This window comes from Anolis carolinensis, chromosome 1 (assembly GCF_035594765.1).
Source record: "Anolis carolinensis isolate JA03-04 chromosome 1, rAnoCar3.1.pri, whole genome shotgun sequence".
Classification (NCBI taxonomy): domain Eukaryota; kingdom Metazoa; phylum Chordata; class Lepidosauria; order Squamata; family Dactyloidae; genus Anolis; species Anolis carolinensis.
In genome coordinates, this window is record NC_085841.1 from 50,048,666 (window position 1) to 50,107,923 (window position 59,258).

Below are 59,258 nucleotides of genomic sequence, written 5' to 3' on the forward strand. Positions count from 1 at the left end.
TGCTGAGGCGCCATTGGGATCTCTGTGTTTCCATGAAGACTGGACTTGGGCTATGATTTGAATCTGCTGTTATCACCTAGCTTGGCTCTCGCTGTGTTTTATTGTGGACCTGTTTTGGATGACTGCACCCTCTTCAGACCTTGGATCGGAATTTGACCTTGCTACTGCCTTCGCCCTGTGATTGATGACTACTATTGGCTTTTGACTCCTGGCTTGCTCTTTGGACACCGCTGTTATCTCCTGACCTGACCTTGGAATCCCGGACGACGTCTTTTCACCATCCTTTTGGAGCCTTCGGCTTTATCCACATTGTGGAAGCAGTCTACTGCATTCTTAGTGTGTTTGTTTGTTTCCTGACCAATTTGGTGTTTTCTTTTGGGAACTGTTCCTTTGAAAACTACAGAGCCGGCTGGCAGGGCTTGGACTCAGAAAGTGCAGTTTGCACTAAGTTTATTTAGCTTTGTTTTTACCTGCTTGTGTTGCTGAATTATATTTTTGTTTGAACTGCTCTTGAAGCACTGATAGTGAAGTGTTTCAAGGTTTTTTCTGTGTTAACATTACTTTTTGGCTTATCTGCTGAATAAACTCTATTTTTGTTCGCTAATTGGCGTCTGACTCTCGACACTTTCGTTGGGAGGTGTTAGCTAGCTAGCCCTGATTGATTCATGTCTGGAATTCCTCTGTTTTCGGAGTGTTGTTCTTTATTTATTATCCTGATTGTAGTTTTTTTAATACTTGTAGTGAGAGTTTTTTCATTTACATGGTTTCCTCCTTTTTGTTGAAAGTGTCCACATGCCTGTGAATTTCGGTAGCTTCTCTGTGTAGTTTTAGGCAATCCCTCATTATCCAAGTATGATGGTCCGCCAAGTGTAGTGTCTTGGCGGTGGGTGCGTAGGTGACTGTGGAGTCCTATTCTTGACCAGCATGTTCTTCCACAGTGAGGGCATTGGATTATAGATGGAAGGTGGTCCCAGTCAGGGTTGGCTTGATGCGCCTTCTTCTTAGCATATTTCTCTCTTTCGCTCTCCATTCATGCCTCTTTGAATTCCACTGCACTGCTGGTCACAGCTGACCTCCAGTTAGAGTGCTCAAGGGCCAGGGCTTCCCAGTTTATTTATTTATTTATTAGTGACATTTATATCCCACCCTTCTCACCCCGAAGGGGACTCAGGTTATATGTATATATACAAGTTATATGTTGCTGCTGCTCAGTCGCATAGTTGTTTCTGACTCTTCGTGACCTCATGGACCAGTCCACACCAGAGCTCCCTGTCAGCCGTCGTCGCCCCCAGTTCCTTCAAGGTCAAGCCAGTTATATGTACATACAATATATTATATTATTAGCATAGCTGTGCTCAATGTCTATGCCACAGTTTTAAGGTTAGCTCTAAGCCCATCTTTAAATCTCTTTTCCTGTCCACCAACATTCCGTTTTTGACTTGGGAGTAGAGTAACTGCTTTGGGAGACGGTGATTGGGGATTAAGACACCGTGGCCAGTCCAGCGGAGTTGACACGGTATTTGTTAAAGTGGTCCAGTATTTCTGTGTTTTCAAATAATATGCTGTGTCCAGGTTGGTTCATCAAGTGCTATGGATGCCTGGCATAGATGCAGGTGAAACTTCAGGAAAGAATGCTTCTGGAACATACAGCCCAGAAAACTCACAGCAACCTAGCGATTCCGGCCATGAAAGCCTTCAACAACACATTGAACTGTGATTACATCATGCTGGTTTATTTTCTGATGCAAATATTCTTTGCCAAACTGTCCAGAGCATAAAGGTAGGAGAGAGTGGGGGAGACAAGTGATTCTTGCTGATTATACAAGGAAGAAATAACGCAGTCTGGCACAACTTTAACTTCTGGGGCTCAATGCTTTCGAATTGTGGGAGCTATAGTTTTCCAAGGTCTTTAGCCTTCTCTGCCAAAGCATGCTGGTGCCTCACCAAACAGATCTCAGGATTCCATAGCATTGAGCCATGAGAGGGCTCTTCCACACAGCCATATAATCAAGAATATCAAGGCAAATAATCCATAATATCTGCTTTGAACTGGATTATCTGAGTCCACACTGCCATATAATCCAGTTCAATGTGGATTTTATACAGCTGTGTGGAAGGGGCTGGAGTTCAAGTGGTATCAAGCTACTGTATTAATTCCACAGTGATGTAGTTTAATAATAATAATAATAATAATAATAATAATAATAATTTATTTTTGTATCCTGTCACCATCTCTCCGAAGTTACTCGGGGCGGCTAACATGGGGCCAAGCCCAAAAGAAAACAAGGTATAAACAAGTTAAAAAATATATAGCAAAAACAATAACAATAACAGTATAACAATCAAATCAGAACAGATTCAAGCATGAATTATATAGGTAAAACCATGACAGCAAGATAAAAGAAAAAGTCATAAAAACAGCTTCACCACTAATGATAGGATAGGGGGTTCTGTTGTCGACCGCGTTTCTAGGGGATCGGGCCCCTTAAGGAGAGAGCCGATCCGGTCCTGAGAGAACGGACCTTGGTGGAGCCAATAGGAGAATATGAGCCGCAATACAACCTGGAGCCGAAATGAAGAAGGTCCGCCAAAGTTGAAGGAAAATCCGCCAAGGAGTCTTTATTGAGCGATTCAGCTGAAAAGGACACTAGTAGCGATCATTCAGTCTACTAGCGTACCATATAACCAAAATAAAGCCATATTTATACAATGTTTCAGTCTGACAGCCCCTTGAATTTCCCGCCCCGCTCCCCCGCCCATCTGATCGCGGATAGGCTAGAGTGTTGAACGAGGCGGGCTTTCGTTTCCCACCTTGCTCTGCTGGCCCAATAGGGAGCTGCTTTTTGTCCCCATTCGGGCCAATCAGAGAGGAGAAGGCGGGAGTTATTGAAACAATGAAGTGACTGAGCAGGAAGGATCAGATTAATTCCTGCCCGGCCGGATTCTAAAGGGATTAATGACAGCAATCAGGGGTCCCTGTCATGTACACTGATTTCAGATATGCCTTGGGGTGTCAGAGGTGGAAGTAAGGATGGGTGGAAATGGGCCCAGCAGGGCGCCTTCCTGAGATGTCCTGGGTTTCCTTTTGGAGGAGATATGACAATGTTTGCCTTGAGGGCGAATCACCTTTAGGTCAAAATACTCCGAATTCGGCGATTCAAGCCCTATATTGTCCATGCAATCTGAATCTGATTAGGTTAAGCGGCAGCGGATTAACCTTTTGTTTTTTTCTGGGAAGGTAAACCTGGGTCATAGGAAATGGGGCAGGTCCTGGGGTTCAAGTGGAGTTTCGAAATATTCCCTATCTGATTTCATGACTTGGCAATTATATGAAATAAAATGAAAAAATAAAATAAAGTTGGAATATGAACCCAGCTGGGAAAAATACATATTTTCCGGGGATCCCAAAGAGTACAAATACATATAGGCAGATAGATAGATTTCAAGGAAGTAAGGGAGAATCCATAGAGGTGGGTTACATTGCATAAAGGGGAATCATGAATGATATAAACAATTTGAAAACATTTGATAAGAACGAAGTTCACAACATCTGGGGAACCCAATATGGAAATTCATAAAAGTGGAGTTTTAGCAACATGATTTCATAATTCATGAAGGTAGCCCAACGATTAGAAATTCATACAACAGTGATTCATGAAGATGTCCAGGTACATAGAATATGAAAATTCACGGATACATGAGGAAAGGAGTTCATCTGTGGTGGAAGGAATTCATAGAGATGGCATGGGGAAGAGGCACATGTGGGTTGCAGTCTTTGGAAGTATAAGATTTCATAAGTTCAGGGATAGGTCTGGGGAAGAGTGTTCTTCTCCTTCATAAAATTATGAAGGTATGAATGAAACGTGGAGGGCACCCGTCCGGGCACCCTCCTGGCAGCTGTAGAGAGGGTGAGGGTCCTTGGAGAACTATGTCTCCCAGCGGGGGAGCGATCCCCCCATCCCCAGTTCACAGAAAGGGGCCAGGGATCTCCTAAAACCATCCCGCGGGTCGCGGGGAGAGGAAAGTCCGGGCTAAGGCTGGAAGAGAGCAGTCCGGCTTGAAAAGAGCAGTCGGTTCCGTTTGACAGTCAGCTGATGAGGCGCCGAGAACTGGACCGATTTCGGTTCCGTTGGTGGTCTTCGAGTCAGGAGCCTTAGAAAGGGTTAGGACTAAAAGAGGAGCGTTCTAGGGGTAATTTTGATAAAGATATGAGCCAATTTGTATCGTCCTCCGTATTAATCTATGGCGGAGAAGCCTCAGCCAGAGTCAAAAGGACGGACGGGTTAGAGAGAGAGAGAGAGAGAGGATTTCATGCCAAAGAAGGAGTCAGGGAAAGACACAAAATAACCAGGTAGAGAGTGTTACTGTTAAAAGTGAATGCTACTTTTATTGGGGATTTGTTACATAGTTCAGGGAAGGGGAAAGTGAAGAAAAAAAGATCTTTTAATAATAGTCTGCTGCGGTCCCGCTCCGTTCCTTTTGGTGATGGATCTGCGGAACTCTCCGCTGCGGGTTCAAATTAATTTAAAAGCCGGGGTCTCGGTCATCAGTTCTATAGTGGAATAGTCTCATCCACACTTTGAATTTGGCACTGAAACTCCGTGGAGCTATTGCCAGAAAAAAAATTCGGGGGGGGGGGGGTGGAACTTTTTTTTAGCGAATCATGAAGAGTAGTTCCGTAAGGCAAAATACTTTAGAAATCAGGCTCCATCGATAAACTTCAGTGGACACTCATGGGAATTTGGTTAATCAGTTACAATTCATGAGTAAACTAGGTTTTTTTTAAATCTTAAAAAATTTGGGTGGGGTTTGAACCCCTAAACACCCCCCCCCCCCACACACACACACTTTGGCTACAGCCCTAGCCACAACCTCTCTCTGACGTCGCAGCCTGTAACTATAGCTCTTTGCTCCAAATTTTTGACCGTATTCCAAAGGCAGCCCAAAACTTCCTTGAGAGGACCCAGAAGCTACGTCTCAAACAACGGTGTGAGGCACTCTAACTTGTACTCTCTCTACCCTAACATAGAGCCATACACGTTGTGAAGAGTACCTTGCGCAGGCGCACTGGAGACCGTTTGACTGCTGGCGCCTGCGCAGTGCTCCCCTTGGGCTGCTGTCTCCGGCGCGGTGTGATTCTCGGGTTCTCTCCCCTGTGCGTGGTTGCCCGGGGCAACGGGGCCCAGTTTCCCCTCTTCCTCCTCGCCTCCCCCGAGTAGAGTCCCGCTCCCCGGCGCCATGTCTTGGGACCCCGTGAACACGCTCTGCGAGCAGCTGGTGAAGGCCGTGACGGTGATGATGGACCCGGCCTCCACGCAGCGGTACCGCCTGGAGGCCCTCAAGGTAGGGAAGGCGATATAGATGCAGCAGCCCTCAAAGTCAGATCTTTCCCGTATCTCCGGCGCGAGTTCGAGCCCGCGCTGCAGCCCTACACGTGCCTGGTCGCCCCGTCCCCACGCCACCTTCACGTGTCCGACTGGTTTGTGCTTCGTCTTGGGATGCAAGCTTGTTTGAGGGCTCCTGCAAGGGAGAAGGCGCCCCTTTTGCTCTGGAGGGACCCAGGGCCCGTCTGCCCCGTGCGATGAATGCGGGTTGGCACTGAAATTCGTCAACTGTTTCTTTTACCAGCTTCTACTTTTATTATGGTTTATATTTAGTTTCCAAACCTCTTATTATTAAAAGTAATGCTTTGAAGTAGCATACTTATTTATTTATCGTGTCAGAAATGAATTGAGGATAAAGTTATACTGTATAAGAGACCACAAACAACGTTAAACACTTGACATTATACTAAATTTCCTTTGACCAGAAGCTGGCCACGTGTAGTGCCTTAGGTGTCTCTGTAAAAAGCCCCTCCATTGTGCATATGGCAGGGCTCAGATTGCATTGTAGTAAGTGGCCTATGGTTTGCTCTTCTCCACACTCACGTGTCTGGACTCCACTTTGTAGCCCCATTTTTTTCAAATTGGCTCTGCATCTTGTGGTGCCAGAGCACAGTCTCTTCAGCACCTTCCAAGTCGCCCAGTCTTCTGGGTGCCCGAGGGGAGTTTCTCATCTGATATCAGCCACTGATTGAGGTTCCGGGTTTTTACCTGCCACTTTTGGACTCTCATTTGCTGATGTGTTCCTACAAGTGTCTGTTGATCAGTGGTTCCCAACCTGTGGTCCATGACTAAAATATGGTAAACGTCCTCACAGTTACTACACCGCTGCAACGAAAAAACAACTAGTCTCTGGAAACCCTCATATAGTGCCTAGGCAACACAGATGTTGGGAAGGGAGAGGCTGACTACTCACAAAAGGTGTAGCAACAAGCCTCCTGACTGCTGGTTCTCCTTCCTCCTCCTGAACTGATCAGTTCCATGTGGCACCTGGAAGTGGGAGTGCCTTGGTGTCTTTGTTTTTAGGCCTGTTCCTGGGGTTATTTGGGGTGCTGATTCAGACATTTGCATTCAATTGACCACATCAGTTCTAGATGATTAAATATGGCTTTCTGTGGGCAAGCAGATGGTGACTACTGGATGGCATATGTTCTTTATCAGAAACCAGAGCTGTTGTGGTCTATCCATTGCAATTTTCTGAATCAGCACCCCAAATAACCAAGCCGAATCTAAAGTTGACCAAAAACTGATTCGTAAACCTTTTGGTACTAACGTTGGAAAGTGGTCCCTGGTCAAAGTGACCCTGGTCAAAAAAAGGTTGGGAACCACTGCTGTAAATTTTAGAGAGCTGTTTCTTGATTTAAATCATTGGCATGCTGGCTGATTCCAAACAGATGATGCGCTGGAGATGTCAATGCCTTGGTCTTTTCATTGTGGACTGCTACTTCCCGATGGATGTCAGGTAGTGCGATACCAGCTAAACAGTATAATTTTTCCAGCGGTGTGGGCATAGACATCCTGTGATAATCTGGCATGTCTCATTTAGAGCCACATCCACTGTTTAAGGTAATGGGATATATTCCACACTGGACATGTGTTTTAGCAGCAGAGTAGCAAAGCACAAGGGCAGATGTCTCTACTGTATCTGGTTGTGATCCCCAAGTTGTGCCAGTCAGCTTTCGTATGATATTATTTCTAGCATCCGCTTTTTGCTTGGTAGTCAGAAGTAGCATATGAGGAAGGCCTATCTGCTTTCCCTTTTTTGCTGTGGGTACATCTACAGTCATGGGCAAACTTCGACCTTCCCTCCAGGTGTTTTGGACTTCAACTCCCACAATTCTTATGAATTGTGGGAGTTGAAGTCCAAAACACCTGGAGGGAGGGCCAAAGTTTGCTTGTGCTTGATCTACACTGTAGGATGAATGCAGTTTGAAACCAAAATTGTCGACTCTTTTATCATCTTTCAAGTTTCTTTGGACTTATATTTTGTATCCAAACTAAAGGATTGTGATTTGGCAGAAGGGGAAGGAAATAGGTAAAGAAAAATCCAGAAATGGGAAAGATGCACAGGAACCTACATAATTAACATATACAGATAGCTTGGGTCTTATCAGCCAAACGTTTACCCCAAAAGAAGGTCTGGGGAGAGATGGCAGTCTATTGGGATTCATAATTTCCCCCAAAAAATTTACAGCACAGAGTAGAAAAGAAATAATGAATACAAGTATGATGTAATGTTACCAATTATTAAACCTAAAGACCACATTCAGAGCCAGATGTGCATGGCAGTTTGAACTCAGATAGCATGAACTGCAGAATCATAGGCTATTTCTTTCTCCACATTCTTCCAGGGGCAGAGTTTAATAATTGTCATCTTAAGATTTTAATATTATAGTCTAGTATTGCTCTTCATTTATACCTATTCATCATATTGTAGGAAGGATATACTTGCTTTCTTAAAAATATTTATTTTATGTTTTAGTTCTGTGAAGAGTTTAAAGAAAAAAGCCCAGTGTGTGTTCCATGTGGATTAAAGCTGGCAGAGAAAACCCAGACTGCTATTGTCAGGCATTTTGGTCTTCAGATCTTGGAGCATGTAGTAAAGTAAGTAAAATAAGATAAACATGGAGGACTGTGGCGCAATAATTTTAAAATTATTTACTTATTTATTTATAAATTTTCCAGGACAAACTTGTCGAAATTACTATCTTTGGTTCAAGTGTTGCTTATTTTTTATAGCAGAGGAAATGTAGTGGCATCTTACAGAAGGATGTATACTCTGTAATTTTGTATTAATGAATCAATAACTTTAATAAACAATCTGGAGATTTATCATAATTTGTGTATTTTGTAAATCTGGCATCTTCTTATTAGTTATGAGTAGCATTGATTCCTGCCTATTTTCTTAGCTATGATACTACATCATGCTAGTTATTTGATCAAATTCTTCATGGAATTTCTCAAACTACTTCCAGAAGGGGTTTGATTTTCCATGTGCACAGACACCCTTGCCAAAAATAAAAAGAGTTTTTTTTGGATCAGATCAAGGCCCCATCTACTCTGACCATTTAATGGAATTCAAAGCTAGCTTCAAACCTCTGTGACCAGACAACAAACTCCCATAAAAGTTTGCAAAAGAAAGCCCTTAATGCGTATCAGCACTCTGTGCTTTGTGTAATCATCATTTGGGCCTCAAGTTGGTTCCAGGGTTTCCTATGTAATCATCTGCACAGCAAAACCAGTTTCTTCAATACTGCAAGTTTGAAACTGCATTAGACACTGTAGAAGGGGCCCATCTAATCCATTTCACAAATGTCTAGCCATTTGTCTGCTTGAAATCCACAGGCAGATCTTGTAGCCCTTTTCTTTCTATAATAGGCTCTGAACTTGGAGTTTTTTTTCCAATTATTTAGCTGCTAATGTTGTTTCTTATATATATTCACTATATTGTGTGGAGGAGTACTTTTATTTTTGCTTAGTTTGAATCTATCGATCAGTTTTAACTGTTGGCCTCATATTCTATCCTAAAGAAACGTTTATGCATTGTGAATAATTTTTAGACATATTCCTCCTTTGTGCTGCAAGTTTATATTCACTTAATATAAAGTGAATAAATAGGAGTGACAGAGTCACTTCTTTCTGCGTGAATCAATATATGTTTGTATTTCTAGTCACTGTTTTCCAATTTTAAAGATGCAAACATTCTACTTTCTATATTTTGTAGGACAGCTTCCAATAGAGCAATAGGAGCCAGTCTTCAGTTTTTTACATCGACATTAGACATGATATCATTTTTTTAAAATGTAGAATTGACAGATTTGTATTTTGTTGGACAGGTTCCGCTGGAACACCATGGCTCGGCTTGAGAAAGTGTATCTGAAGAACAACGTGATGGGGCTCATATTTAATGTAAGTTTGGCTATTTGTGATAATAAACAGCTAGTTTATCTAGTATGTTTTTGAGGGAAGTAGAGGTGTCACCAGCCTAAGCAACACCTCACTTTATTTCTAGATTGCAGTTTGTTTACCCTTTAAAAGAAAGTCTTATATTGATTGCAATTTTCTTTACTCCATAATAAAGAGAGAATGTATAAGAATGCAAAAAGTTGACTTATACTGAGTTATGCCCACTGTTGCCAACTTTAGTTCACAGTAGTGCTACAGGGTTTTAGGCTGGTTTCTTTCCTGGATCTTCCTGGAGATTTCTAGTATTCCATGGTGGTCTTCATCCAGCTATTAACTAGGCTTGACCCTGCTTAGTTTCTTTAATTTGACAGATTGATATTGTGGTATCACTTAAAGAAGGACAAAAGACAAGCAAGGAATGTAGCTAGAGTCTTACTTCTGGATTCTAACCAAAATGACAAGTTATAGTGACGTGTTTGTATAAATTCATTATTCTGTCTTTTTTCTCAACAGTGGATTATCTGTCTCTTTTTTTCCATCTTGTAACTCTTCATTTTTTGTTCACAGGGTACACAGAATATTTTAGAAGAAGAAAGTCACATTAAGGATGTTCTTTCTCGCATTGTGGTGGAAATGATCAAGCGTGAATGGCCCCAACATTGGCCTGACATGTTAAAGGAGCTAGACACACTTTCTAAACAAGGGGTATGTAATGCATCTTACATTCAGATTGCAGCATCTTTTCAGAATTCGTTTCTGTAGCAGTTAATTTCATCAGACTTGCATACATGTATTCCTTTTTCATTACTCTCCAAATGTTACCTTTGTTATTTGTAACTTCAGAGTTTTTTGTTTGCTTGTCTTGGACTCTAGGAGACCCAGACAGAATTGGTGATGTTCATACTTCTACGCTTGGCAGAAGATGTAGTAACATTCCAGACTCTGCCAGCTCAGCGACGGCGGGATATCCAGCAAACTCTCACCCAGAACATGGACAAGATCTTTAGTTTCCTGCTCAACACCCTTCAGCAGAATGTTAACAAATACAGGCGTTTGGTAAGAGTTTCCTTTCTGTTGTCTTGGTTATGAATGAATATCATGATTTCCATATTTATTCTATAACTACCCCTTGATAGTTACTTTCATCGCAATGCAGATGCTTTTATAAAATCTTCCAATTTTTCCATAAATCTTTGAAGATTTGTGAACTAGTTGATGTAGACAAGCTGACAGTGCTGATTAAGGAGAAATCCCTGACTAACTTTAAGAAACACTGGGATTTATTGATCATTTTCTTATAGCAAAGATGATGGCAAACTTCAACTATTGGATTTATAAATTAAAGGAGTGTTATTAAAAGTAGAAGTGTGGACATACAGTGTTATTTTAAAGGAGAAGGAAATGAATGCTTTGCTTCATGGATCTTGGGAGGGTAAACATTTAAGTTACCGAAGAAAGATTGATCTGATTATATGATTGAGTCTTTGATTTTGACGTATTGCTCATTCTCCTTAAGTTCACTTTGAACACACAATTCACCTTTTGAAAGAAAAGGTGATTTGGACCAATTCATCTTCTTTTTACTAAAGAAGAATCTATTGGAATAGTCTTTGGCTGTGCCCTGCATAATAAGAAGGGGACTGTGAAGGGGTAATGCGAAGTCCATATGCATTTCAGAAACTTTATTTTCCTTTATTTTTTCTTCCAGAAAATGGAAGCATCTCAAGAATTGAAAGTAAGTGAAGCCAGAATGAAAAGCACAAAATACTTTCCTGTTGACTGTCCCTAAACCCTTGTGTGATGTCTGTGGCATTCACTCATCCATTCAGTTTATTAACCCTCTGTAAAAAAAACTGGTCTGATCTATGACCTAGATAAATACAGATAAAGTACAGTAAAATTCATGGGTGGCAGTCAATTCGTTTTTCCCATTGATGAAATCATTTCTGGCACTAGAGAAGGTAAAGGATGTTCCCCTTCCAGCCCCCTATGATTTCTCAAGATATGCCCCAAATGTTTGGGCTCCGCTATGTAGCAGTTTAGATTATGTGAATTCAAAATGGAGGAAGAGAGGACCCATGTCATGTCAGCAAATATTTGCTTATGCAACATTGAACTTCACCCATGTATACATAACAAACATCCGAAGCAGCAGTCAATTAGCATTTCACTTCAGTGAGGTAATAATGAAGAAAATGCAAAATAAAACCCTGTTTATTTTCATGATAATAAAGTTGAAAATGAAACAACAGCAATCTAAAAAGTATGCAGAGAAGCAAACATTCTGTTGCATTTTCTGAATTCATATCTAGTATAGAAAACAAAACAGAAAAATTGAGAACCTTTTTCCCCCAAGGATACATTTTCAATTTTTCCAGAAGAAAAAAATGTGAAGTTTGAGGAACATAGAAAAAAAATGAATGACATATTTTCTGCTTTGCAGTTAGCAAAATGCTTTCTAAGACAAAGTTCTTTTCACTCAAAATGCTAGGGAGTTTCATAGTATGAAGATGTACAGTATGACCCCTACATCCATGGGACAGTTATCTAAGCTTCATTTGTCCACATCAAACATAATATTGTCCATTTTGTCATTTTCTAAGTCCTTCTGTGCAAATCTATGGAATTGCTAGGCCCTTCATGAGAGAAACATACCCAGGGAGCCTTTCATTCCTTTTGATAAAACGTTGTTGAAGAGTTCCATAGAGTTCAACTGCACTATAGAATAAATGCAGTTTAGCTCCACTTTAACTGCTTTGACTCAATGCTGTGGGATCCTAGGATTTGTAGTTGAGTGAGCCACTAGCCTTCCTTGGCAGACTTGGAAAATTACAAGTCCCACGATCCCATAGCATTGAGCCATGGTAGTTAAAGTAGTGTCAAACTGCATTATTCCTACAGTGCACCCATAGTTTCAATGTGTTACACTTCAGCCAAACATGCTTCTAGCCTAATAAGATAGTGAATATTTGTGTTCAAAATTGTTTGTTTTAGTGCGTCCCGTCCCCCCCAATTTTGATGACAAAAACTAAGATACATGTTTAGCATATTCATAGTTTTGCTCATACAAAATTAGGGTATTTACATATTTAAATTACACAAATGTCAAATAGTATAACTTTCTATGCTAAGTTGTAAAAAAGAAGCACTTTAAATTCCCCCAAGCAGTAAAGTAATTGTGGATTTGATATAAACATAAGCATAGCATTTAATTCGGTTTTCTCTCATTCTGTATTATTTTGTGAAAAACTAGGAAAACAAATTTTTGTAGCTTTAAAATTACCTAATATTTTCCATCTCTAATCTGTCTTAGTGATTTTTTATATCAGCATTCACATATTTGTCTTGGAATGTTAGGAAATCTACTCAGGCTGTACAACTCTGATCAAATTCAAGGGAGAACGTTTTTCATGGTGTTGAGTTGCTTGCACCAGTGCTAAATCCTAGTAAATTTAGAAATTTATTTTAACCATTCAATATGCTTGCACTATGATCTGCTATCAGCAGCACCAAATTTTTTATCTTTTACTTTGTGAACTAGATGACTGAGTCAGTTGTTATCTGACTTTTCAATCACTTGGTCCACAGGCACAAGCAAATTGTCGAGTGGGGATAGCAGCACTCAACACTCTGGCTGGCTACATTGATTGGGTGGCCATGAGCCACATCACAGCAGATAACTGCAAGCTCCTAGAGATGCTGTGTCTGCTTTTGAACGAGCCAGAACTCCAGATTGGAGCAGCCGAATGTCTCTTGATCGTAGTCAGCAGGAAAGTGAGTATCTCTCCTCTTTGTCTCTTTTATGAAAGGCTTTTAGGCATAAACTGGAATATGTGGATATATAAAACTTTGAAGACATTTTTTCCTACTGAGGGATTCTTCTCATGTCCATGGCTCTGGACACTCCCTGTTCCTCTAATCTTATCTAAAGTGAAACTGTTCAGAAAGAAAGATTCTTCCAAAGCTGTTGCTTTCCATTTTGAGTACTTTTATTGTGACATGGTCTGCTATCATATGTTGCCTGTGGCAGCACTATGAATGGAGAAAATGTGTACAGCCATCTCTCTACATTTGTAGTTTTGGCTTTTTGTGGATTTTATGGTTCACACATTTGATTTAAATGTTAAATCAAAATGTCGATTTAAAATGTTATTTTCAACTTTCTCCAGTATTGGTGGAGGATCTAGAGGATGCATCTAACTGTTGAATTACTGCAGTTTGACACCACTTTAACTGCCATGGCTCAATGCTATGGAATCATGGATCTTGTAGTTTAATGAGGAACAAGCACTATTGGGCAGCGAAGGCTAACGATCCGGTAAGATTACAACTCTATAGCATCAAGCCTTGGTAGTTAAATTGGTGTCAGACTACACTAATTGTATAGCATAGATGTACCCAGAGATTTCTAGAGACGGTGCCTCCAATTTTAGGACCTCCAATGTAACTCCAGCTGTCAGCAGATGTTGACCATGAAGTCATGCTGGAAGACCCAGAAATTCTTAGAGAAATGTTCACCCAAGGAAAAAAGAGGAATTCCTTTATTAGTGCTTTTTCATTTTCACAGGAGTCATGTGTCCTTTGTGACCGGATCTCTTTTTATGAAACAGCACGGGCTCTGAGGTCCACCGGGGAGGCCCTCCTCTCAGTCCCACCACCGTCACAAGTATGGTTAGTGGGGACGAGGGAGAGGGCCTTCTCAGTGGTGGCCCTCCAGCTCTAGAATGCCACGCTAGGGAAATTAAGCTAGCCCTCACCCGCCAATGTTTTCGGTCTAACCTAAAAACTTGATTCTTTAATCAGACTTTTCGACAGGTATAGAGCCCAAAAGGTTTAAAATTTGTAGACCCAGTGATTTTTCCACTGAAGGTATTTTATATGACTGGTTGGTTGCTATTCATTGTATGTCCATAATTATCGTGGCATTTTATCGATGTTTATTTTAGGATGGATTGATGTTATTGTTTTATTGTTTTATATATTGATGATGTAAATTATGTTTTTATCTTTGGTATTGATGTACAGTAGAGTCTCACTTATCCAACATAAACGGGCCGGCAGAATGTTGGATAAGTGAATATGTTGGATAATAAGGAGGGATTAAGGAAAAGCCTATTAAACATCAAATTAGGTTATGATTTTACAAATTAAGCACCAAAACATCATGTTATACAACAAATTTGACAGAAAAAGTAGTTCAATACGCAGTAATGCTATGTAGTAATTACTGTATTTATGAATTTAGCACCAAAATATCACAACATTGACTACAGAAACATTGACTACTAAAAAGCCGACTGCGTTGGATAATCCAGAATATTGGATAAGCGGATGTTGGATAAATGAGAGACTACTGTATTTGTATTTTATAGCACTGTGTGTATTGTTACATTATGTGTGCTCTGTAAGCCGCCCAAGTCCCTTTTGGGGGATGGTGGCGGGGTAAAAATTAAGTTTATTTATTTATTATTTTATTATTATTACAGTAGAGTCTCACTTATCCAAGACTCGCTTATCCAAGGTTCTGGATTATCCAAGGCATTTTTGTAGTCAGTGTTTTCAATATATCATGATATTTTGGTGCCAAATTCGTAAATACTGTAATTACAACGTAACATTACTGCGTATTGAACTACTTTTTCTGTCAAATTTGTTGTATAACATGATGTTTTGGTGCTTAATTTGTAAAATCATAACCTAATTTGATGTTTAATAGGCTTTTCCTTAATTCCTCCTTATTATCCAAGCTATTCGCTTATCCAAGGTTCTGCCGGCCTGTTTAGCTTGGATAAGTGAGACTCTACTTTATTATTATTTAAGCCCATCAAATGTAGAAGGCTGGCAGTAGTCAAGAATTAACTCTTACCATGTTGTTTGGTTTCCATTTGATAGTAACTGCTGTAGTTCCAACTTCTGCTTGTTGAAAAGGTCACTTCATGTCATAATAAAGCTCTCCTTTGTTTTTTTTATAGGGGAAATTGGAGGATCGCAAGCCTTTGATGGTGTTATTTGGGGATGTTGCAATGCACTACGTTCTCTCTAGTGCCCAGTGAGTACTATTGTTAGCTGATCTGAGCATATCATGACTCAATAATAATAATAATAATAATAATAATAATCTTTTTAATGCCCCGCCCTCTTTCCCCAGAGGGACTCAGGGTGGTTAATGAAAATGAGCTGTCCTTAAGTTTTCTCACAAATGGCATAATGGCCATATATGTTGTGACCTACATTTAAATGACCATCACTATATGCTATCAGTTCAAATGTAGACAAAACTGCCAAACCTGTATGGCAGAATACAATATACAGGCCAGTTGGCTGTGGAGTTCCCCAGCCTTCCTTCACTTTTCTAATATGGCTAATACTGCTTAAAAAGTCCAAACAGAAGACAAAAAGGGAAAAGAGACTGGACAGGCATAAAAAGAATCTTCCTTGTTAAAGACTTTATTAAACTCAGACATATACCTGCCTATGTAATTCTTTTCACACCTTTTCTTTCAGGTCAGCTGATGGGGGAGGTCTAGTAGAAAAGCACTATGTTTTCTTGAAGAGACTCTGCCAGGTCTTGTGTTCTTTAGGTAGCCAGCTATGTGCACTGGTGGTGAGTGTTCTATTTTTCAGATTATCTTCAGAGGATGTTGTATGATATTCATGCCAAGATTGAAATATCATATACAATTTTCATCACTTTCTATAGAACCTGAAAAAAGAAATATTTTGCTAGCCAAGAATAGAAAAATATTTCTATGCAAGTTAAAATTGTTTCTGTGAATAATAAAATAGCCTGAAAATGGTACTTATAACTCTAATTTTTAAATCACAATGTTTTCCTTTCAACAGGGCTCTGATTCAGAAGTGAAAACACCTGTCAACTTAGAAAAATACCTTGAGTCATTTCTAGCATTCACAACCCATCCTAGTCAGGCAAGTAGGATAATGGTTCTCTAGGACTATGAGTGTAGGATTGCTAGTTTGTGCTGTTTATCTGTAATGAATTGAAGCGTTGCCAGTATTTTAAGATTTTATTTGTGTTTCCTTGAGTTAAAAAATTACCTTGTGCAGTCATGTAGACAAGCTTCCACACATTCAGTATTCCAGAAGGAATTGAAAACTTGGTTTTACAAACAGGCCTTTGATAACAGTTAAACATAACAACGCCAACAGCTGGATAACCTAATTGGATTACACTTTCTAACTGAACCTTGGCCTCACTAACCTGACCAGTGGTAGAGATGTTGTAATTGTTTTATACCATATAATTCTGGTTTTAAAGGATGATGTCTGTTTTTTTAAAACAATTGATATGTTTTGTTTTACTTTTTCACTTTTATGGATTGTTTAGTTACTTGTGTTGATTCTATTTAAATTAGTTATTGGTTTATTGTTTTATTATCATTGTTTTATTTTGATTATTTTTGTATTATTTACACTATTGTAAGCCGTTCTGAGTTCCCTCGGGGAGATGGGGCGGGGCACCAGTAAAGTTATTGCTATTATTATTATTTATATGGGAGAAAATTGTTTAAAAACTGGGTCCCCACAGGTCAATGCTGAAAATGCTCTGTGCTCCCCACCATTTTGGCATGGAATTATCATATAAGCCTTCTGAGGCTTGGCAGTCTCTTTGCCAGCCTCAGAAGACTTGTAGAGAATACTGTAATCTCCAATTAAAATGGCTGTTGCCACTCCACCTCATGTTCAAAGTGGCAACCGTGCTACATTATTTGGGTTTCCTCAGTGTAAAGGAGGATAGAGAGGGTTGCCCTCAACCCATGGTTACAGCTTTGCACTTATCCCACTCCCTGTCCTATCATTTACAGCCTGGCCATGTTTACAGGTAGTTTACCACAACCGGTTGATGAGCGTTGTTTTAATTGAATTTTTAAGTTGTCGTTTAATATGTCTATATGTTTTACCCAACTGTATTTTTAAATTGTGTTTTGTTTTATTTTTATTTCTATGTGTAAGCCACCCCAAGTCCCTTTTGGGAGGTGATGACAGGATACAAGAATAAAGTTATATTATTATTATTTTATTGTATGACACAGCAAACAAGATAGATGTGCTGGATTTCGTATCACAAAATCACAAGTCGAACACTTCCCAAGTGTCTAGGACTGTGTGATGTGTTTTCGGATGATGCGTGCAGATCCCAGTAGGGTGGCCTTTTGCAGTTGGCAGATCGTAATTTTGTCAATGTCTATTGTATTATTATTATTATTATTATTATTATTATTATTATTATTATTATTATTATTATTATTATTATTCTGGCTTGACCAAGGAAGGGTCATGGGGTGGGAACACTGCTTTTTTCCACTTACTTTGCCCTGGGCCTGTTGTAGAAGCAGGTCGCTTTCCTTGCTCTTCTACCCATTCTTTTTTTTTTCAAGTAGTTTTCTCATACTTTTTCTTCCTTTATATTGCTTTCTGTATTTATATAGATATAGGCAGTTTGCACATCACCATCGCAGCGTAACCCCTTAAAATCTTTCTTTTCTCTTTAGTTCTTCCTAAATATGTTTTCTTTGTGCGTTTTAAAAAGAAGATGAAAAGATTTGTCAGTTATATACCCCTTAGTTTTACTTATTTTGGCTCAAAGGCTTCCATTGACTAACACATGAGTTTGATTTATGCACAAATATATATGGTAGTTGGTGGCAGAATGTCCCTGACTTGAAATCCTTCATATAGATATTCTTTTATAGTTTGGGCTATTTGTGCAACTCATAGTAGTGACTGATACCTATCTGGATTTTCTTTCTTTCTCTGTAATGGAATGTGGTACTCCTTTCTCTGTTGTTCAGGATTCATTGTAGACCAGCTAGACATGCATGTCAACAGAGGTTTCTTCATCTATTATTTTGTCATGTGGTCACTGCAATTTTTCTTTGATTTCAGTTGAGCTTGGAGTGTTTAGAGTTGCTCAAGCACGGTAATCACTACCCACTCCTTGCCAGCTGAGCATTAGATCTCATACTTTACTGATAGAGCTTTCTAGCATAATAGATTGATTCCTTTTCCCCCCTCTAGTTCTTACGCTCTTCTACCCAAATTACGTGGGGAGCACTTTTTCGACATGAAATCCTGTCACGTGATCCTCGGCTGTTGGCTATTATCCCAAATTATCTGCGGGCATCTATGACGAATTTAGTGAAGGTATGATGTTATAAGTGTCTTTTCTTCCACAATTATGTGATAAGACATCAGCAAGAAAGTTTTAAAGAGCGGTTGTCTTTCAGAGTTTAGGACAGACATTTTCTGGAATATGTTGAATGTTGCTAAGAAGCATAATTTCCAGGCATGTCACTTCATTAGATTGAAGGCAAAATTCAGAGTCTGAATTCCATCGAGATTGGAAGCATTAGAGCATAGCTTAATTTGTGCCCCTTTTTTCCAGGTGGGGTTTCCTTCCAAGACAGACAGCCCTAGTTGCGAATATTCTCGGTTTGATTTTGACAGTGATGAAGACTTCAATTGCTTCTTCAACTGTAAGTATATTCTTTTCCCATGGAAATCTATTATTTTTGAGAAAAGCTTGATGTTTTCTCCATACACTCTGAACTGAAGGTACTCTTGGAAAAGGTCCGTTCAGAGCAGAGATGTGCTGCACACTAAACCCCACATGTCTCCTATCTCCTAGATCCATACTGTGGCTCCTGGGTTCGGTGACATTGCCTTGCTAGTTACACAGGTTTCTGAAGCTCTGTTTCTCTGTCTTCAGGCCACTACTTCCACCCCCTTGTTAAGGAGTTAGATTAGTGAAAATACTTTAGTCAGATAGAAACTCTTGCTTGTCACAGAACTTTCAAAGAAAAGGAGATAAGGGCCAGACTCGCAAAAATCCTCATAAGGATTTGTGATTATCTTCAGAAAAGAGGAAAGCAGGGAAAATCCAAAATCACTTATTTTGACTCCCATCTGCCATGTTTTTGAGCACATCTTGGAGAAAGAAAATACAGCCATTCATTTGGCTTTTATATATTATTTTTCTTCCAGGTGCCCTCATGTCCCTTAGATGGCATGAGAAGACTTTTTAAAAAATGCAGATACAGTGTGTCCATACAACTCTCCAAGGAGTCCTGGGGGCTGGCCACTGTTGTAAATTCAGCTTCCACACTTAGTACTTTGTATTCTAAGTTCAGTCAAATCACTCACTTTAAACTTTTTGCCCTAATCCATCACATCTTTTGAATATAAGATGGCGTTCTTTGGATCTCAGAACGGTATAAAGGTTTATATGAGGGGAACAAGAGTAGTAAAATATATAGAAGTGTTATTCATTTCATTCCACCTCAGGTCATTGCAGAAAAGAACAACAATATTGATGATACAGACAGATGCAGGCATGTATTTGTTTAAGATAGTAATTCTAGTCCTCTGGGTGATCAACTTCAGCTCCCAGAATCCTCAGCTGCATTGGCCAAGTATCAAGGACTCTGGGAATCCAAAACATCTGGAAAGCCAGAGTTTAGGAAACCTTGATTTAAGCTATAATTTAACCCATATGTCAATATCTCCATACATGTGAAAACAAAAGCTTCCATTACTGAAACTGTCTTAGGTCAGACCTATAAGCTCTTTATCTTTGCTGGAGATCAGCCCTTTAATGCAGTTTGCCTGATAGCTTCAATTTAAATGCTTTAGATTTTAGGGAGAATCGTCTTTATTGACATTATCCATCATTGAAATACATTATTATTTTTAACCTGTATTTTATCAATTTGATCTCTGATCTGTAGTTGCTGTTGCTCAGTTGTTGTGGTTCCTTACATATCTAAATATTTTAGATACAAATATCTATTTTAAATTAAGGATATTCTTCTTGAAATCTTTCTTTAGAAGCACATCTAAATTTTAAAGGATAGATTACCTAGGCTTCATCCAAATCTTATTATATCTCTGTCCTTGGAACTTTGTTGTCATGATATAAGAATCACTTCATTAGGCAGAACTCAAGCAACAAGCAAAACATTTGAAGAAATACTAGGACACGTGGCAACTGCCCTGATCCTCCTCCCCCGATCCTTGGGCTGTCCTCTTGGCATTATGCCAGGAAGAGGGTGATACAGGCGGTGGCTGAGAGTGCTCTGGAGGGCTCTCAGCCACAACGTGCCTTCCTTGAGCTGTCTTCCTGACATAAGAATGGGGCCGCTTGTACTGTCCTTATGCCGGGAGAAGGGCGAGACACGAGGTGGCTAAGAGGGCTCCAGGGGGTTCTCAGCTGTTGCATGCCTTCCTCCCCCATCTTTTTGGCATAAGGACACAGCAGGCCACTGTGTCCTTATGCCAAGAAGACAGGGAAAATGAGAAGGGCCTGAGGTAAGCACACAGAGGGCCGCATCCGGCCCCCGAGCCTTAGTTTGCCCATGCCTGGTGTATACTATATTTCTTAAACATTATGATGTACGATTGAAGTGCTGAACTGAGAACACAAACATTTGCCTCCTGAATAATCCTAGGTCTTCCTTTATTTGAACTGAGCAGCAGCAGTAGAAATACTACCTGTTTTAGAACAAGATGGCTTTTCTATCAAGAGAACCTTTATCTGTTTCCAAGCGACTCCCTTTTTGTCCCATTTGTCTTACAGCTTTCCGTGCGCAACAGGGAGAGGTAATCAGAATGGCATGTCGACTGGACCCTAAGACTGGTTTCCAAATGGCCGCGGAGTGGTTGAAATATCAGTTCTCAATTCCGATTGAGACTGGACCTATGAACTGTAAGTTTCCCTCAGTTCTTAGAAGTGCTTCAGAAGCTTCCTTTCTTTATCTTATTTTTTCCTAGCAAGGTATTCCATTTAGATAGAAGGTCTTTCAAAATCTCATGCTGATCATCCAGAGTATTGTGTGAAATCTCTGCCATTCTTGTATTTTGTGGTACCTTTTAGTAGTGAAAACAGTATATGTCTTAAAAACAGCACTTTATAGGAAAAACTAGTGACAAATTTAAATAGATTTTCCTGTAAAATAAAACAAGCTGTTCTTTAAATACATTTATTTCTTGGAAACATTATTCACAAAATGACAATTTGTAAAGAATTTATTGCACTGATAATTATCTAACTAATTTTACATTGCTACTAATCCAAAGATGTCCTAATGTTTTTCTTCCTCCTATAGCTAAAACCAATGAAAGCCACTGCTCCATCTTTTCTCCTTCCTTCGTTCAGTGGGATGCTATGACCTTTTTCTTGGAGAGCATTATTAGCCCAATGTTCCGGACCCTGGAAAAGGAAGTATGTAGACCAAATATTCTATTTATTTTTGCTATTTTAATGAAGAAGAAGAGATAGGAGAACATAGCAACATCTTGTTTGTTCCAGTTCAGTTCAAGTATGAATCTCAGGTATCATTATATAGCTGCTCCCCCATATTTGTGCCTAAACTTATATAATATAGGACACAAACTGACCCTGGGGTTGATTAGTTGTGCAACAATAATTGCATAATAAGGGTAATATAATGGATTTTATTTTCATCCAGTCCAAATCTCTTGTCAGGTTGCGTTTTCTTGATCAGAAAGCAAAGTTAGTGTGCTGCAAGAATTAAGGCAGATGTTTAATTAATCTGGTAAATAAAACAATCTTGAGAAAGAAGAACAAAATGTGCAAACAGAAGCCTCTATTTGGCATTTTAAAATTCAGGTGTTGTCCTGTGGTTTCTCTACAGTATACCTGGATGAGTAACTCTTTCTAAATGTTTCCCACTCCCCATTTTTAAATATCACACTTTATTAGAATTAGAATATATAGTGAAAGCTAAACAGTAAATGAAATGGTTCAGCAGTGCTTCTACTGTTAAATGCTTATAGCTGTACAGAAGCATGTCTTCAAATGCTCTTCAGAGAAGAAGTGACACATGTCCTGTTACAGTGAATCTCCACATCCAGTGGTTCACACTTTTCCTGTGGAGTTGCTTTAAGTTGTTTTAATTCATATTAAAATCTTGAAATGCCTTGTATTACTCTGTTTGTGGTACTGTCTGCAAGGGAATGCTTCTCATATACATTTGATAACCAAAATTGGCATTTCTGAATGTGTTGGGAGGTTTCTGCTAAGGATACAGACAACCTGAGTGGAATTCTGCAACACTGATATGCATTAATATTGTTTTATTTTATTTTTCTTGCAGGAGATCCCAGTGGCAGATGGCATAGAACTGCTGCAGCTTGTCCTTCACTATGAAACAAAGGATCCTCTCATTCTGTCCTGTGTTCTTTCTAACGTCTCGGCACTTTTTCAGTTTGTCACATACAGACCCGAATTCCTTCCAGAAGTGCTTTCCAAAGTAAGCAGTTCTGTGGTATCCACTTTGAAGGCTACACCCTCAAAAGTTATATAACCTAAATCATTTTCTGTAGGTTTTCCATGTTTTGAAAGATGCATGTGAAAAAGAGGTTCGAAATACTATTGTAGAGATCAGTTACTCTGGAAAGAATAATGTCCTCTATGATCAACAGATGTTGCTCTTGGTCTCGCTCTTAGGGCACTTCTGAACACTTTGCTATGCTTGAAAATACAAGTGACCTTTTTGGTTAGGAGCACATGTGCCTCTTTTGTGTAGATTACAACTCTTTTTAAGATAGAAAGGTAATTTATCTCATCTGTACTTTGTAATCTCCAAATACAAATGGGATTAGTTACCTTTTTGTCCTAAAAAGTGTTGTAATTACACAAAGAAATTAGGATTACAAAAAATCTTAGAACTGGCAGAAATTGACACATTATCTTGCTTGATTAAAGAGAAGTCAATTGCTATCTTTTTAAAAGAATGGGAACCATTTATATTATTAATAAAGAAAAAGGGAAATGTGAAAACTCTGGCGGGTTTTGAAGATTGAAGAACAAATAAGAATTGGATAGAATGAAAGAAACTGTCTAAAATTATAGATTGATGAGATTATAACATTTTCTGTCTTTGAGGTAGGAGGTGGGATATCCATTTTAATCTTTTATTATTATTATTTTGATGATTGTTTTGCCATGGGGAGGGTAGGAAAAATAGTTTAAATTTGTTCATATAGTAATATGTCAGAGAGGGGGAAATTATTGTCTTTATAAATTGTGTGATAATACATACTTACATAGCTGAATTTTTTAAAAAAAACTTTGTAAGCTCCCAAATTCACTATTGCAGCGTGCTTATACTGAACTGAAGACCACTCAGAAACTTGAATTGTCCTAAAATGCTCCTAAGCTTTTACATCCAAAAGGGAGGGAAAGGTGTTGCTGTGCTACATTGACTATTTTTCCAGATGCCAGAATTCAATTTTAAAGGTCATCCTGTCCTGGGACCTTGCCTTTTAAAGTGTCTACCTCAAGCTCATCTCCAGGAGCTGAGTTGAATTCAGGACAACTTAAGGAAGGGGTGGGGATTTTAAGCGAAAACCTTAGTTATGCAATAGTTTGAGAGGAGACACCCCATATTGGATGTCAACCTTTGCAGAAACAAACTTGAAAATTTATAGTCGGTTTCTGTTAAGAACTTGGAAGATAGAAGAGATCCAAATGAGCGCTTTAGCAATTGGTGACTTGTAGTGTTAGTTCTTAATTCTGTACTATGTTCATTCAGTTCTAATGCTGAAATAATGGAATAATTCTGCTAAATTTATTTTTGCAGGGAATGTGAGCTCTACATTGTGTCTATGTTGTAACTGTTAAGAGATAATGCCAACTTAAGAATATACTTCTTTTCTACTGAAGTATTTCGCTGAAATAGATGCAGGAGCAACTACCCTGATGTTAAAAAATGTTCTTGGATTACCTGCAATGATTTAAGAGAGAGAAAGCTATCAAATAGTAACTTTTATTCTTTTCCCCATAGCTTTTTGCCTCTGTTACTTTTGAAGTTGTAGAAGAAAGTAAGGTAAGCCTATTTCAGCTATGTTGCACTAAGATATTTGGCTGGAGCTTCCTAATCACATAGCAAAACATAACAGACTTCTCAGACACTGTAAGCTTGAAATGGAGCCATGTTCGTTGGTAAGTGGCCCTTTCCTACACACACCTCTTAGGAGATAAACTTCAGTATTAGCCCTACGTGTTTGCCACTACATCTCTGTCAATTTGTTTGGCATAACGTTTCCTTTTTGTTGTAGAGTTCATACTGAATTGTGTAAACGCTATTGGAGAAACTGTTACAAAAGATGAATGAGTCTAAGTAATTAATTTGTTATGAGGCACTGAGTTCACAACCAAACGTTTCTGTTGAGTTTCAGTAATTTATTTTTTAAAGGTAAGGTCTGTCATTCCCCATTCCAAATACAAATAAACACACTCACAAAATAAGTCGCTCAGTGTTTCTATCCTGCATACTAAAAGAAGCAGTTAAATATAGTTACCAATATTCAGAACATGGACTTAAGCTGAGCCTGTGGTTGTCTGTCCTTCCCTGTTATTGGCAGAAATTGAACATATGTACCATATGTGTTGTCGAAGGCTTTCATGGCCAGGATCACAGGGTTGTTTTATGTTTTCCAGGCTGTATGGCCATGTTCTAGAAGAATTCTCTCCTAATGTTTCGCCCACATCTATGGCAGGCATCCTCAGAGGTTGTGAGATATGGAGAAACTCAGCAAGGAAGGTTTATATATATCTGTGGAAAGTCCATGGTGAGAGAAGAACTCTTGTCAGTTGGAGGCCAGTGTGAATGTTGTAGTTAATCACCTTAATTAGCATTGAATAGCTTCAATTCCTGGCTTCTTCCTGCCTGGGGGCATCTTTTGTTCAGAATCGTTAGCTGCCCCTGGTTCCCATGTCTGGAACTCCTCTGTTTTCAGAGTATTGCTTCTTATTTACTGTTCTGATTTTTGAGTTTTTTTAATACTGGTAGCCAGATTTTGTTCATTTTCATGGTTTCTTTCTTTCTGTTGAACAAAGGGGGGCCCCAGGCAGGAAGAAGCCAGGAGATGAAGCTATTCAATGCCAATTAAGGTGATTAATTACAACATTCACACTGGCCTCCAACTGACAAGAGTTCTCTCACCCTGGACTTTCCACATATATATATATAAACCTTCCTTGCTGAGTTTCTCCATACCTCACAACCTCTGAGGATGCCTGCCATAGATGTGGGCGAAACATCAGGAGAGAATTCTTCTAGAACATGGCCATACAGCCCGGAAAACATTAAAAAACCCATATGTACCATATTTACTCATGTATAAAACAATCTCATGTATAAATCAAGAATAAGTTTTGGGGCCAAAATTATGGATTTTGATAAGACCTGTGGATTTTATTATTATTATTATTAGTATTAACTTTATTTATACCCTGCCTTTCTCCTCTTGGCGACTCAAGGCGGCTAACAATCCCACACTAGACGAGTTTAAAAAATGCAATACAATAGATAAAAAACAAATAGTAACAGTGTGGTAAAAACAGAAGTAAAATACAATAAATGTACTTAAAACGTCCTTATCCATTCCATAGAAGGGTGAACACGACAACAGGGCCTTGGGGGCAGCCAGCTCAGGCCATTTGCTCTTGTCTCTTGCTGCATCCTATTAGGGGAAGCACCAAAAAGCTGGCACTGCCATTTTCCTTCCTAGACATCCAAAAAAGGCCAGAACTGAGTAGATTCAGATTCTTCCTGGACAGACTTAACTTCTTGCCTTTTGCCACTCTATTTAGAGAACGGGATGGCTCTTTTTTGATAAGAGTTATTTCTGTACCTTTTACTTATATTGACCCATGGGTAAATCAATCCAATCAATTATTTTACTAATATTTTTAGTTGTATACATTAGTATATAGAGTATATAGATTTGGTGTTGTGTCACACCATTCACTATAAGTTAATAGAACCAGAGTGCACTATATTAAGTCCCACCCTGGTCAAAGTTTTGAATAGTATCCAAAGAATCTTAGTAGATTGTCTGCACTGTTCCTGCTTCCTGCCCAGACTCTTAAAATGTCAATGCTGTTCCATTTTTAGAAGCCTTTTGGATTTTCTTGGTTGCTGAAATCACAGCTTTTGTGTACAATAGCATTTAATTTTAGAAGCTTTAACAGAACTGGAAATTGGAGCCTCTTCAATCATTTGACAAGTCTTATCTATCAGTAGTTTTCTAAAAAGGTATTAAACTTTCAAGATTTCAAGATTAATACCTTAGTAAAAGTTACTGATGTGTATCACTGGCTAAATGATTAAAGAGGCTCAACATTATGAGTCTGTTGAAGCTTGTAAATTAAGATGTTATCCTAATTTTTCATTTCTTGGGTTTCACAGGCCCCTAGAACCCGTGCAGTGAAGAATGTGAGACGACATGCCTGCTCCTCCATCATCAAAATGTGTCGGGATTATCCTCAACTTGTGCTGGTATATAATTACATTTACACAACATGGAAAATTGATCTGATTTAAACTGCTTAAAGCTCTCTGTGTTTTAAAGATTCGTGCGATGAAATTGCTTACTTTATGGTTAGTGTGAAGAAGAAAAGATTTCAGTAATTATTCTGTATGTCTGGATATTAGGGATAGAAAAGATACTAATCACCGTCATCTACTTTTCATTGATTTCAGATAGGAAGATTTAGCAATGCAGGAAATATAACAGTTATTTGTGGACATAAGAGTTTGGAATTAAAGGCTTGATTCCTTAGCAGCTTATTGCTATAAGAGACACTGGTACTTTCCATAGCAGTATAGTATATGATACATTCCCAGACTTCACATGGATAAATGAAACTGCAGATGATGGAAAGTTCAATTATTTTCAATTGGCTAGATGACAGAGGAACCAAGAAGATGATGTAACGTGTATTGGAGGCCCTAAATGAATAAATGTAGATAGAAGAAGTATATTGTTCCAAAGATATAGGGGTCATATTGTAGATGTAAAAGCATTTTGGAAAAGTCATTGAATAATATGTTGTATCCATATGTTAAATGTTGACTGCAAGTAATGCTGCTACTTGCTGTAATTACATATTTTTAAAAATAAGACGTCACTGGATCACCTTTGTGTATTCAAATATTGCATCAACGTGAATCCCAAAAGTCAACTTGTTTGCTGTTTTGGTTGTCTGAAACTAGAATCTGTTTCTTTAGCCAAACTTTGACATGCTGTACAACCACGTGAAGCAGCTGCTATCTAATGAACTTCTCCTGACTCAAATGGAGAAATGTGCTCTCATGGAAGCCCTGGTCCTTATTAGCAACCAGTTCAAGGATTATGAGCGGCAGAAGGTCTTCTTGGAAGAACTCATGTCTCCTGTTGTTAATCTGTGGCTTTCAGAAGAAATGAAAAGGTATAAAAATGCTGACCATTTCCCTCGGCTTATAAATTGAATTTGTAGAAGGTGCCAGGCTTCTAATTTTAAAAATCTCTGCAACAACTGTGATCCATTGCCTCACTTGGGAGATAGTGGAAGTTAACCTATCCATGGCTGTTTGCTTTCTGCTGACAAAAATAGACCTCCCAATGTTCCAAAGCTCAGTTGAATGCTTGGATCCAAAGAGATTTTTGTGTGTGTGTGTGTGTGTGTATATATATATATATATATACACACACACATACATACACACGCATACCCTGTTTCCCCTAAAATAAGACATCCCCAGAAAATAAGACCTAGTAGAGGTTTTGCTGAATTGCTAAATATAAGGCCTCCCCCGAAAGTAAGACCTAGAAAAGTTTTTGTTTGGAAGCATGCCCATTGAACAGAACACCAGAGCATGCAGGATCGGTAAATGTACATACCATAGAGTGTTGTACATGGAAATATTGGTAGTAACAAGAAATTCTTGATAGGATTTACAGTTTGTCTGGTTATGCTGGTTTGTGATGACAACTATTGTACAGTATATAATAAATGCTCATTTTTTTGTTCAACAATAAATGTGAATTCTTCTTCATGGAAAAATAAGACATCCCCTGAAAATAAGACTTAGTGCATCTTTGGGAGCAAAAATTAATATAAGACACTATCTTATTTTCAGGGAAACATGGTACACACACACACACACACACACACACACACACACACACAAAACCTTCCTGAATCAAGACATCTTTGTCTAACTCTTCAGAGTCTTGGCGAATACTGAAGATTTCATCCACTATGTTGGTGCTGATAACATGATTGCAGATCCAACCACAGACGACTCCTGTGGCCTGAATCGTTCTAGAGTAAGTAATAATGAGCTTGAAATAATAATGTATCTTGTGTTTTGTTATACTTTAGCACAGATTGAATATCCCTTTCCCCAAGTAACCCTGTCCAGTAATTATACAAAAAAGTTGTATCTTCTGCATCTGGATGTTTATCGCAAAAGTTTTATATATCACTGTATTTGGTGGGGGGCGGGCGATGGGACACCAATAGGAAACTAAAATATTGTGGAGAGATAAAGGATATTTGAGAATTGAAATTCCCAAAGGAACCTCAAAAATAAGGGGCTTCGCTGTTTTGAAAGTTTTATGCATGACAATTTTTCTATACAGATTTCAATTCCATGTAGGAAAGGCATGCCTATTTCCAGGTGTGGTGAGCCACTTCCCATTTATACGCATGATAAAATATACATACATGTTCAATATACATGATCATGGATGTTTGATTTAATGTATGTTATTCAAATCATAATAAATGACAATAGAGGGAAATAGTCGTTCATGAAGCACAGTTATAATTATTTTGCTGAGTTCTGAGGGAAGCAGCTTTCTGTTGTTACAGTGACTAATCTAAGAATGATTTCATTTATGATTCTAACAATTTTCTTTGCAGATAAATTTATGTGTGTATACCATTCTGGGAGTTGTAAAACGAGCTCGCTGGCCTGCTTCCTTGGAAGAGGCCAAATCTGGAGGATTTGTGGCTGGTTACATGTCTAATGGAAATCCAATCTACCGTAACCCTTGCTCTGTGCAGATCCTGAAACTTTTTGACAACTTGCTTGCTCTTATAAGGTGAGTCAACGTAGCATGTTAATGAAAATATTATATAGAGTGGAACTCTGAATAAATGTATTTCATTATGAAAACTAGTGAAAGTATATGTTAAAGCACTTTTCGTGTGGATGGATGGATAGATAGATAGATAGATAGATAGATAGATAGATAGATAGATAGATAGATAGATAGAAAACATAGCTCTCATCTCTACCCTGCCCTCTCTGAGTGGGAGTTCTAACAATTATTTCCCAGAAATAAACAGAAATTAAAACAAGGTATATTTTGCACTACTTTCAGCCCTGTCAACCTGCTTTTGCTGTTTGGTATTGTGTATTTTTTTTCTTCTCTTTTCATACTGGAACAAATGCTAAGCTTCCAGAAGCAGTCCTGTGAAAATGCATTTATCTGTTTGCTTAAGAGTATTTGTATCCTGCTTTTTAGTCATAAAGGCTGTCAGAGTACCTTACAACTTGTTAACCTGACAGTTCCCTACTCACAATCTGATCAAGACACAGCACACAAGTATAGGAAGGCAGATATTCCCTCCTCTTTTTTCCTTCCGTGGCTAAAGGCAGTGGCAGTCAATGTGGAGGGAAGGTTTTCCTTTCATCTGCTTCTGGGTGATGGAGCTGTGACTGCTTCTTCTTTCCCTCCACATCCAGAGCAGTGGCAGTTGGATCTTTCATCTGCTTCTAAGCCCAGGCTTGTCTCTTCTTTCAATTTATAAGTGACATTAGCAGTTGTGATTCTTCTGGACTTATGATGGGAAATGGTCAAACGAGACCTCTGTCTTCATTGATGCGATTATATGTTGTGTTATCCTCAAAAGCAGAAGTGAGGACCTCGTAGCCTTCCAGATGATGTTGCTCTGAAAATCTAGTAAACCCTTTTGAAGTACAATAAATGGTTAGTGATGGTGGGAGTTACAGCGCAAGTTTTGGAAGATGCAACATTGACTGTGTATGCTCAAAAAGATAATGAAGGCAGGGTGGAATTTGAGATCAGCCTAAGTCAAAGGTCAAATTACAGGAAAGGAGATTCCACCTGGACATTAGAAAGAATTTCCTGGCCATAAGAGCTGTTCATCAGTGGCACTCACTTCCTCAGAGTGTGGTGGAGGCTCCTTTGAAGGCTTTTAAACAGAAGCTGGATGGCCAACTGTCAGGGGTACTCTGTGCTTTTTCTTGCATAGTAGGGGGTTGGACTAGATGGCCCTTGTGATCTTCTGTGATTCTATGATTCTAAGTCAGCAAAGTGATCAAAAAGAATTCTGTATTGCCTTCTATTCAAAGTACTTCCTGCATTCTAGAGATGAAAAGATGAGAGAAGTCCTACTCATTTAGTAGATGTATGAAAAAGATAAATTTGGCAAACATAACTTATTTGACACGCTACAAATGCTAAGAATTCCCTTTTTATACTACTACTAAAAATGCAAAAGTGTTAATTTGCATCTGGTCACTTTAGGATTAGAACATCAAGACTCATGCTGTACTGAAGAGCAGCACTGGTTCTTGTGCTATATGAGGGTTACTGACAGAGAGAACAGTTGCTGTGAGAAACAATGAAAGTTAGCAGAATGCAAGTGTCAGTAGTTTAAAAAAATTAGACATCTCACAAAAATGGAGAATTGTGTACATTCTAATTTTAAAAATTGTAACAAGTAGCAGTCATTGTAGTATTGCCAAAAGTAATGATGCTCATTAAAAGGACATTAATTTCCTTGTGAACATCTCCTGATATAAAGGTAATTTCAGATTGGATTAATAAATCAGATGACACATCTTTAAACAGAGCTGTAATGACATAATGTTGTCTTTTGGCTATTTATGGAGATGAGATTTAGAGCAGGAGTTCTTAAACAGAGATTTCTGAAAAGATTTTAGTGCGTTTGTGAGCTTTTTTTGTTTTCTCTGACCTCTATCTGGAATCTAGCATTTTCTTCACTTATGAATGTATGCAATAAATCGTACTGGTGTTAATTTCATATAATGTTACAGTTGCTGCATAGTTCATCCTTACTTTGAAATTTTTGGTAGTTGCGCAACATTAAATTACACGTAATCACAGTTCTGCTGTGTACAAACTATTTAATTTCAAAACATGCCACTATTAGGTTTCATAATATGGTTTTCCTCTAACTGGCAGAAGGGTTTGGGGAACAAAAAAGGTTAAGACCCCTTGGATTAGAGAGCTTTCAGGCAGAAATGGGGAGAGCCCTCACTGGTTATGCTTAGCAAGGGGTGTCTGATTGATTTTGTTTTCACTCATAATCTCATCCTCTAAGCATGGAAGAGCAGTGGTAAGGAAGGGTTGTGTACCCATAAAACTAAATAATAGAAATTCACTTAGGGCTCTTCCACACAGTCATATAACCCAAAATATCAAGGCAGATAATCCACAATATCTGCTTTGAATTGGGTTATCTCAGTCCACACTGCCGTATAATCCAGTTCAAAGCAGATAATATGGGATTTTATACAGCTATGTGGAAGAGAACTGAGATACCTTCCTTATTTATGATGTTCAGGAAAATAACTGGTTTAATTTGAGTGTGCAGTTGTGTGTGCACATATCTTACAAACTCAGTAAGACTTAAGAATAGAAATGCACAACATTGGCAATCATGGGCTATCTGCTGCCCATAATTTGACACAAACCTGTTACTGTTCCCTAGCATATTCTGGGGAAAATATGCAAATTCCCCATATCAGATAACCCAAGAAGCACTGATATACAAGATTTCACCTTAATACATTTTTTGTGATTTGAATGTCAGTTTCTAAGATTAAAAAAATATTATTTATTGACTACATTTTCTATTTAAATATTCCCTGACCAAGTCCCATTTGTATGTCTTCTTCTACAACTCCTGTAAATCTCTGACCATTGTCTGGGTCCTACTGCAGTCTATAACAGTGTGACTTTCCAACAACTTTCTGGGGGGAAATAAAACAGTTGCATAGATATGGCACCAGTCCCGGGCATATTTGGGGGGGGGGGGGGGCTGTCCTGCTGGTCCACCACATTAGATAAAGAAGCACTGGTCTAAGACATGACGAAGGCCCAAGATTGATGGTGGGTGATTTTGACCTTTTGTTTGTCTGAAAGGGAGGGTGACAATAATTTTAGAAATGAATACTTTATTGGATTGTAATAATGCTTAGCTGGTTACAATTTGAGATTGCTTAATATTTTTTCCTGGATAGTGCGGCTGTCGGAAAATAAATGCAGTGTTTAATTTATTATTAAGGAAGTGTATATTATTAGTAGTAGTAAGTGTATTATTTCTATTTGTATTATTGGTAGTAGTAGTTGTAGACTACAGAGGGCCCTTGATATCCAATTGGTTTTGGTTCCAGAACCCTCTGTGGATGCCAAAATCTGTGGATACTCAAGCTCCATTATATACAGTGGCACAGTAAAATGGTTTCTCTTATGTAAAATGGCAAAATCAAGGTATGCTTTTGGGAATTTTTTACAAATATTTTCAAGCTTTCGGTGATTGAATTCATAGATGCTAAACCTGTGGATATGGAAGACTAATTATATAGCCCTTTATATTTTAACTAGCTGTGCCCGGCCACGCGTTGCTGTGGCCAAGTATGGTGGTATGGGAAATAAAGTGTTGAGGAATTAGTGGTAGTTAAGGTAAAGGGTAAACGTTTTCCCCTGACATTAAGTCCAGTCATGTCTGACTCGGGGTTGGTGCTCATCTCCATTTCTAAGCCGAAGAGCCGGCGTTGTCCGTAGACTCCTCCAAGGTCATGTGGGATGACTGCATGGAGCGACATTACCTTCCCGCCGGAGCAGTACCTATTGATGCACTCACATTTGCATGTGTTCGAACTTCTGGGTTGGCAGAAGCTGGGGCTAACAGTGAGAGCTCACTCTGGTCCCCCAATTCAAACCTGTGGCCTTTCGATCCAGAAGTTCAGCAGCTCAGCGCTTTAACACGCTGCGCCATCAGGGGATATTATTTCCTAAAGGTTGTGAATATACAATATTTCTGATTGGTTTTTTTTTGTCTGTTGGAGCTAAGTATGAATGCTGCAATTAGGGAAAATGATTAGGATGTAATGGCCTTGCAGCTTTAAAGCTTGGCTGTTTCCTCCCTGAGTGGATTTTTTGTTGGGAGGTGTTAGCTGGCCCTGATTTTTTCCTGTCTAGAATTCCTTTGTTTTCAGAGTGGTGTTCTTTGCGATATTTTATGTGCTTCTACTGTCTGTGGCCCTGAGAAAACAGAGGATTTGCCAGACTGTGATGATGGGAATACTTTGTTGGGAGGTGTTAGCTGGCCCTGATTGTTTCCTGTGTGGAATTACCATTTTCAGAGTGTTGTTCTTTATTTAGTGTTCTGATTTTAGAGATTGTTCTGTTCTGTTCTATTATACCACATTAATTTTTATATATTCTGATTTTAGTGTTTTTGAATACTTGGAGCCAGATTGTATTCATTTTCATGGTTGACCGCAACACAATAATAATAATAATAATAATAATGATAATGATAGTAATAATAATTACTTTGGTAATACACAGTGCTTCACTCCCTTCTCAGCTTCCTTTCTGGAAGAATGCTTTCTTGGGAGGTGTTAGCTAGCCCTTTTTCCTTTGTGGAATTTCCAATTTCCCTGCTTTCAGAGTGTTGCTCTTTATTTACTGTCCTGGTTTTAGAGATTATATTGTTCTGCATTATTCTATCCCAGTAATTATTTCATATTAAAGTAGAATCTCACTTATCCAATATTCGCTTATACAGTGTTCTGGATTATCCAACGCAGTCTACCTTTTCATAATCAATGTTTTTGTAGTCAGTGTTTTAAATTCATTGTGATATTTTAGTGGAAAATTTGTAAATACAGTACAGTACAGTAGAGTCTCACTTATCCAACATAAACGGGCCAGCAGAATGTTGGATAAGCAAATATGTTGGATAATAAGGAGGCATTAAGGAAAAGCCTATTAAACATCAAATTAGGTTATGATTTTACAAATGAAGCACAAAAACATCATGTTAGACAACAAATTTGGCAGAAAAAGTAGTTCAATACGCAGTAATGCTATGTAGTAATTACTGTATTTATGAATTTAGCACCAAAATATCACAATATATTGAAAACATTGACTACAAAAATTCTTTGGATAATCCAGAATGTTGGATAAGCGAGTGTTGGATAAGTGAGACTCTATACTACATAGCATTACTGCGCATGGAACTACTTTTTCTGTCAAATTTGTTGTATAATATGATGTTTTGGTGCTTAATTTGTATAACGATTACCTAATTTGATGTTTAATCGGCTTTTCCTGAATCCCTTCTTATTATCCAACATATTCACTTATCCTGCTGGCCTGTTTATGTTGGATAGGTGAGACTCTACTGTATATTGATAATCTTATATTATCTGCTTAGAACTGGATTATATGAGGCCCCTTCTTCACAGCTGTATAAAATGCACACTGAAGTGGATTATATGGTACTGTGGAGTCAAGATAATCCAGTGCAAAGCAGATAATACAAGATTATAAATGGGTTATATAGCTGTGTGGAAGGGCCTTGAGTCTACACTGCCATATAATCCAGTGCAAATTAGATAATCTGTGGAAGAGGCCTGAGGCCTAAATCTGCATGTCCCCTGGGCTGAGTCGGTTGCTAGGAGACCAAGTGGGCAGAGATTAGTCCTCTAACTGGCAGCAATTGGATAAAAACAATTATTCCTTTCCCTCTAATTAGGACTTTATTTTTCTTTTCTTTTTGTTATATCAACCTAGAGGCATGGATGATGGGTTGTGTTGTCAAATTTCGAGGTTGGGGGGCCTGTAGTTTTGTTGTTTTGTTGGTTGCCGTGATGCCATCACTCATTTATATATATATATATTGTTTTTATTATCTCTATTTGTGAGATGTTCTGCCACTATTAGAATTTTAGAATATCAGATTTGGATTTGACTTATAAAAATTACAAGCACTGAATGAGATCTTTGCTAAACATTTTGTCACTCACTGATCCAGTGGCAATATTTGTAGATTACGCAATGTACAATTATTTAATGGAGATTGTGATAGCCAGTGGTATCAGTTTTACTACTCCATTTCTCCATATTGTTACAGATGCTGCTGTGAAAAAGCCAAGACTTTTATTTCAGCAATTTGGGGTGGAAGGAAATTCTTGTTGCCATTCTCTTTTTAAAACTGAAGGCAGGGAATAAGGTTGAGAAGGTCCCTACCAATACTCTCCGTGTTGCTTTTCTAATACATTTTGTGTAGAATTCTAGTCAATCTTACTATTTGAACATTATTCGTTCTGGAAATTGGAGTGCTAGAATTTCAAGTACTGTAGTTATTGTTTTGGGACTGTTTCCTAAATGCCATAACCAGTGACAACAGTAGTCATGCTAGCTGGAGAAATCTGGGAGTTTTAATTCAATAAAGAATGGGTTGTTGTATGTTTTACGGGCTGTATGGCCATGTTCCAGAAGTATTCTCTCATGACGTTTCGCCCACATCTATGGCAGGCATCCTCAGAGGTTGTGAGGTATGGAGAAACTAAGCAGGGAAGGTTTATATATATCTGGAAAGTCCAGGGTGAGAGAAGAACTCTTGGTCAGTTGGAGGCCAGTGTGAATGTTGTAGTTAATCACCTTAATTAGCATTGGAAAGGTTCATCTCCTGGCTTTTCCTGCCTGGGGGCATCCTTTGTTCAGAGTCATTAGCTGCCCCTGGAACTCTTATGTTTTCAGTGTGTTGCTTCTTATTTACAATAAAGAATGCTTAAGCACTGACCCCTGGTTTTGGAGCACTGCTTGGGTTCTTTCTCTAAATGAGAGGCTAATATATATTTTAAATCTATTGCAAAAAAAAAATTACATTGGCGTCAACTTGCCAAAAAGAGTGATTTTTTTTATTTTACATTTTTGTGCACCAGCCGCTGTGGCTTTGCCTGAAAATGCACCTATCAAGGTGCGCAAATTAGAGATGGTAAAATGGATTGTATTGCTTGAGACTAGCTGGTAGGTTACATCCTGTGCTGTAGGAATAGTTCAGGAGTTGGATTGGCCTTGGGGAGATCCAGATTCAAATCCTCACCAGCCATGAAACTTGCAAGGTGATTTGGGGCCAGTCATGAGCTCTAATTTACTTTTCACACTTGTCGAGAGAATAAAAGTGTCTGTGAAGGAAGCACCGATATGCTATTCTTGCATGCAAATGTGTGATGGTGGTGGGGTTGCATGGGGAGGCATTCAAAATTGTTTCTCTTCCCTCCTATAATTTGAAAGTCATACATTCTCACTCTTCCAACTCACTCTTTTGCAAATGCACACCAGATGAGAGTATATGTTACAGTGAAGCTATTAAATGTTACTCACCTCAACTATGTACGCTCTTTCCAATCTGTGTATTAAAATCCCAAAGAAATTGGATTGTGACTACTTGCTCCTCTGTGGATGCAAATAGGTAGTGTTTGGCCACAGTGCGTTGCTGCCATGAAAGACTGCAGAAGGACGAGAATGCCAAGTAAATGGTTGGATCTGTTCTTCTTTGGGTTTCTTACATGGTACCTTGTGCTCTGTGTGACAGATGGAGCTGTGGATACAGCTAACAGTCTGCACAAAGGTAAGTTATGCGTGGAAAGCTCTCTTTGCTGTTCCCTTGGGGATGTGATCATTTAATTGTCTGTACTGCAATCTTCATTTGATTAGTTTAGATCTATGAAAGCTTTTCCATGTGGGGGATCCACTGCTGTATAGTAAACTTTGCATTGGGTCATATTATCTGGCTGGCTGCTTATTTGCATTGTTGTGGATGTATTTAGTATGTTTAGTGCAGTAAGGATACATACCTTACCTTTTAGTATAGGGGTAAAGAAAGAGTGAACTGAAGCCTCTGATGGCGCAATGGGTTAAACCCTTGTGCCGGCAGGACTGCTGACATGAAGGTTGGGTTGCTGACCTGAAAGTTGCCAGTTTGAATCCAGGAGGAACGCAGATGAGCTCCCGCTTTCAGCTCCAGATCCCCTTGTGAGGACGTGAGAGAAGCCTCCCACAAGGGTGGTAAAATATCAAAACATCTGGGCATCCCCTGAGCAACGTCCTTGCACATGGCCAGTTTTCTCACACCAGAAGCGACTTTCAGTTTCTCAAGTCGCTCCTAACACTAGAGAAAAAAACAGTGAAATGCGAACCACATGTCCCCCAAAGGCCATTTTGAAGTCCCTAAGGGCTCCTGCTCTCCTAAAATTGAAAAAAGTACTTAGGAGAGGAGATGAGGGGAAGAATTTGGTCATGGTTTCCTAACTGTACCTGCTGTTTGAGTACTTTCTAATGCACCTTTGGGGGATTAAAATTAGGAAAAATGCCCCCTAGAGGAAGTTGAGTAGATAATGAAATTTTTGATGTTTTTAACTTGTTAAAAATGAGGGTTCATTGTAGCCTCTGGGCTTAAGGTAGTTCCCAACCTATACTTAGAACCTAATTTTCTTTAACCATTTTTCTTGTTGTCTTTTGTGGCAGTTTTCTTTTTTTTAGAAGATTCTGAACCAGAATTCTAAATGATTTCCTTTTGTCCATTCAGAGCTCGTGAGATGTTGATTCTTTATCTTCTTCTGTGTCTTATGTTCATATCTGTGCGCTGCAGTAGAAACAATTACCTAGAATTATTATTATTTCTGTTATTGCCCATTGTTTCTCAGAATTGGGCCACAAAGTGGTAAAAAGGGGCTGTCTTGTGATTACTCTGCAGCCTATAAAATTATTTCCTTTTCCTTAATGCTCCCCTGGCGATGCTGTCAGTGTACAGGACCAGCAGCCTAGGACAGCAGGTGGGGATGTAGGAGGAAAGGACTATTAACAATACTTTAATTGAGTAACAGGTTTGGGGAACTGCGGACAGCACCTGGAACAGGCTGCTGTAGAAGAGATAATGTCATGACTTCCAAACAATTTTATTTCCTTCTGTGTGCAGTTTGTGTCTGCATTCTGTTTCAAAAACTTTATGACAATGTGACCTTGGAAAATACTATGTAAAATCAGGATGGTCTTAATGGTGTACTAATAATTATTATTACCCTGTGTTATTCTTTGGGCTTGGAAACATCGGTGTATACAAATAAAGAAAAGAGGATTTTGCCAGTTCTTTCCTATGAAATATAGTCTAGAGCACCTGATTATTCATTGGCTGTCTCCTATTCAAGTACTAATCAGTGTCAGCCCGGCTTAGTTTCCAAGACCAGATGGGTTTTGGTGCCTTCAGGATATTTAGGCTTTACTATGTGTTAAATGACTTACAAATCTAATGAGTTTTCCCAAGTCCCATAGCAAATAAAACAGCCATGAAGTATGGAAAAAATAGCTAGATATTATGGCATAGAATGGTAATAGCTCTGCTCAATGAAACAGAAATAAGTAAACCACTACTGGTTTGTTATATTCTAAAAACCTCGTACTGTTTTCCAGTAGTTGATAAATATATCTGCTGATTGAACACTGTCAGAGATTCAAGAAAAGTCATCAGAGCACTGTTGTATAGGATATCATATGTAAGACTTCTTTTCTGTACCTAATGTATTGAATTTCGAATAACTTTTTATCAGTTAATCACTATTCCCTGTTCTAAAATTCTGTTCTGCATTGGGACTTGATAGCAGGGCTAACAGATTTATATCTTGACATATGAAGCAGCTTCATTATCCTAGTGGATAATGAACAGGCTCACTATCTTCTTGTACAACCGGATTAGAAGATATGTTTCTGAAGACACATCTTAATGACTTTTATCCAATTGCAGTATAAGAATGCTGAGCAATAGAAAGTCAGAGATTTTCATACTCTTCAATATACACATTGCAGAAATTAAACTGGCCCAAACTCTACTTGGTCAATTAGTACTATCATTGTTCCCCTGACATATTAAATTGTTGTAAACCGCTTTGAGTTCCCCCTGGGTTGAGAAAAAGGTATATAAAATAAATAAATAAATAAATAAAATACTGGCTATTTTTGACCCTGAATAGGACATAAAACATTGCACAGAGGTCAAACTGCAGCATTAACTATGCTCCCACTCTGCCCCTTTTATTGTTAGTTAAATTACTCAGTTTGGGAACCATATTATAAATTAAATCTGGTTCAAAAGCCATCTCAGCTAAATCAGTAGACTTCCAAGAGCAATAACCCTTGTTAAAACTTTACAAGGAGAAGCTGTTTTAAAATTGAAAAAAGACAATTCAATACATGTTGTCATTTGGCATTGTAAAAATGGTTCTGCTTGGCATATTGCTGTGTACATGATCTTTAGGGGAGCATTTTCCTGGCCTCTTCAAAGTTTTCTTTGGGGTGACATAACTCGTAATACCATAAAAGCCCCTAATGTGATGCTTAAAGGCTTAGCCAAAACAAGTAGTTACTCTGTCTTCATAATACGATGCTTCTCCTTTTTTGCAGCCTCTGTTAGCACCTTTTGACATGAATGGGCAGTTCACACCTCAGAGCTATTCTTCCAGGCTCTCTGAAGCTCAGGCAGACATCGCTGCATTGGTTGCCCTTTGGTCACGTTCTTGAAGGTTTTCTTCACAAGTATAGAGACTTCACTTAGAGACTTCTTAACATGACAGCTGAGACTCTGGCAAGCAGTTGAGTGGCCTGCCCCTGCCACCCAGCATCCCAGGCTTTTGTATGCTTTGCTCCCTCATACTGTGGGGAGACGCTGCTCTGGGGGAGACCCCGAGCTGCTCTTGATCACCTCTAGCAGCAGGTACAGTGGCAATTTTGGCGAAGGCTGTTGAGCCGCTTGGTGACAGAATTTGCGCTGTATGCCGTTGCCGAAGCCCTGAGTGGAGGTCTGAGGTCTCAGAGGAGAGAGGTAGGTGAGACAGAGACCCTTCTCCCCACTCAGTTGATACATCTGGTTGGCAAAAGGACCCTGTTCAGCCTGGATGGCAGGAAAGATGGCACCCTTGGCTGAATGGAGGTCACTCCCTTGCAGTATGCTGTGGTCATTGCAAAGCCATTCTCCCTTAGAGGGCAACTCTGTGATACACAGCTGCTTAAAGCATGTGAGCATATGAATAAACTGCTGCATTCATCCAGTGCCACCTGTCATTCTAGGGATTGTGGCCCATCCTTAAGGGAGAAGGAGTATCTCAAGTCACTGCAGCCAGTGTTCTAGAGGGCTAAGTTGAGGTGAACAGAGGGTAACTGTTGTGCGGAGCAGCTGGTACCCTCTACACAAAATGGAGTCTTCTCCAAGTCCTCAAGGGTTTTTCTTGGTCAGGAAGGGGGATCCCATGCACATGTGCTTGGTCTCGCCTTCCTCCTTCTCAGACACAGGACCTGTTCATACGCTGAAGCTGGTTTCCCATTGCCATGTGGCTGTTTTTTGCAGCTCATGATTTTGAAGTATATCATGTTCTCTTCCAGGACCCACAACAACCTGTATAACCCGGAGGTGGTGGCTAAATTGGGGGAGAACTTTGCAAAAGCCTTAGACATGCTAGACGTGGAAAAGAATACCATTTTAGGTAACTCAATATTTTTGTTCACAGTACTTTAGCAGTTGTGTGATTTAATCTTTACAATTGCTGCAACCTTTTAATAATGCCGAAACTGTTTGACTAACCATTCAGAAAACAATTAAATGCTGTGTTTTCCTAGAGTCAGAGAAAAGCCTTCTTGGGTAGATGCCTCATTGCTTGTTCCTTTGCAGGACTGAAATTGTGACATTTCATGCCACAATTTTAGAATCCCACAGCCAACATAATTAACGCAACCTTTTTAGATTCATTTTCCAAGCTCTGCTTATATCTTCTGTGTAATAAGTATTGTCCAACCAACCCATATCCCAATAACAAGTTATTTTGGCCAATTCTCTGTTGAGATTGAAGCAACCTTTACTTTTTTTTACAAGTTTTTCCTCCCTGTGATATTGCACTTTGCCACAAACATTCTATTCTGTTTGAGAAATGTCTGTGTCTGTTATTCCCCTTTTCTTTTTTTAATCTTATAGTTGAGAACCATCCATGTTGTCTTAGCTGTACTTGAGATGCACAGATTGACATAAGGCCCATATTCAAACAATCCGCCTTTGTTTGCATTGTGATATGAAAAAGCATGCTGACAGTAGAAAGCCATGAGTTAGCACTGTGAAATCCATTACTACAGTCAAGATTGAGGACAACTGACCTAGTAACTGACCTAAAAATGAATGTATGCTATTTATATCAGAACAGAACAAATTACTACAGCATTTTTTTTATCAATATCTGTTCTTCTTTAGGGCTACTGCCCACAGCTATGGCACTGAAAGTCAAGATGAGTTGGTGCAGAGGTTTACTGCCTCTTTTGCCTTTAAGGATTTCACTTCAGTCATCTTGAAAGGATGGTCTTTTTCAAAGATATGAGCTAAACATCCCTCCTACAATCATAGCTGGTATAGCTGACTAATTAGTGCTCTGGTTCTGTTATGGAAATGAATGGCTGTTTGTTTTTTATGGCCCATGGACATATTCGTATAGGATTCCCATGAATGAATGATTCACTTATTTACTGGTTGATTCACTTCTAGAAGAGAGCCTCTTCACCAATGGTGTTTCTTTCTTCATAGGCCTTCCTCAGCCTCTGCTAGAACTTTATGACTCTCCTGTTTACAAAACGGTGCTGGAAAGAATGCAGGGGTTTTTCTGCATGCTCTATGAAAACTGGTAAGCATTTTAGTATTTTCCCATATAGCCACAGTACTTTGCAGCTATTTAAATATCCTGGTGACAATTTTAAAGGCTTCTGGAATGTGTAGGACACAGAGAAATTAATGGAAAGTGAGATTTAATATCCCTTCAGGACTATAGTTTCTTCCATTGAAGTTCTTTTCCTAGAATCATAGAATCATTCTAGGAAATGTGAAATAATGCTTCAGTATCAAAGCTTGAAGAGGTTTCTATTACAAATCTTCCTAAAATATCAGGCCTTCTGTTGTTTTTCACAATTTATTGACATTGCTGCTATTAATGAGTAATAGTAATAGTGTTGGAATTAGTTGCTTCTTAATGGTGAGATAAAATAAGAAATTCCTGTTTGTAGATGATCATTCAAAGGGGAAAACACATACCATACCAGCAAAACCAAGTATTTTTTTCAGAATGGATGGTTTTGCTTTTGTAATATGTGCTAATAGCCACAAGCTTTAAGTGCAATACAGAACATTCATAAAAAGATTAATTTGCTTAGGTTATGACTATATTTTGATTTCTGATATTAGAAATTAGAAGATTAATTTGCTTAGATTATGACTATATTTTGATTTCTAGTATTGGGAGCAGAGTACATCTGTAGGCTAATTAGGGGGGAACAGGAAGGAGAAAATGCTATTGACATGATGTGTTGTGGGATTTTCATAAGCATAGGAAGCAGGATGGTATACTGGAAAGGCCATTCATTTGGTCCAGCAACATTATTCTGATTATTTATATAAGATTGGTCTCGCAAATTATAGTAATGGTCACTAGCTTTCAGAAAGAATGCAACCGAATGCTGGATAATGATTAGCTATGGTAGTTGAAAGGGATCTTTGTGTACAAGGTTTTTCAAAACGATGGACCCAGTTACAAAGCAATATATTTCAGAATGGCAAGATTTACAATTAAGCAAAAAGTTCCAAATGGTTTAATAAGTGATCAGCTTAACTAACTATTTTGGGCCAGAAAAAGATGCCAGCCACAGATGCAGGTGAAACATCAGGAGAAAATGCTAGAACACGGCCATACAACCCAGAAACCACACAACACCCTAAAAATAACACTGAAAATAAAGAATATTTCATTAGGACTTGCGTTGCTGGGGTACCATTTAGTGAATGATTCAAGCCAGGAGCTGTTTGTGCACTGGTAGAAGCATCTAGCAGTAATCATTTGAAACTGCATGCCCAACTCTTCGAATGGGTAAGAGTGTCATTATGGACAGTGTGTAGTTACAGAGATAATGGTGATTTCAAAACAGGTCTATCTTTTTGAAACACCCTGTATTTTACAGAGACAATATAAGCATTTATAAAACAGTGGGGACAAATGAGAGATAGTGTCCAGCATCATGTAATGGTGGTCAGTTTTTAGTGATATTTGAATGGTCACTGTCGGAGACAGAAAACTGGGCCAAATGGACTTTACAGCAGTTACAGTTTTCCTGTGTGTAGTTTAAATTGTTCTGTCTAGAAGACCATTTATTTTGAATTGCAGTTTCCATATTCTGGGAAGTGCTGGTTCATCAATGCAACAAGATTTTTACAGTGTTGACGGTCTAGCAACGGAACTACTCAACTCTGCCTTTATCAATCTTGACAATATCCCTGACTACAGACTCCGTCCTCTGCTTCGTATCCTTTACCCACTGTTTCCTGGTATATTCTTCTGCCAAAATAGCATTGGCCTCCCTACAGTGCATCATTGATAAGCAAAACTAGAAGAGAATTTATGTTTGGTTAACACAGATCCTTTCATAACTAACCATATATATCATAGATTGTAGTCTGTGCAGAAAAAGAGGAAAATACAATCTTAAGAGTTACAAGCGAGAGCAAGGAATGAATAATTCTAATATTTCACATCAGTCTCAGTGGAAAAAACCCGGTCCTTTGAAGTTCTGCATTTGACCGATAATGCCTTATATGGCCCGGCTTTCAGGTAATCTCAGGTGTCCATATTCTCCCATACGAATCTTCAGGGAAGGCCCACTCCTTCTCTGATTAGCAGTCAACAGATTTTTGCCTCTCGGTTAGATTTCTGGCCATGGAAATATTGCGTATAATTTAATGAAATTGTAGGGGACAAAGCTTAGATTTAAGACCTTGCAGAGCAAGAGAGAGATGAAATATTGTTTCAGAACCTGACTGCATGTGTCCTTGTCTGAAACTTCTGGTAGCATTGTTGCTCTGCTGGTCTGTTTTTCATTAAAGGAGAATTTTGTACCATGCAGATAAAATTATGCCTTCTGGCTACATTTGCAGGGAAGACATGCTGATGCTAATATGTCCTGTATAACTTCTTTAACTAGTTCTGCACAGGTGTATTTGTGAAACCCTTGGTCATCTCCTGTTCATCTGAACATTATGAGTCTCTCATCTGCCCTATCCTTGGACCACTCTTCACCTACTTGCAAATGGTAAAAATTGGGGAGGGGAAATGAATGGAAGGGATAGCTGGAAGACTTGTGTCATTAGCTATCAAGATAGCAGAACCAAGAAGCTAGGATTGGTTTTTTTTTTTATCAAATCACACACTTCGTCTTAAAAGCATGAAACTTGCTAAACGTGCAGTCATAATGCCTATAACATTTTCTGGTAAGACCTTCCCTATTATAGGCTAAGCACTCTATTTTGGATGTATTTTGGAAACATTTTCAATATATTAATAGCACAGTCCAACAAAAAAATATATTGTCGTCTTGGTTTTTAGGCCTGTTTCTGGGATTATTTGGGATACTGATTCAAGAAAATTGCATTGGATAGAAAATATCAGCTTTAGTTTCTTAGATAAGGTTATTGTGATTTTCCATGGGCAAGCAAATGGATAAACTGCATCAGCTGTAGTTTCTTAGATATGAATATCATGATCTCCTGTGGGTGAGCAGATGGCGACTGGTAAGTGGAATATGCTCTATATCTCAAAAATTAGAGCTGATAGGGGAAAACTGGTGCCATTTTTAGATTCAACAGATCAAATATATCCAGAAACAGGTTAACATTTCAGGTACCAAAATGTATGTTGGCCTACGTAGTTTTATATGATTTTTAAAACTATTTTTAATAGTTCTTTAGGTAATTCTGATTTAGTGTTTATATGTTGTAGGTTTTAAATTACAAAATTATAAATTGTTTTTAGCTACTTTGCGTCTCCTTTGAGAAAGGAAAGCGATATTTATATATAAATAATAACAGTAATAATGACAACAATGTTTAAGTTCCCGAAGCATATATTATTTTATTTATTTATTTATTTATTTATTTATTTATTACATCATGTCTACTCCGCCCTTCTCACCCATCAGGGGACTTAGGGCGGCTTACAATATAAGCGTAGACATCACAAAACAGTTTACATCAGATTTAAAAATCCATCAAGATTAAAAATTACAATAAAATTAAAAGTATACATTAAAAATATACATAATTATACATTTAAATATACATTTAAGGTGCTTTTCATGTCCAGGTGGGGTCTGTCAGTGAGTCATATATTCATATCGTGATTCTGCTGCTACTCATGCTCAAATGCCTGATCACATAACCACGTTTTCATTCTCTTTCAGAAAGACAGGAGGGAGGGAGCCTGTTTAATTTCGTTTGGGAGGGCGTTCCATAGGTGGGGGGCCACCACTGAAAAGGCCCTGTCCCTCATCCCCTCAGCCGCACCTGTGAGGCTGGCGGGACTGAGAGCAGGGCCTCCCCGGAGGATCTTAGATTCTGTGATGAGTCATAGTGGGAGACACGTTCAGACAGGTAAGCTATTATAAAGGAAAGAAAGAAATTAAGTGTACTCGGTGACCAATATTTTCATAGGCCAAGTGTACTTAGGGTTGTTGTATGTCTTTCGGGCTGTGTGGCCATGTTCCAGAAGCATTCTCTCCTGACGTTTCGCCCACATCTATGGCAGGCATCCTCAGAGGTTGTGAGGTATGGAGAAAACTAAGCAAAGAGGTTAATATATATCTGTGGAAAGTCTAGGGTGAGAGAGGTCAGTGTGAATGTTGTGTAGTTAATCACTTTAATTAGCATTGAAAAGCTTATCTGCTGTCTTCTTCCTGCCTCTGGGGCATCCTTTGTTTAGAGTCGTTAACTGCCCTTGGTTGATTCATGTCTGGAAATCCTGTTTTCAGAGTATTGCTTTTTATTTACTGTTCTGATTTTTGAGTTTTTTAATACTGGTAGCCAGATTTTGTTCATTTTCATGGTTTCTTCCTTTCTGTTGAAGTTGTCCACATGCTTGTGGATTTCAATGGCTTCTCTGTGTAGTCTGACATGATAGTTGTTAGAATGGTCCAGCATTTTTGTGTTCTCAAATAGTATTCTGTGTCCAGGCTGGTTCATCAAATGCTCTGCTATGGCTGATTTCTCTGGTTGAATTAGTCTGCAGTGCCTTTCATGTTCTTTGACTCTTGTTTGGGCGCTGCGTTTGGTGGTCCCTATGTAGACTTGTCCACAGCTGCATGGTATCCGGTAGACTCCTGCAGAAGAGAGAGGATCCCTCTTGTCCTTCGCTGACCGTAGCATTTGTTGGATTTTCTTCATGAGTCTGTAGATAGTTTGTAGGTTATGCTTCTTCATCAGCTTGCCTATGCGGTCAGTGGTTCCCTTGATGTATGGTAAGAACACCTTTCCTCTGGATGGATCTTTGTCTTGACTCTCATGGCTTGTTCTTGGCCTTGCAGCTCTTCTGATGTCTGTGGTGGAGTATCCATTGGCCTGTAGAGCCCAGTTTAGGTGGTTGAGTTCACCTTGGAGGAGGTGAGGTTCGCAGATTCTTTGTGCACGGTCTGTCAGGGCTTTGATTGTGCTCCTTTTTTGACTTGGGTGATGGTTGGAGTTTTTATGAAGGTATCTATCTGTGTGTGTAGGTTTTCTGTAAACTGTGTGGCCCAATTGTTGATTGGGTTTGCGGATGACCAGAACATCTAGAAATGGCAGTTTTCCTTCCTTTTCTTTTTCCATGGTGAATTGGATGTTTGGGTGGATGCTGTTAAGATGGTCCAGGAACTTGCTGAGTTCTTCCTCTCCATGGCTCCAAATCGTGAAGGTGTCATCTACGTATCTGAACCAAACAGTTGGCTTTTTTGGTGCTGTTTCTAGGGCCTGTTTTTCAAAGTATTCCATATAGAAATTTGCTACTACTGGGCTGAGAGGGCTCCCCATGGCCACTCCATCCTTCTGTTCATAGAATCCAGTGTCCCACTGAAAGTAGCTAGTGGTGAGGCAATGGTGAAACAGGGCTGTGATGTCTTCTGGGAAGTTTTGTTTGATTAGTGTGAGGGTGTCAGCTACTGGGACTTTGGTAAAAAGGGACACCACATCAAAGCTGATCAGGATGTCCTTGGTGCTTAGATTGAGGTTGCTGATCTTTTCTATAAAGTGTGTAGAGTCCTTGATATAATGTGCAGTGAGCCCAACGTGGGTTTGTAGCTGTGTAGCCAGAAATTTTGCCAGGTTGTAAGTCGGCGATCCAATGGCACTTACAATGGGTCTGAGTGGGATGGAGTCCTTGTGGATTTTGGGGAGTCCGTAAAGCCTGGGTGGGAAGGCTTCTGATTTGCACAGCTGTTGGCGTATGTCAAAGTTAATGGAGGAGTTCTTGATTAGAGTGTTCGTTTTTCTGGTGATTTTGTTAGTAGGGTCTTGTTTCAGTTTCTTGTAAATTGTGGGATCTAGAAGTTGTCTGATTTTTTCTTTGTATTGTTTTGTTTCCATGATTACTGTGGCATTCCCCTTGTCAGCTGGAAGAATGATGATTTCAGGATCTGAGTTGAGATCTTTGGTGGCCTGTCTTTCTTTTCTCGTTATGTTGCTGGGAGGGAGTTTTGCATTTCTCAGGATCCTTGCTGTTTCCATTCTTACCTCCTCTGCTTCTTCCTCAGGGAGCTGGTAAATTGCTGATTCAACATTGGCAATGATGTTTTCTACTGGGATCCTGGTGGTGGTGACTGCAAAATTTCCTCCTTTTTCTAGAATGGATACTTGGTCTTCAGTGAGTTGTCTGTCTGTCAGTTTGATGATGGTCCGTGATTTATCCAGTTCTGGCTTTGGCTGTTGCTTACGGCATTTGTCAAATTTTTGTTTTTGTCTCTTGGTGTGGAGAACCATGTCTTTCTCCATTTTCTTGTAGGTAAGGCTGCCTATTTTATCCCAGTCCTGGGTATTCATCATTTGGCTGATGTTGATATGGAGGTGCAGCAGTTCTTTGTCTGTGTTTGCGAGTTCTTTACGGATGGTGTGGATTCTCTCTCTCAAGAGGTTGCGTTCCAGGCGGTTGTAAATGCGATGAGCCTGTGGTGTTTTGAAGGTCCTTTTGGCTGCAAGAAATTGTGGGATGGTATCTGTGTGTCTGCAGCGTAGAAGGAAGGTCAGGGAGCACAGCAGATGTGCTTTCCTGGTCCTTAGTTTTTCCAATCTCCGTGTGTCTTGGAACAATTTCTCCCCATAGAGATGTTCAATGTGTTGTCGAAGGCTTTCAAGTGTACTTAGTTGCTAAAATAGTTCTTAATTATGCTTCATCATTCATGATGCAGCCAGCTAGAAAGAATCCACAAAACCCCTCGCATATAGAGATGGGGTGGAAGAACTGGGCCATATCATCTTCTTACATCTATTCATTTTTAGGCAGAAAAGGCACATCCCATAGGAAGCCTTTATAATTGCATTTATGTTAGGCGTCTTTTTCTTTCTGTTAGAGGCTGTCCCAAAAATGGCAGGTTATCAACCAGAGGAGTTTGCTGTGGTAAGTATGATGACTTAAACAAAATGAGGAGGGCTGCTTCTCCTGCATTATTCATAAAAGTAGTATTATAGTGGCAGCTATTGTTGTCATTTTTAGTAACATTGCACCTTGGATCTCAAGGCCACTTTCAGCACTTAAAAACAGTAGAAATTAAAACACAGGTTGCTCTAAATTTCAACTTGCTGTTTGCCCTTTACTTCTTAGATGAAGAAAAGTCTGTTAAAGACCTGAAACCACAGCAGCAACACAATAACACTTTCTTGAATCATAACCCATCCATGATAAAGGAAAGAAGCAAGTTAAAATGTTTTCACTTGGTTCTCAAGAGGTATGCCATTAAGCAGCCTCCCTTAAAGAGAGCGTTAAAAAAACTGCCCTTTTCCCAATCGTGTTCTGTGTAACTTTTTGCAGGGGCATAATAATAATAATAATAATAATAATAATAATAATAATAATAATAATAATAATTTTTCGTATCAGGAGCAACTTGAGAAACTGCGTCGCTTCTCATGTGAGAGAATTGGACGTGGCCCAGGGGATGCCCAGATGTTTTACCATCCTGTGGGAGGCTTCTCTCATGTCCTCACATGGAGAGCTGGAGCTGACAACTCACCCCGCTCCCCGGATTCCAACCGCCAACCTTTCGGTCAGCAGTCCTGCCGGCACAAGGGTTTAACCCATTGCGCACCGGGGGCTCCAATAATAATAATAATAATAATAATAATAATAATAATAATAATAAATTTCTTACCTGCTTCTCCTCATGGCTCGAGGCAGGTTACAACATTGCTAAAACACATAATCAAAGCACATAATCATTTAAAATCACTCCGTAAAATACACATATTAAAAACATTTCTATAAAATATATATTAAAGAGCACAAAACAAAACTGAGACATAGAATGGAAGTTTAAAATGAAGAAGGGTCTTAACTGTTTGGCAGATTAATTTTTGAACAAGTATTCCTTTACTAGGTTCAAGTTATTCGAAGCTTTTACTACTAGGTGCATTGAGTTATTCTTGAAAACAGGCCAGAAGTCAGTTGAATTGTTAGAGAGCTAGACATACCTATCTTTCTTGGCTCTAGTCAATAGACTAGCAACTAGATTTCCTAAATAGTATTCAGAGGTTGCACCACATCTAACAGATTGGAATCAATCAAACTTGGATGTTAAAGAAAACAGATTCTCTCTGTCAAAGAAGGACTGCAGCTGGTTCACTAGTATACACTGGGGAAAATGTTTTAATAATAATAATAATAATAATAATAATAATAATAATAATAATAATAATAATAATAATAATAAAAACAGTTTATTTGTATTCTACCTTTTTCCCTAAATGGAACCCAAAGCAGCTCACAACATCATAAAAACAATACAAATCGCCATACATTTATATATAACAATCTGTAAAAACAAATTTACAATGAGAAATAAATATATTTTAAAACATTTGTCAAATACAATTATTGCGGGAAAGTCAACAAAACAGATGGTGAACTTAGCACAATTCACTAAGAGTTAGCCTCCCTGGCATTCCAACTAAGTGTCTTCAACAAAAGTCTCCAAAGTGACTTCAACAAAAGAATCCAAAATAAGTCTGAATCTAATAGTGCCTACCAAGATGTGAAGCTGATCTTGAACAGAACACGATCCTCAAACTGCTACTGACAGCACTCCCGTCTTAATGAAATACAATGTTGAGTATTCCTCAGATCTGTGTTCCTAATATCTATCTCCATTACTATTCAACAGCGATGAGGACACAGCAGATGACAACCCAGAGTCCCAAGAAATGCTGGAGGAGCAGTTAGTTAGGCTGCTCACTCGAGAAGTCATGGATCTAATTGGTAAGTGAACATGAAAGCCTTTGGGCCATTTCTGTGTACCTCAGTAGAAATGTCACCAGGATAATGCATATACTGACACTGTAAGATCATTGCAGGGTTCAACCGCATTTGGAGTGCTCTTTACCATGTTTTTCATGCTCCATATTATTATTGTTGTTGTTGTTATTACTATTACTTTTCATACTGTCAGGAATGTTTTGTTCCAATGCCCAAATTATTAGGATAATTTTAGATCTAAAAGCTTCTTGAATTAATTTCAGCTAATATATATCAGAAGCTTATGATTTCCTAAATGAGTAGATTGTTAAGGGCAGACCAACTCACTCAAATGCTTGACAGTAGAAGAGTATAGAACATGTTCTGTGGTACATTCCACATTTAGAGTTGGATTTAGAATAAGGGAATCATTGATTTGGAAGAGACCCCAGGGGCTATCTAGTCCAGCAGGAAAAGCACAAAGTACCCCCAAGAGATGTCCATTCAGCATCTGTTTAAAAGCCTCCAATGAAGGAGCTTCCACCACTCTCCAAAGCAAAGTTCCATTGTTGAACAGTTATTACAGTCAGGAACTTTTCCCTAATAGTCTGGTGGAATCTCCTTTCCTGTAATTTGAACCCATTGCTCCGAGTCCTAGTTTCCATGGCAGTAGAAAACAAGCCTGCTCCCTCCTCCTTATGACATCCTTTCACATATTTAAACATCATGTCTCCTCTCAACCTTCTCTTCTGCAAATTAAACATACCCAGCTCTTTAAAACGCTCCTCATAGGGCATGGTTTCCAAACCTTGATCATTTTAGTCACCCTCCTCTGGACATGTTCTAGCTTGTCAATACCCCTCTTAGTCACGGTGCTAGAATTTACACATGGAGTAAACAAGATCAGATACAGTGGAACCTCAACTTAACAGCATCCCAACTTAAGAGCAGCTTGAATTAAGAGCTGCCACTCACATAGGGATGCCTTAGACAAAATATAAAAGCTGCAAGATACTTTGCTGGAAAATCATAGGCCTGAATATCTGCCAGTTTTGTAAAAATGTGATTTTAAGTCTTTTCCACCTTGTTTTTCTGTCCTGGTTACATAAACAAGGAATGGGCTTAATTGTGTTGTCTCCAGCATGTTTTAGCTCTGGACTCAGCTATCGTGATGGTTCCAGAGTTGTCTTGGAAAAAATAATCATGTTCCATTTGAAATTGTTCTGCCATTTCATGGGAGCACTGTACCTTTCTTCCAAATTTTCGATTGCATTATGTAACGTACTTTTCATGCAGTTCAAAAGAGGCATTAAATTGTAGAGAGCTGAGAGTCAAATGTGGTGCCTTATTAAGATTTCTCAGTTAATATTTCACATTTTTGTCCTTCTGATGTATTTGCAGCTGTCTGCTGCGTCTCGAAGAAAGGTGCAGAACAGACTAGTAGTACTGTTGCTGCAGAAGGAGATGGTGAGTGGATTGCTCTTGCATAGATCTTGACTAATATGGACACTGCGAATTTCAGAGGTCCCACTTTATTCATTTATTTTATAAGAGTAATAATAATGTAAAGGCTAAAAATTAGTGATTAAAAAGATCCCAAGCAAGGAATACATAGTCGGAACATTTGAAGGGTTATGGTAAAATATTTTCGTCTGCAAACTGACCAAGCAATAATTCCAAGGAGATCTTTTCTCCATTGTAATCTCATTGTGGAATGATTTTCCCAGAATACACACATAGTTGTTCCTTCTTGTATACATTGTTTTCCTTTTAGAATGTTCCTTCAGTTTGGCCTCAGAATAAATGAGCTTTCACAAAGTGGTAATTTAGCCTGGATATATATTCATAGCCATGTTGGCCATGCAACAAAATCCATGAAACAGTGATACCTTTGTTGGGCCAATTAGTAAAACACAAAACATATCATGTAGGCTTTCAAAGCTTCCCTGGCTTCTTCATCAGGGAAAGGTGTTAAATGTCATCATCATCAGAAGAGAAAGGAATGATGTTAAGAGTCGCATGCTTATTGGATGTTTGCTGTTATGCCCATGATTTACTGCTTCATTCTTGAAACATAAGTATATACTAGTTTGGAAGTTTTCTATCTGATCAAATTGTACTGATAAGTTTCCTTGAACTGGCCACTGGCCATGGAAAATGTGCTTTATGTTGCTGTTTTACCTGACAGATGAAGAAATGATGTCCACAGAAGTCGCTCCACCATCCAGCTCTGAATTGACTGAATTGGGCAAGTGTTTGATGAAGCAAGAGGTAAGCAAGCCAAACTTCAGGACTGTGCCCATAATAGAATCATATAATAGTAGAGTTGGAAGAGACCTCATGGGCCAGCCAGTTCGTGTAAAGAGAAGTAACTTGAGTAGATTAGAATTAACCACCAAAGAACTGAATTGGAAGGTTCATTATAAACTCAAAGTCACGTGTATCTAGTGATAGAGTTAACTTGTTCTTAATACTTCTTTGCCATTGATGAGGATATATGTCTGCTGCATGTTTTAAAATCCAACTCAAAAAAATCTGTCCACTTGCAGAATAAACACAGAAGATCAGCAACAGTAGAGCTGTTCAGAAAATATTATAATTCACCACATAATAGTCACAGCACATAATAATTGCACCCTTTTTTTGGCTCCAAAAATTGCCTCAGCATTTTTTGCATAATGGATGCAGAGCTGTTTGGGGCTGATTCCCCCTTCCTTCCTCTGAAAACAAGATTGTTTAAAAGCTATAAAACTGAGGTCTCTGGAGCTCCACTCATCCCTCCTTCCTCCTTTCTCCAGATGGCTACATTTTAGATTTTGTAAACTTTGTACCTTTGGAGAAGGAAGAGAGGAAATGAGAATCTTTCTTTCTCCTTCCTTCCAAGCAAGGCATTTTTTAAGACAAACAAACAAATGGTTTGAGGCTAGATCATTACAAGACAGTTTATTTATTTTTTGTTTTTAAAAAAGAAACCAGAGAATCAACAGCAGATTTTAAAAATCACATAATAGTCTCACCTCTTTTTTCAGTAAAAAAGGAATAAAAAGTGTGAGTATTATGCAGTGAAATACGGTAAGGCACCAAGAAAAATATATTAAGTCTGAAGAAATGTTGTTTAGAGTTATGCTGCTTTGTAAAATTCTTTTTGTTGATCCCCCTTTTTCAGGGAGGGAACTATTGCGCTCTGATGCTTTCTGTTTATAAATAAAGGAAATGGATCATCCTTCTTGTCCAACAGCAAGTTAGATTTTATATGTGGCTGTTTAAGTTGTATCTCTCTCTAAAAAATGAAGAAAGCGAAGTGTTTCCATCTTGTTCCTCCATTGAAAAATTATTTATTAATTTTACTTCTTCAAAATTTCCTGCCATATCAGTTTCAGTACTCAGCTGAAGTCCTTGTCATATTCTTCTCATGCATCATGTCTAAAATAGAGATCTGAACTTGTATTGAATCTGCTCTACCATCATACTTAAAGGTTCCCTCAACATAGGTCCCACTTCAGGACAAAGATGACATAATAATAGAATAAATATACATAAATAAACAGATGGTTAATGTTGTTTAGCTCAAGTACAAATCTTATTGAGACTCTGTCACAGGTCTTCCCTTTCTTTCTCCAGAATGTTTGCACTGCTCTGCTTATTACAACCTTCACATCCCTTTCCTGGAAGGATACCCTGTCCTGCCAAAGAACAACCACACATCTCTGCTGGCCACTCCTGAAACAGGTACTAAGTGCTTAACCATCCCTTTAGTGAAGGCTGGATAAAAGGCAAACTATTTCTGAAGTGTACCTCCTAAATAGCATGGCCAACAGCATAGTGCACTAGTAACTGTGGTCCAATAACATCTAGAACAGTGGTTCCAAAACTGTTTTGAACATGGAACCTTTCAGAAGACTTTTAAAAGATTTTTCTTCCCACACAAACTGAACTCTGTCCCCGATTTTCCTGTGGAACTTTAACTTTGTCCCCACAAAGTTCTTCCTTTTTTCATCCGCTCCCATTGCCTGAGTTTTGTATAATGTAGCAGGATTGGAAATAACATGAAAATATTTTAAATACAACTACGAAACTTTAGTTTGGTACAGCTGAATATGTAAGCTTAGGGTGAAATCAGACTTATTCCTAAATTTGTTTTTGGTGTAAACATGACCTGAAATGCCTTATTCGCATCTATAGGTGGACACTAAGTGGGACAGAGCTCAGATAGCCTTTCTGGCTACTGATGGGTATATAACTATTAATCCTACCTGAAAGTCATTCAGTAGTACAGGTTCACATTTCATTTTTAAAGCAGAGGTACACTGAATTTCAATAGGGTCTTCATACTCTGGCATGGACTTTTAACAAAAATTTTAAAGATTTTTCGCAGAACCCCTACAGTGCTTTCATGGCCACAGCTTGGGAACTGCTGATCTAGAGAACCGCATTTTGCCACTCCTTCTTTTAAGACTTATTTATTCTGAGTGAGTGCAAGAAATCTCTTACTGGGAAAAGAAATATAACTGTTTTGGCTCATTCACTGGGTTTATATCCTCTTGCTTCTCTACCATAGGTATTCACAGGAAACACAATGATCCCTGATGCAGTAATCTGGTTTTTTAAAAGTGTGTTAAAAGGCTTGGAAGTGCATGGACAACACGATGGTTGTATGGCAGCTCTTGTCCACTTGGCTTTCCAGATCTATGAGGCCTTGGTAAGGAGGTACAAGGAACAAGGGTTCCAAGCTTCCCTGCTGTCTTTGATGATTAACAAGATGTCAAACCCACAGATTTCATTTGATTGGGAGGAGGCTGTTAATTTCCCTTTGGGAGGTAGCATTTCATTGTCTGCCTCAGATCCCCTTTGACGTTCTTTCCCTCCCATAATTCCAGCGTCCACGCTATGTTGAGCTAAGGACAGTGTTGGAACAAGTTCCAGAAATCCAGAAAGAGTCCCTGGAGCAGTTTGATTCCAAGCTCCTCAACTTAACATTGCAGAAAGTGGCCGATAAGCGCCGAAAGGACCATTTCAAACGCCTGATCGCAGGCTGCATAGAGGTGAGTCTTGATATCAGGAAAAATCAGCAAGCCTTTTCTTTCCTGACGGCTGCTGCAATGGTAGATAGCTGTCTCTTTGCTGCCTATCAAATTGCTAAAAAATTGAGTGTTGTGTAATTTGTTTCAGGCTTGAGGCAATCTTAATTCTGTATCTAAACAACTGCAGGGAAGATGCTTCTTGGCCTTAAAAGTGCCTTAACATTCACTCATTTGGCGTTTTCCCCATTGTTTTTCCATGGTGTTGAGCAGGCTACATCCCAGGAACAAAGAAATCTTATCCGACATGGGAGTAATTCTTCCCTGTAAATCAGAGACTCTTCAACTGGTCTTCTTGTCTAATTTAGATTTCTCATTGCATTCCTTCCAGAAGCCGCTAGGAGAACAATTTAGGAAGGAAGTTCACATCAGAAACCTGCCATCACTTTTCCAGAAGGTAAAACCATCTCTAGAAACAGACACCCTGGAGAGTAGTGAAGATGGAGTACTCATCACGCTGTTTGAGTCATAAGATTAGGACATTTTCCCTGGCCTCTTTTCATTTTGTATTCCATATTCTTTCAGTCATTTGTTTACTTTCTGATCACTTCCCGAGCCTGGGTCTGGCTTTTTCTGGCTTTGTCCCTTTCTGTTTAGGAAATGAAACATGAACTGAAAACACAGTTCATTCTACTAAATGTCATCTGTCTCATTTTTGCAGCTCCACTCACAACCCAATTCTACAGTTGGTTTTCCATTGGATGCAGCCAGCCATTCAGTCTCATCACCAGACTAATTATCTTAAAAATAAGGCTTCCAATGTGCAGTTGCTTCTTCCTCCCTCAGTGAAGGGAGCATGCTGTTCCATCCCCTTTGCCTGTCACTACTTTACACTGTGGTAGTCTCAGTATGACACTATGAGAGGACCCCTCCCTTTTCCCCTTTTGGAAGGTGCAGCATCACCGGACTGAACATTGCAACTCCCTATTCTCCACTGACTTTGTCATATATTCCATCAAACCAAGGTGAAACACTTTGGTTCAACTATACCTCAGGAAGTCTAAAGTGAAATAATGTGCCCTCCTTTCTCCCTATGAATATTATCAAAACTGGCCTCAGGTGCCTCTTGCCTGAATGTTCTAGATGGCAACAGCCCAGGACTAGTCTGTGCTAGTAATTAGTGTGCTAGTTAATTACTGTGAAGTAATTAAGCTGAAATGCTACATTTGAAAGGGGAGCTGTGACCGTAGGGTCTGGTGAAGGAGGAAACATCTGTAAAGCAGGCTTGACAGTAGTTTGTTTGTATATGTAGCTTAGGATTTTTAAGCCTGTTAGATTTGGAAAGATAGAATATGAAGAAATCAGTTTTTCAGTACTAATTAGAACATCACTACAATCCTTATACTAGCCTAACTAAAGTCACTGAAGAGAGGTGTAATTTAAATGATTTTAAAGTCTGATGCTATGAACAGGAAAGTTTGGAGAATGTAGGCCTTAACATGTTCAGGACCTTGGTAGTAGCTTACCTCCACTCAGACTTTTATGCTGTTTCCCTCTAACTCTTCATCTCAGTGTAACATATATTAAAACACACCTCCCACAGCAATAGGGTTGGAGTCTAGTCTAACAGTATTTATTGTGTCTTGGTTATATTTTTCTGTGCCCATGATAGAAGCATTTGAGGTAATTTGAGGGTATTTGTAGGGACATTGTACCTGAAGATGTCTGCCAATCAATTGTGACACACACCTCTGAATGTCAGTAAAAATCTTACTGGTTTATACATTTGTGTTACTGCTGATTTCATTCTGTCTTGCCAAGCAGTTTTTCTTTTAACACCCACCAATACTCTTATCCAACAGCCACCACTGCATCTGTTTTGGTGGCAAAAAATGGCAGTTGTCTAGGGTGAATTTTTTTAAATTAGAATTGTGGGAAATCTATTCAGGTTATGTAACGTCTTTTATGGCCTGGCAGTTTTTGTTGAAATATCTAAAGAAGACAAGCAGCTAAAAAGGCCAATCCAATTCTAAGCTGCATCAATAAGAGCATAGTGTCATAGTCCTACTCTATTCTGCTTTGCTCAGACCTCACCTGGAATAATACGGTGTACAGTTCTGGGCACCGCAATTCAAGGAGGATATGAACAAACTGGAACATGTCCAGGTAAAGGGGACCAAAATAATCAAAGGTTTGGAAACCAAGCCATATGAGGAATGGCTGAGGAAGCTAGGTATGTTTAGTTTGCGTAAAAGGCTGAAAGGGGACATGTCACATTCAGAAGGGGATAGGATTGGGGACCCCTTTTCTAGAGCATCAAAACCAAAAATTTTAAATGGGTGACCAGTTCCTTAGACTGTTTGGGGGGGGGGGGGCAACTTTAATTGTGGGTGGGTTGGTGCCTGTGTGCGCCATGCATGCATGCACTGTTTGGCAAACACACGATACACACCCCACCGGACACGTGCACTTGCCATCAATGCTCACTCATCCTCAATGCACATTTGCCACTGCCAGCACCACGTTTACACACCATGTGTAATGTGTGATGGTAGTGGTAGGGGCTGGGGAAAAGACCTTGGCAGGCTGGATTTGGCCCACGGGCCTTAGTTTGAGGACCCTTGCTCTGGAGACTAGGACATGGAACAATAGATTCAAGTGGCAGGAAAAAAAGATTCCACCTAAATGTTAGGAAGAACTTCCTGACAGTAAGAGCTGTTCAGCAGTGGAATATGCTGCCTGGGAGAGTGGTGGAGGCTCTTTATCTGAAGGGTTTTAAAGCAAAGGCTAGATGGCCATTTGTTAAGGCTTTGGTTCCGTATTCCTGCATATACACACACGAGGCTACTTGAGGACTAAGGATAATTTGAAATGACTGACAAATCATGAGTTTGCAGAATTATTCTGATCCTTATTAACGTATGGAAGTTGAAGGAATTCTTCCAAATTCTTTTTGTAGATGAGCTTGGTCTCTTGATAAATAGGCCATGTATTTTCAAAATAAACATTTAGTTTAAAATTCAAGACTATTTACAGTAAAGACACATAAAAATTCACAAATACAATAGACGAGTTAAAATCGTAACCAATATAAAGCACAAAGAAAACAATGAAAATAACAAATCCTAAAACCAGTACAGTAGAGTCTCACTTATCCAACATTCGCTTATCCAACGTTCTGGATTATCCAACGCATTTTTGTAGTCAATGTTTTCAATATATCGTGATATTTTGGTGCTAAATTCGTAAATACAGTAATTACTACGTAGCATTACTGCGTATTGAACTACTTTTTCTATCAAATTTGTTGTTAAACATGATGTTTTGGTGCTTAATTTGTAAAATCACAACCTAATTTGATGTTTAATAGGCTTTTCCTTAATCTCTCCTTATTATCCAACATATTTGCTTATCCAACGTACTGCCGGCCCGTTTACGTTGGATAAGTGAGACTCTACTGTACATTGTAAAAGTTATTTCCCACTTTAAAAAGTAGTCCTCTAAGGTATTTTGTAACAGGAAAAACTTCAGCTGTTTACGGAAAGAGTGTATTAACATCTTCTTTCCAGAGTTAAGGAAGGGACATTAAACTTGAAGTTAACTATCGCATCTGTGTTGTGAGTGTGAAAAAAAACACCAGAAAACTGTAATTTCAGAAACTGGAAAATTTCAGAAATCTGTACATATATGCATGGTCTGGGAGAAATTAGGAAACTACTGATTAATGAATCTTCCAACACACTGGTATC

General features: G+C 38.9%; 1 protein-coding gene across 1 annotated transcript; it reads left to right on the plus strand.

Annotated features, from left to right (window-relative positions):
- The first annotated feature begins 5,076 nt into the window (after window positions 1-5,076).
- Window positions 5,077-57,292, plus strand: xpo5 (exportin 5). Its single transcript, XM_008125281.3, has 33 exons — window positions 5,077-5,343; window positions 7,864-7,985; window positions 9,218-9,290; window positions 9,855-9,992; window positions 10,161-10,343; window positions 10,996-11,022; window positions 12,876-13,061; window positions 15,260-15,336; window positions 15,792-15,891; window positions 16,131-16,214; window positions 18,324-18,449; window positions 18,691-18,781; window positions 20,881-21,009; window positions 21,410-21,525; window positions 22,421-22,576; window positions 24,113-24,154; window positions 26,522-26,611; window positions 27,344-27,543; window positions 28,325-28,424; window positions 29,023-29,204; window positions 40,608-40,708; window positions 41,791-41,887; window positions 43,415-43,551; window positions 44,239-44,336; window positions 48,615-48,661; window positions 50,421-50,515; window positions 51,893-51,958; window positions 52,680-52,762; window positions 54,113-54,220; window positions 55,050-55,190; window positions 55,369-55,533; window positions 55,901-55,966; window positions 56,231-57,292. The coding sequence occupies exons 1-33, from the start codon at window positions 5,239-5,241 to the stop codon at window positions 56,303-56,305; spliced, it is 3,606 nt and encodes a 1,201-aa protein (XP_008123488.1). The 5' UTR covers window positions 5,077-5,238; the 3' UTR covers window positions 56,306-57,292.
- The last annotated feature ends 1,966 nt before the right edge of the window (window positions 57,293-59,258 follow it).

Coding starts and splice junctions, on each gene's coding strand:
- xpo5 (XM_008125281.3), top strand. CDS start 5,239: ATGTCTTGGGACCCCGTGAACACGCTCTGCGAGCAGCTGGTGAAGGCC. Junction 11,023..12,875: donor AAGCATCTCAAGAATTGAAA/GTAAGTGAAGCC, acceptor CTTGGTCCACAG/GCACAAGCAAATTGTCGAGT. Junction 21,526..22,420: donor TCCGGACCCTGGAAAAGGAA/GTATGTAGACCA, acceptor TTTTTCTTGCAG/GAGATCCCAGTGGCAGATGG.